Genomic DNA, 71,229 nt, shown 5'->3' on the forward strand with positions numbered 1-71,229 from the left:
GGTATGACCTCCAGAACATTTTGCTACATACTTTACACTCATAGGGCCTCTTTTCTGTGTATTCTCTGATGTACAGTGAGGTGTGCCTTCCAGTAGAAATTTTTGCTACATTCTTTACATTCATAGGGTTTCTGTCCTGTGTGAATCATCTGGTATCTACTGAGGACTGACTTCTGGTAGAAAGTTTTGGTACATTTTTGGCATGCAAAAGGTTTCTTTCCAGTGTGAGTTCTCTGATGGCTAGTGAGTTGTGACTTTCTCTTGAAACACTTTCTACATTCCTTACACTGAGTTTCTCTTCTGGGCGAGTTCTCAGGTACACTGTGAGGTCTGACCACCACTCGTACATTTTCCAAAATTCCATACACTGGTAGAATTCCTCTCCTGTGTGAGTTCTCCCATGGTCAGTAAGCTCTGAATTCAACTTGACAATTTTTCTACATTCTTTACATTCATATGGCTTCAGTCCTGTGTGCTTTCTTGGGCACTGACATACAGCACAAAGATTGACTATGCGCCTTACACTCATATGATTTCTGACTTCTACGAGTTTGCTGATGTTACTTGAGGGTTGAATTCTCACAAGACTTACAAGAACGGGGGTACAGGTCAGATGCACAGGAGGGTGAGAGGATTCACCAGAGACAGACCGGGGAGCAGAACAGGCAGACAGACCGAAGACACCGCTGAGGGAAGCAGAGGGCAAGGCAGGAGAGGTCTGCCACGCCACGCCATGTGGGTTTCTCCCTGGCTGGCTGGAAAATGAACCCGCGCTGCAGAGGCTGTGGACAGCTTCATAGCACAGTGCAGCGCTCAACCTGCTGCACCACCGGGAAGGCCCTTCCTTATATTTATAGATATTCTCTCCAATAAGAGCCCTCCTATCTGTAAAGATCACTGCCTCCTTGTTAAAGGCATTCCCTAGTCCAGAATGCTGCTGAAGCATCTGAACCATCTGATGGAGACTAGAATACTCAGGATATTTAAGGGATCTCCAGGTTATATCACGACTCTCACATATCCTTCCATCATGAATCTCAACAGGGTCACCATGGTAAAACAACTTCTTGTGTATGGTAAAGCCTTAAGGCACCACTCCTGAGTAAGTTCCAATTTTTTATAATATGTTTCAAAATATGGGTAGAGCTTTACTTATATGTTTTTACTAAGTCATTTCTCCCATTAATTGATGTTTGACTCCTGTTGAGTACATTAAAAATATGCCTATCCCAATTTTCCAGATTGGTTTCAATCAGGTTATCCACATTCTGAACATCTGAAAGGAGACAAAAATACCATATGTATTAACAACACTTTACTTTTTTGTGGAATACGAAACACAGATAAAGTTACCATTTATATGACTAGCACAAGATTTTTATAAAATTAATAAATGGGTTTTGCTATGGCAATATATACATATATTACCCCTATAAATTTTTTAAAGATTTATTTATTTATGCATACAAGAGCTGGGGTACAGGCCAGAGGTGGGGGTGAGGAGACAGAGACAGAGTGGGGAACAAAACAGGCAGATTCACCAAAGTACACTGCTGACGGGAGCAGCGGGAGAGGCAGGAGAGGTCTGCTGCACCATGTGGGTAATTACCTGGCTGGCTGGGGGGGTGCTGGGGATCGAACTCATGCTGCAGAGGCAGCGAACAGCCTCATAGGTTGCATCTTAACCCCTTGCACCACCAGGGAGGCCTTTAGTCCTAATAACTTAACACAACAAATTATATTAAGGTATTTTAATCAGAAGCAAAAAAAATTTGTTTTTCTCATTTCCAATTCATGACGAAATTTCAATCTATAAATTCACCCATTCTCTAGTTGTAGGTCTCAGTTCGGAGCTTTGCACCTATCATTTCTTTATCCAATTCTTTAAAAAAAAAAAAAGATTTACTTATTTATGCATACCAGAGCTGGGGTACAGGCCAGAGGTGGGGGCGGGGAGGGTTGAGAGAATTTGCCAGAGACAGAGTTGGGGACAGGCAGATTGACTGAAATACTTTAGAAAGTGCCACTTTCTAAAATAACATCCCGTCATTGTTTCCCAAATCCCAGTTATACATTCTTTGTGACTGTTATTTCCTTATTTAACATATGGATTTTTCACTTTTCTCACCAGAATAAAGGCTCCATAAAATGAAGGACATTACTGGGGCCTCCCTGGTGGCACAAGTGGTTAAGACACAGCACTATGAAGCTATCTGCAGCCATTGCAGCACAAGTTCAATCCCCAGCCAGGGAAGTGACCCACATGGCATAGCAGACCTCTCCTGTCGTGACCGCTGCTCCCCTTAGCAGTGTTATTTCAGTAGATCCGCCTGTTCCACTCCCTGCTCTGTCTCTGGTGAATCCTCTCACCCCTGCATCCCTGGCCTGCACCCACCTTTTGTATGCATAAATAAGTTAATCTTTTTTTAAGATTTCTTTATTTATGCATACAAGAGCTGGGGTACAGGTCAGAGGTGTGGGGGGTGAGAGGATTCACCTGAGACAGAATTGGGAACAGAACAGGCAGATTAACCAAAGTACACTGCTGAGGGGAGCAGCAGGTGAGGCAGGAGAGGCAGGTGAGGCAGGTGAGGCTGCGCCATGTGGGTTGCTCCCTGGCCGGCCAGCGATTGAACTCGTGCTGCAGAGGCTGTGGACATCTTCAGAGGTTGTATCTTAACCCCTGGTGCCACCAGGGAGGCCCAATAAATTAATCTTTAAAAAAAAATGAAGGGGCTTCTCCTGGTGGCGCAGGCAGTTGAGCGCAGTGCTGTGGAGCTGTCCGAAGCAATGAGGGTCCCACATGGCGCAGCAGACCTCTCCTGTAGTGCCCGCTGCTCCCTTCAGTAGTGTATTTTGTCAGTCTGCCTATTCTGTTCCCCACTTTGTCTCTGGTGGATCCTCGCACCCTCCCTCACATCTGTCCTGTACCCTGGTTTTTGTATAAACAAATTTTAAAAAAGAAAAAAAAAACAGACCATGAAAATATAGAAATGGAAGAAACAGAGAATGCAGAGAAAGTGACTGATCAACATACCACAAGAGGAGGCAATCAATCAGTGATTGGATTTTGTGTAACCTAAGAAAATTTATGTTCATTAAATAAAAATGGGGAGTAGAGGGATTTATATGTGAGGCCACACTTAAGAAACAGAATAATGAATGTGTGTGATACGTGGAGACTAACTGTCCTGTGATTTGCAACTGGGAAAGCCAATATAGGAAATACAGCTCAGTATGACTAACATCTGCTGGGTTCCCCTCTTCCCAACTTCCAGGCTAGTTCGTACCAACTGACCCTAGTGGCTCTGATTTGGGGGTCCTTTTTCAGACCCTGGCACTGTTCCTTGCTCCATTCTGATGATCACCTCAAGTTTGGTGATGCAAAGCCCTGTTGTTGTTTTTACATTTTAAAAGACATGCTCATTAGGAAAAGGAGAAAGAGAAAGAGGCAACTGCATAGTTACTAGCAGGCAGGAGAGCTTCCACAAAGTCCTGCTGCTACGAAATAATGTGGACTTTTTGATAACCAACCTCCCTAAGTTTCACAGACTATGAGTTATGACAACAGGGCCTCCCTGGTGGCGCAGCGGTTGAGCGCTGGGTTGTGAAGCTGCCCGCAGCCTCTGCAGCGCTGGTTCAATTCCCGGGCTGCTCCCCGGCCACTGGAGGAGGGTCCCACATGGTCCACATGGCCCACATGGTGCGCAGACCTCTCCTGCCGCCCGCTGCTCCCCTCAGCAGTGTCCTTCGGTCCTTCTGCCTGCTCTGCTCCCCGCTCTGGCTCTGGTGAATTCTCTCACCCTCCCGCGCTTCTGACTGTACCCAGTGCTTGTATAAATAAATAAATAAATCTTTAAAAAAAAAAAAAGAACAACAGCAGATTTTTAGTGTTGTAGAATGAAGGGCGAATTGGAATCTCTTATTAGAGAGGGAAGCAGCCATGTTTTTCTTAGACTGCAATTGTAAATGTAAGTAACATCTAATTTCATAGACAGTTTTTACATTTACCAATGGAAACAACAGTGCTTGCACTAGCTAGTAAGTTACTTGGGGTTTCACTCACCCAATGACACTGGGCTTCGGTAGATGTTCAGCATTACCTCCATGTAAAGGGTCCTGTCACCATCATCCAGGTCCTGCCACTCCTCCTGGGTGAAGTTCACAGCCATGTCCTCAAAGGTCACCATCTCCTGCAATGGCACATTTCTCCTCAGTTGTATGCATCAGCCTGAATGAGAAGAACTGCAAGTCTGGACGTTCATTCTTTTGTGTTTTCGCATATAGAGAAACCTTATTGCTGACCTAACTGTTAAATGAATTGGCACAATAACTGAATAAAAACAATCAACAAAGAAGCAGAGCAAAGAAACAGAGAGATTTTTGGTATCCAGTGGCTCAATAAATCATCCTAACATGACTTCTGATCCCTGGTACTGATGTACCTACTGGCACATAAGTAACACAACTGATACTAAGTCGAATAATGTTCACCTCCTGGAATTACAGTTTTAGAAAGAGGGAGGGGAACTGAGCAGTATTTCTCCATACTAGTCACGGCCTGTGACAAAGCACTATAGAAAATGATGAGCACAGCAGGAAAGGAAGCCAGAGTGACTACAGGGAAGAAAGGGAATAATGAGATTTCTAGAAATCTGTTGTTTTCCAGGATTAGGAAACTCATAAATCATTTGTCCCTTTTATCTCATTAAGACTGAAAGGTTGTTCTGATTCTTACAGAAAAATTCAATGACAAATGCTTTGAGAGTCAAGAGCAATTAACTATATAGAAAGCAGCAAATGCAAGGCACGACCTGACAGCCAGTTGAATCCCACAAATAGCTAAAGGAAAACATTTAAAGAAGAGAAATTAGTTGCATTTAAAAAAGTTGCATTTAATGGTCTCACTCATAGCAGGAATCTAGAAAACTTAAATAAGGGACCAGGAAAATGAATAACTATAAGAAAGTGAAAATCAAAATCAACAAAAAACTATGAACCAGAGACACTTTTTGGGGGGAGGGGGGCGGGAGGGGAGGGATTGGGGTCAGAATGGGGGGGTTGCAATTGTATGGGGAATATAAAAATAAAATTTATTATTAAAAAAAAGAAAAAAAGAAAAAAGTTGCACTTAAAAAAGAGAGATTAAGGATAAAACACTTAAACAAAATAAACCGCATAGGCTAGAAAATCAAAGACATTAAAAAAAGATTTCTGGGGCCTTCCTGGTGGCGCAAGGGGTTAAGACGCAGCATTATGAAGCTATCCCCGGCCACTGCAGCACCAGTTCGATCCCCGGCCAGGGAGCTGACCCACATGGCGCAGCAGACCTCTCCTGTCTCCTGCTGCTCCCCTCAGCAGTGGATTTCAGTAGATCCGCCAATTCTGCTCCCTACTCTGTCTCAAGGAGGTCATCACCCAGCACGGACCATGGCCCAGAGCCCAAATATCCCTTACAAAGCTCAGACCCTGAACACTAGGAATTGTGCACCTTTCTGTACAATCGCACAGGAGCGGGAAGCACCACACCGTGCAAGTGGGGTCCAGACACCTCCTCACTGCAAGGCCAGGTTCACATCCACTTCCCAGCGGTTTCTTCTGGGTCCGGCACCTCACTGTCAGGCCTAGAGCTCGCACCTTACAGATGCCCGCCCGTCGCCCATGCACCGGGCACCTCGCTCTGGTCGCTTCCTGGCAGAGCAGGAACTCGACTGCAGACACCCGCCTCCACCTCGCCCTCTCTGCAGCCCCAGCCCGCCTCGTGGGTTCTCGGCCTTCTGGGATTCTCAGTCTTAGACGCCACCGCCCAGCCCTAGAAGCTGCTGGAAGCACAACTAGGCGCAGTAACGTCCATCCTCGTCTGGGAAATTATAACGGAATGCACCCAGGCGCTGGTCCTTGGATTGAGGAGCCCCGAGCCCCTAATCCTCCCCCGGACCTACCCAGGCCCATGACTCACACCTGCGTCGGGACCTGCGCCCCAAAACCACCCGGCTTTCTGCTCCCAAACCGACTATGACCCCAAATGGGGCTTCACCTTCGCCCCCACGCCTGCACTCCTGTCCTCAGCCTCCTGCCCTCTCCGCCCCGCTTTGAGCGCCCCCCATCGCCCCCAGCAAACCCTCACGACCAGGAAGCGGGAAGCCGGCTCCGAAAACGGCGGAGCCATTGGAGCGGGCCGCGCCTGCGCATCGGGAACCCGGAAGACGCCTTCCCAGAACCCCTTGCGGGAACGGCCATGGCAACGCTGACTGCGTTTTCCACGAGCCTCTGCCCCGCCTGTTGGGCGCCACAAAGGGCGTTTGTTCTTCCGGGTGATGAGCTGTGTTGTCTGAAGACCTGATGTGCTTCTGGGGCCGAGGAGGGGAGATGGCCGGGCCCATTAGGAATTTGGGGACGGTTAAACCTGCACCCCGGGCAGCGGCGGAAAAGCAGGGGGAGCATGGCTTTTGTTCGTGGAGGAGGCGAGAGCTTCAGGCTTCTCCCTCATCTACTTGCTGCACTTGGGAATAAATTGAATAATCAGGGGTTCTCCCTGGTGGTGCAAGGGGTTAAGATGCAGCACTATGAAGCCATCACCAGTTACTGCAGCACGAGTTCAATCCCCGCCCAGGGAGCTACCCACATGGTGCAGCAGACCCCTCCTGTCTCCCCGATGCTGCCCTCAGCAGTGGATTTCAGTTAGTCCGCCTGTTCTGTTCTCCACTGTCTCTTACCCACGACACCTCTGCCTGTACCCCAGCTCTTGCATGCATAAATAAATAAATCTTCTTTAAAGTTGAAACCTGCATTTCCTTCTCACTTGATAATCTGTGTTTTTGAAAGAAGCAGGTGCAAAAAGACACTTATTATAAGTAGATAATGTTTTATTTCTTCCTTTGAGTGCAGGTTACATTGTACTCACCTTTTAAAATTGGACTTGCCCTACAATGGGAAGTAAGTACTATTTTGTATATATTTTATGCTTTTAAAATTTTATTTTAAAACTGTCCAACAAAAAATAAATAAATAAAACTGTACAACAGATAATGCATTTTGTCCACTGAAAATAAATACAGGGTTCATTATAAATTCCACCAGATACCCCACCCAAGTTCAAACTCTTGAACCAGAAGGTACCGCCAGGTAAGAGGGACTCAGCATAGCATATATTCTTCCAGCTAAACAAATTCCTCATTGGGCATGTATTTGTCAAAAGCTTTGGAAATGGAGACTGGTACATCTTGATCACTTTCCTTCTCCAAGCTGTGTTGAACCCCATATCCAAAGTATATGGCAAATCCTAGTTAGGGAAATAAGAAATGAGAGGCAGGTTATGGCATGTGAGACAGCTTTGGGCAAAGGTAGCAGTGTTGAAAGAGGGTTGGGTTCTATCACTCAAAAGGCCTCTGACACACAAAGTCACTTACCAATCACCATCCAGATGCCATATTGGGCCCAGGTCCCAGCAGTCATCTGCATCACCAGGTAAATATTCACAAAGATGCTCATCAGTGGGATGACAGGCACAGCAGGCACCTGTGGAGGAAGTCAGTGCAATGAACACACGCAGATCTCTCCATGGAAGATGTCCTCCCCCTGGTGGGAAGGAAGACCCCAGCTCTGTTCAGGGTGTGCACTCCCTGCCCACTCATACTGGGTATCCCCTGAGATGATCCCTTGGGGATAAAAATTGGGAGGTGAACCAGCAATTGCATGTGGATCAGGGAATGACCCATTGACTTGATCAAGGATCTTTTTCTCACCTGGTCCAGCAAAGAATGTTTAGTCCTCAAGGCATGCAGAGAGCTCTCCACACAAGTGGAAGTTAGGGACAAAAGGCCACCTACCTTGAAGTAAAGAGAAGTGGGGTTCTGGGGCTGTCTCCAAATGATGACGGTGATCCTGAAAATGACCACAAGCAGCAGCCCGGTCCCTACTATAAATGCTGGCTCTCCAGAGGACAGATGACTGGACAGTTGGGACAGTATCAGGCATAAAAACGTCAGCAGGAGGACTGCAAAGGTCAAGATGGAGAGCGGGTCAAAAATCAGAAGCCATATGTCAAGTTCTGGCTTTAGTCCCACTCCAAAACCACCCATAAGGACTGTATTCTCTAAAACTCTTCCTTTGCTGCCGAAGTCACACACCCCCACCCCATGCTGTCAATTTTAGAATACTCCAAAAATAAATTCCACTGCTCACCAAGCAGTAAGGCACATCCATAGACAATCTGGCCAGATTTCAGAGTGGGAGCAGCGCTCAGAGGTTTACACAGACTCTTTAGGGTCTTGGAGGTTCCAGCTTCAGGTACAGATTCCAAAGAATGCCCGTCAACTTTAGGTTTCAAGACAATCATTTCCACTTCCATTTTCTCATTCTGCTCTGGTTGGTATCTGAATGAGATGTGTTAAGGCAAGGTTAAAGCCAGCCCTCCTCACCCAACATCAGAGAGGGGAACTGATATCTTTTCCCCACCCTAAGCATAACAGCACCACTTACGAGAAGGCAGGAAGGTAGAGAGGATTAGCCCCAGTCAGCCCCAAAGGGCCCAACACATCCCTCCAATCAGACTCACCTGAGCACAAGAACAGAGAAGGCCAAGAGTCCATTAGCAAACAAGCTGCCAGTGATTGTGAGGTCCACGAGGCCAGTGAGCTCGAAGAGAAACGCCATGAGTGCTGGAAACAGGGCACAGACAGGGCAGGGAGGGGTGAGAACTATTGGACATCAGCACATGTAGGAAACTGACCACAGGAGGAGTGGGCTTCTGTTCTTTACCTGCAAGAATTCCTGAGACTATGGTAGCCACAATGGGGGTACGAGTGCGGTCATGGATGCGGGCGAGTCCCCGGAAAAGAAGCCCATCCTCTGCCATCGCGTAGATCACCCGAGGCATAGGGAACATAGACCCCAGGAGGCTAGTGGGGAAAGGGAGCGTGTGTCAGGACACGTGGGAGCAGGACAGACCAGGGCACCTGCCGGGCAGCCCGCGTGGACTACGGTGTCTCCCTCTCCTCTCCAACCCTAGGGCTGGACACCCAGCATCCCAGGCCCCCCGGGAGGAAGCTGACACTGACCTGGAGGAGAGCGCACAGAGGGTGCCAACAGCCACTGCGTATCTGGCAGGGCCCCACCCAATCTTGAGGAACGCCTCGGGCAGGGGGCTGTCAGGGCGAATCTGGTAGTAGGGCACCATCAGCGTGAGAGCCGCTGAGACCCCAAGAAATAGCAAAGAGCAGATGAAGAGTGAGATGCCGATGCTCAGGGGGATGGACCGCTGAGGATTTCGAGCCTCTTCTCCTGCAGGACGGGCAGAAGGAAACACGTTAGAACAGAAGCCTCTGTCCATCCATCCCGGACCAGGCTGCCGTCCAGCCCCTCGGCCCCAGACACGGCAGGCTGCGCCCAGCGTGCTCGTGTGACACAGAACAACCACTGTTACCCGTGGTGGCGATGCACTCGAAACCAATGAAGGCGTAGAAACAGGTGGCTGCTCCTCGGAGAATCCCATCAAAGCCAAAAGGTACAAACCCTCCAGAGCCCAGAGGGCCCAAGCTGCAGGGAGGGAAAACATGGGGGTGCTCAACCCTCTCTCCTGGGGTCACCCCGGAGCCTTCGGCTCCATCCCCCCCATCACCTGGTCCCCGGCCTACATCTCCTTCCCCACCACATTCCCGACCCTGCACCCCCATAGCCACCAGTGTGGCCCAGTGACCCCTAACCTGGAGGTGTGGTTGTGCTCAGCCGCCGACTTGTAGTCCCGCTCCGTGAGCCGCCAGTGGTGCACATCTCCCTTTATGAAGCCGGAGGTGATGATGAAGCCCAGAACCAAGAGGTTCAGACCCGTGAAGATTTTGGTGACCAGAGCGGATTCTCTGCCTCCCAGAGCCAGTATTCCTGTGCGGGAGGTGGAATATGAAACATCCAACATCCGTTAAACCCACAGAGAAGTAAGCAGACTGGTGGTTACCAGGGGAAGCAGAACGAGCAGTGAATGCTGATGAGTACAGGGTTACCTTTGAGTTGATGAGAAGGTTCTGGAACCAGATTGAGGTGATGTTCACATGACAATGTGAAGGTCCTTACTGCCACTAAATTGTATACCTTACATATATCAAATAATCACTCTGTACCTTTACAATTTACACCCCACTAAAAGTCATTTATTCTTCAGTAAGTCTGGGGAGAGTAGGGTTGGGTTTTATGTGACTATTAACACAATTACAAACATCTTTGGTCTCAGTACAGAGGAAAATGTTGTCATTCTAATTCATCGTTTCTTACTAGAGGCAAATTCGCCTCCCACGTGGCATTTGGTTGTGGCTAGAAAGTCTGGCTATCACTAGGGTAGTGGGTGTGGCCAGCATCCAGTGAGTGGAGACCAGGGACGATGCTCAGCGTCCTACAATGATTAAAAAAAACCTGCAATGCCCAGAAGAGCTGCCCAAGAGTTGCCCGCACAATAGAATCCAGCCCAGAATGTCATCAAAGTGATCAGTGCTAATAAGGGGCCTGACTTGTCTTCCATCTCTCCCACCACAGACCCTTTCTCTGTCTCCAATCCATGGCGGCCAACTCCAAACCACCCCCACCCTAATCCTTTCCACACCCCAAGTCCCCAGCCTAGTGCAGACCCCTGCCTCACCAGTGAGCAGCAGCACCAGGCCCAGGGCAAAAAAGTCTGGGTACTTGGCCAGAGGATGAGGTAAATGCAGAGAGAGGCTTCCCTCCAGGGCACTGGAGATGTGGCTTCCAATCAGGTGGTCAAAGGTGGTGCTCCAGGCCCTGGCCACAATGGCAGCATCTGCAGATAGGAGAGGGGCATCCTTGACTGTGGCAGGCTGCGCCTCCCATGCTGTCTCTTGACATGGTCCGGGCATTGGGGGAGACTCCCGAGAAGCGGGAAGTTCCTGTGCTCCCCTGAAGAGGGAAAGTTGTACTTCCCAGAAGAGGGGAGTTCTTGCACTTCCCAAAGAAGATCTGAACGAGGGAGTCTCCATTGCAACGCCTGCTAAAGCTCTCCTCTTTGTTCTTGGTTAATGCAGAAGTTAGTTAGTCATTAATTGGCATATGAAAATTCAATTCAGACCTAGACATTAATTGATTTGTTATTCTTGCACCTGAATTAGTATCATAGAAAGTAAATAATGCAAAAGGTATAGTTAGGAAAGAAATGTTCGGGCCCTGAGAACTATGGAGAACAAGCTGCCCTGAACCAACTGTGCTTGGAAGCCATAGCCTGACACGGGGTGCATGTTTGCACCAGCAGTACTTTTCCTGGTGTTTGCAAGAGGTCAATAGTTCACAGGCCGTGTGGAGGTTAGGAATTTCTAGTCAGGAGTTAGACTTCAGTAGAACTTACTTAAATTTGATGAGTTGTTTCAGACCACTTTGAATTAATCAATATATTAACCAAGTTAATTGAGTGCTAGGAGATAGACTGATTTTAGTAATTAAATATAGAATAGGAATTTTGCACCCACTTTGTAACTGGGAAAGTTTAATTGCTGACAAATACTGTGCTGTCCTGTGTGCTTGATCATGTTAGTAAATGAGCTGTACCTAGGAAACTAATTGTTCTTAAGGTTACCAGAGAATTGCCCTTTAGGTGTGAGACCTAGGGAGTCTTTGCATGTTCATGAGAAAATATGTATTGTTTCTGTTCTGCCTCAGTGCTTACACTGATGTAATCCCACTGCTCGCCTTAAGGTATAAATAAAGACCCGCTGAGACCCTCAGCAGGAGACACTTGCATGAACTAAGGTGTCTGTGTCTTCCTCACTCCTACCTCGCTCCACTTCCCCTCAGCCCTCCGAGAAAAAAAGAAAAGATTTCACCGACTCTGTCCTCTCCTTTCTGAGATCCCTGACATGACTTCTAGCTGGAGCTGGTCTCCAGCACTTGACAACACACAACTTGTATATATTTGGGGGGAAACAAAATACCTAACCTTGAAGAGAATCTTTTCATGGGGTAAGGAGAGAAGATACAAATGGTTTACAAAATAGAGAAACTGATATGTGGCAAAATTAAAAAAACAAAATCTTTCAGGGCCTTCCGGGTGGTGCAGTGGTTGAGCGCTGGGTTGCGAAGCTGCCCGCAGCCTCTGCGGCGCCGGTTCGATCCCCGGCCGCCGGCAAGGGTCCCACATGGCGCGCAGACCTCTCCTGCCACCCACTGCTCCCCTCAGCAGCGTATTTCATCACTCTGCCTGTTCTGCTCCCCCCTCTGGCTCTGGTGAATTCTCTCACCCTCCTGTGCTTCTGACTGTACCCAGTGCTTGTATTAATTAATTAATTTAAAAAACAAAAAACCCAAATTCTTTCAGTGCTAAAACAAGAAATAAAGAAGTACGCAGGATTGGAACACGGGAAAGCGGAACAGAAAGGGCTGGCAGATGAGGCTGAACATTTCAGGCAGGTGAAGCAGGGAGTCTCACGGGGGAGCTGAGGAGAGGTCAGTGACATATGGGAATGGGGCTCCTAACGCTTGTCACCCCCTCGCCCACAAATACTCTTCCTCACTGCCCGCAGTTCCCTCTTCTTCCTCATTCTTGCTCCAGCCAGGCAAGAAAGGCAGGACAGGGGTGCGCAGCATGAGTTGGGGTTTTCCCGCATGATCACCCACAGCTCTCGCAAGGGGGTAACATGCTCGGGAACCGGGAGGACCGCTCCGGCTGCCCAGCTCCCCGATTCTTTTCCTGATCTTAACTCCCTGGTGTCCCCCACACCTTCCCCCGGCCCCAGGACTCACTGATGCCGTAGGAGAGGATGAGGTTCCAGCCAGTGATGAAGGCGCTCAGCTGGCCCACCGTCACGTAGCTGTAGAGGTACGCAGAGCCGGAACACGGCACCCGGGCGCCGAACTCCGCGTAGCAGAGCCCGGACAGCGCCGAAGACAGGGCGGCCAGCAGGAAGCAGAGGACGATGGCGGGGCCCGCTTTCTCCCTGGCCACCTCGCCGGCCAGGATGTACACCCCTGCCCCCAGGGTGCTGCCCACGCCCAGGGCCACCAGATCCAGGGTGCTGAGGCAGCGGGCCAAGTGGCTCTCGGACCCCTCTCTCAGCTCCAGGGGCCGCCTGCGGACCAACTTCTGGCCAAACTGGTGAAGAGTCTGACACAGCATCTTCATGGGCTTGAGGAACTATCTAAGTAAGATCTGCGGAGAAAGAGAAAAAAGGGGACCGAAAGTCACCAAGATACCTGTGCGCCTGGGTGCGGGGACACAGTCCCTGACACCACGGAGTCTGGGGTTGAGTGCTGGGTTGCGAAGCTGCCCGCAGCCTCGGCAGCGCTGGTTCGATCCCCGGCCGCCGGCAAGGGTCCCACATGGCGTGCAGACCTCTCCTGCAGCCCACTGCTCCCCTCAGCAGTGTACTTCATCAGTCTGCCTGTTCTGCTCCCCGCTCTGGCTCTGGTGAATTCTCTCACCCTCCTGTGCTTCTGACTGTACCCAGTGCTTGTATTAATTGATTACCTGGGGGTGCAAGGACACACTGGGGAAGCTCTCCAGCGTCCAGGGAGGGATCTTCAAACATAGATAAGATGTTTAACATGCTTCAAAGTTAAAGCAAGGGTTGCTTGATAGCATCAATCTAAAACATCTAGTACATGGCGGCACTTGGTAGGTGCTTGATCACCCAGGCTTAATTCCATTGTGTCCTACTCCTTGGGGCACAGGGTGTCTCCTCACCACACCTCTGTGGGCAAGGCTGAGACAAGTTATCCTCTGGGGCTTCAGCTCCAACAAGGTTAACTTTGGGTGAAGAACAAGGCTTCAAGAGCCAGTAAACTGGGCCTCCCCGGTGGCGCAGCGGTTGAGCGCTGGGTTGCGAAGCTGCCCGCGGCCTCTGCAGCGCCGGTTCGATCCCCGGCTGCTCCCCGGCCCCCGGAGGAGGGTCCCACATGGCGCGCAGACCTCTCCTGCCGCCTGCTGCTCCCCTCAGCAGTGTCCTTCGGTCCTTCTGCCTGCTCTGCTCCCCGCTCTGGCTCTGGTGAATTCTCTCACCCTCCCGCGCTTCTGACTGTACCCAGTGCATGTATAAACAAAACAAACAAACAAACAAACCAGCAAACAAATAAATAAAGCATGCCTCTATTAAAAAAAAAAAAAGCCAGTAAACTAAGATCAAACCACCACCCCCACTATCTCTGTTGGGGCACAATGTTCCCCACTACACCGCCCTGCAGACACACATTTCCTTCCCTGGGCCTCTTTTCTTCTTTTTAAGATGCTGCCAACGAGCCCCTGCACAGTTCACAGGAGTGTAAATGGCGCGGCTGCTGTGGAAAATGTAGGGCGGTTCCTACATAGAATTACCCTAAGAGCCAACTTTCTGGGCCTCAAAGGGGCTTCTCTCCACCCACGTGCCTCAAAGCACTATTCCCAACAGGTAAAGCCTAGAAACAACCCCACTCCCCACCAGGAAGGGGTGAGCAGACTCCGTGTGTGCAGAGAAAGGAACACATCAGTCTTCAGGAAGGAGTTTCTGAGGCGGCCTCCGACCCGGCTGAACCCAGAAGACATCAGGCTACTGAGCTTAGTCCCTCGCCAAAGACCAAAATGCTGTGCGGCTGCACTCGGAGAAAGACTCCGGGGGTCAAGGTCTCAGAATGGAAATAGAATGGTGGTAGGGCAGGCGAGGAGAATGCGAGGTTCCGGTTAATAGAGACAGAGCTTCAGTTGTGCAATGAAAAGGGCTCTGGAGATTGGTTGAGAACAGCACAAATATATTTAACAAGACAACCGTACATTTTAAAATGGTTAAATTGGCAAATTTTATATTAGATGTATTTTACCCCTTTTTTTTTCTGAACTGAGCCAATGACTGTAGAACTAGCCACACACAAAGTTGCTGGGTGTAGGGAGCTCCAAGTTTCATACAGCAATCACCCCATCTACGAGACTCAAGTCTGAAGTACCCATCATGAGCTCTGCAAAAGCTTTAGTGGGGAGGCGGCTCTCCCACCTCATCCTGAGCATCTGTTTCCAGCAGCCCCTGGGCTCGCACCCGCCTCCTGCAGCGGGGGGGTTGGGGGGTCACCCAGCACTTACCGGACGGCGGGGGCACATCAAGGGCCACTGCGTCGGGTTCAGAGGCTGAGCCGAAGCCAGTGGGACCGGAGCGGAAACCTCAGTGGGCGCCGGGCCTCCAAGCGCACCCTTATAAATGAGACAGGGTGGGTGGGCGGCAGGGTGTGCCCGGGTGGGTGGAGCTGGGCGAGGCCGCACTGGGTGGGGCCAAGAGGATTAGGTGGTGCCCGCTAAGCGGCTAACAGGCCTCCATGACCCTCTCCAGGGAGGCTGCTGGGATCTTCTCTGGGGAGCATGAGGAGGCCCTGGAGCTACTGCAGAGCGTTGGGGGGCCCTTGGGAAAGCGCCCCTTGGGAAAGCTCTTCCTTTGCCAGGAACAGACCGGCGTGGGCCAGAGCGACGGTCCTCACCTTACTCCGGGGGCCTGGCCTCCCCAGAGCCCCGCCGCTCTCGACGCCCCATCTCCGGACCCGCGTGGGGCACCATCCTCGGAGCACGTCCAGGAGGCACAGCCGGGCGGGGGACACTGGGAGCCCCTGGCCAGAGGCACAGCTCCTCCACTCGCAGGCCCCACCCCACCCCGCTCTCCCCACGACCCCCTGCGCCCCGCGAGCCCCGCACCCCAGTCCCCGAGAGCAGGGCCGCCGGGGGTCTGCGCCCCTGCAGAGAGCGCGGTGCCCTCCGCGCGCAACGCCCTCCCGGGTGCGCGGCCGGGGCCCGGCTGGAAAGGGGCTGCGCGGGCAGCCAGGGGCCATACCCGCCGCACCGCCGGGGACGCCGGACGGGCCCGGGCTTGGGCTCCCGCCGGTTCTTGGACTTGAAGATCCAGAACGCGCCGGGTCGCCCGACTGCCTGGTGCTCACCCGCCCGCCCTTCGGCAGCTGCGGACCCGGCACCCCCTGGCTCAGGGCACAGAAGGGTCAAGCCGGGAGTTGTTCTTAATTTTGCTCAGGAAAAGCGGTATCAGCGGGAGCTAAAGACAGCAGAAACCCACGAGGCGTCTGAAAACCACCCGTTCTGCAGATTCGGGGAGACAGCTTGGAGGCAGGCAGTGGCGCCTGCCTCCAGAAACCCCTGTGGGGCTCCCCCGAAGGTCAGGCTTTCAGGCGCTGCCATGGGGCTGCCGTCTGCGGCCTCACGCACACCCCCGGGGCCCCATCATTCCGTTCAGCTCCTGTGACTGCGCTTGTGCCAGCTCCACAGGGCGAAAATTAAACTCCTGTCTATTTCTTAAAAGGCCCATGTCTGTGGGGTCTCCCAGGTAGCACAGGGGTTAAAGACAGCGCTGCCAGGTTATCCGCAGCCACTGCTGCCCAAGTTCGATCCCCTGAGGCCAGGGAGCAACCCACATGGCGCAGCAGACCTCTCCTGTCTCCCCGCTGCTCCCCTCAGCAGTGTATTTCAGTCAATCTGTCTGTTCTGCTTCCCACTCTGTCTCTGGTGGATCCTCTCACTCCCTCCCCACACACACACACACCTCTGGCCTGTACCCCAGCTCTTGTGTGCATAACTAAAGAAATTTTTTTTTAAAAAGGCCTACATCTGTCAGATCCTCCTGATATCTGAGTAAGTGGAATTGACCAGCACACGCCCATCCTGCCGGGCCATGTACAGACACCTCAACTTTAAGAGTTGTTCCCCTGCCACAGAAACAAACATATAATCTCTTCTAGTGCCGGGGACACACATGCACACACACACAGAACATCCTCTGCATAGTCAGCCACACAATACCCAAAGAACACAGAAAACAAAAATCTATCTGGTCTCTGAACAATTGTTTTTTCCTTGCCTTAATGGGTTTAGAGTGCCGACCTTTCTCGTGTTCTTAAAGGGAAGAGAAACGAATTGTCAGTCAACACATACATGACTCAACAGAACTGGTTCTCACCACAGAGAGCAGCATTCATGTGTGTTTACGACAGTCTTTTTACTGGTTCGATTTCACAACAGCACACCTGAACCTACTTCCCCGTCTTATTAGGGCTAACACTCTCAATTCCCATAATAGTCGTATTTCTAAGACACTGGCTTAGGAGCAGAATACCATCCTAAAATATTTATTAAAAAACTAAAAGGGGCCTCCCTGGTGGTGCAAGGGGTTAAGACGCAACCTGTGAAACTGTCCGCAGCCACTGCAGCATGAGTTAGATCCCTGGCTGGCCAGAGAGAAATCCACATGGCACAGCAGACCTCTCCTGTCTCCTCGCTGCTCCCCTCAGCAGTGGATTTCAGTCAATCTGTCTGTTCTGCTTCCCACTCTGTCTCTGGTGAACCTCTCACCCCCCACTCCTCGGCCTGTACCCCAGTTCTTGTATGCATAAAAAAATAAATCTTTTTAAAAAATAAAAAAATTAAAAGACCCAAGAGACAGATAGATCCCAAGAACAGAAATTACTGGAGATGTATGAGTTTTAAAGTGAAATTTAAGGGAAAGGAGACAGGATAAAAAGCCACTGGTGTGACCTTACCAGTTCACTAGATGGATCTCAAAAGTCTTCTTGAGAACAACTTTCAGATCGATCCCTGGTTTTTCAAAAATAGACCACATTCGCAAAAGTTTTTACTCTCCTCTCTTCCAAATGCCAGCCATTCTTTTGTCCTCACCTTAATGCTTTTTTGGTCTCCTATTAACCCTTTTTACTACGAGATCACTGTCAACTTGAAGTGACTAGGACTGTTTTAATTCTTTTTCTTTAACTTTTGTTATAATGCACTCTTATTCCTTATGCTTCGATAGAGTTGCAACAGTCGGAGTCTGCCTTCCAATTGTCAACTAACTCAAGTTTTGTGTACTTATGTTTTCTCTTTCCATGTAGAATATTCCATGTATCATACTTTCCCATGAGGCAATTTGGGTGGTGGACTCTCCTTCACTTATTTTTCCTTTGTTTGGTCTGAGGAAGCCTTTATTTCTCCATCATATTGGATCATTGTGTGAGGTGGAGGAGTTGGGACTGGCTATTTCTACCTTTTATAATATTGGATGTCATTCCACTCTCTCTTGCTCTACATATTCTGCTGCCTTAGATGTTCTACTGCATGTTTACTTCTATCGCTAGGTTTGGGAAGTTTTCAGATGTTACTTTTTTACATAACTTTTTCACTCAGCTATTATTCCTTTAAGTATGTTCTCAGTTCCTTTCTCCCTTTTCTGGGATACCTATTATTTTTTGTATCTCCTTTCCTACTGGGGTCTGATAGTTCTTGCACTTTATTTTTTGAATCTTATTCTCTCCTCTTCTACTAGTCATTCCTAAATTTCTGTCTACAGTTTCACTAATTCTTTCACTAAAACATTTACTGTTTTCTATACATCTTCATTTAATTTCTCAAATTTCTCTTATTAGGATCTCTACTAAGGTTTTTAATTTTTTTACACTCAGCATCTTCGTTGGAGTTCTTCTGGTCCTTAATCTCCTTCCAGAGTCCAATGAGTTGCCCTTCCTTGCTGTCTTCCAATTTGTGAAGTATCTTCATCATAACTATCTTAACTTCTGTCACAAATTTCTGTCTTTATGTTTGCTACCTGGAGGTTCATCTCTCTTTTTCTTCAATTCCACATTGCTGGGTTTTTTTTTTTTAAAGATTTATTTATTTATGCATACAAAAACTGGGGTACAAGCCAGAGGTGTGGGGTGGTGGTGAGAGGATTCACCAGAGACTGAGTGGGGAACAGAACAGGCAGACTGACTGAAATTCACTGCTGAGGGGAGCAGCGGGCCAGACAGGAGAGGTCTGATACACCATGTGGGTAGCTTCCTGGCCGGCCGGGGATCGAACTGCTGCAGAGGCTGCAGGTAGCTTCATAGTGCTGTGCTTAACCCCCTGCACCACCAGGGCGGCCCTGATTTTTAATCTTTTAATGGTATTTCCTGTGTCTGCATATTGGGATACCCAATATCCTTCTCCCAGCAGGTGGCACTGAAGCTTTAGTTTTAAGTTTCTCTTATCTGTATCAGAGCCTCAGGTGGTGTGGGGGAAGGGAGAGAGTAGAGCCAGCCCTTCCAATCACAGCCCCACAGCCACGCCCAGGATATAGAATGGGGGGTGGGGAGGACCCAGTCACTATGCTGCCCCTTCTCCCTCTGAACCCAGGTCAGGTCTTACCCTGTGTACAAACTGTACTCAACCTGCCTCTGGGCAGCCATCTGAGTGATGTGTCATTTAGAACACAGATTCCTTAGCGCAGGAGGGGACAGAGTGTGCCGAGGTTATTCACATTGGGTCTCGGACACTGATGACCATTTCGTCCAATGCTGTGGGGCTCACAGGGGCACAGGTCTAGGTCATCCATGCCTTCTCTGCCTCCCCTCAGCCCCCAGTCACACCTGCAGCTGACGTTCCCACTTTTGTCCTTGGCCCAGCTCCAACATCCCCATAGACCAAATCCAACCCCTATAGATACACATGGCATGAAAAGCGAAAAAACCCTACTTGGGTTTTAAGTGTCCTGGTGGTTGTATTTAAAAAAGGAGAAATGATGGTAGCACCTGATTCCTCGTGATCTGTCCTAATAAGTCTTATATGTACATTTTAAAGCCTAAGAGGCAGAGAAAACACCTCCTTCCTGACAGTAGCAACATTGCAAGGCCTAACAACGTGAAGCCTCCACTGAATCATTTCCTTCCCTCTGACAATCTCTGTGTTGTCATACGAAGTAGCATGAGAAGACACTTCTAATGCGCAGGTAATATTTTATTTCATATTTGGCGGGTGAGACTTTTGTAGTTTCCTTATGAAAATCCATCTTGCTGCACACTTTAGTATGTACTTTCCTGTATTATATTATGATTTTTTTTATTTATTTAATTAAGATTTATTTTATTTATTTACACATACAAGATTGGGGTGCAGGTCAGAGGTGTAGGGGGTGAGAGGACTCACCAGAGACAGAGTGGGGAGCAGAACAGGGGGATCCACTGATACAGTGCTGAGGGGAGCAGCAGAGGAGAGGTCTGCTGCGCCATATGGGTCAGTTCCCTGGCCAAGGATCAAACTCAGACCACAGTGGCTGGCGACCGCTTGACAGCGCTAAGACTTTAACCCCTGTGCCACCAGGGAGGCCCTATATTGTGATTTTAAAAGCTTCCTTTAAAACCATACAACATTTAAAAAAAATAAAATAAAATAAAACCATACAACATTTAAATCATTTCATCCACTGGAAATAAATACAGAGCTCTGTGTCCCACCTTCACACTCCGCAGAGGCTCAAACTCCACCTTGAACCAGAAGATTCCTCCAGGACACAGAGGCCTCACACACAGCGTTGGCCTCTGCTTAGGCTACTCTGGCACTGTTTTTGTCAAGAGTTTGTGACTTGGAAGTCTGCGGCAGCCTCTGCCGCTGAACACCAGTAAACTTACTGGAAAGAGGGAGGCTTTCACTCAGACACATCAGAGTGAGTAAGACCCCCTTCCCCTGTGCGCTGGACTGGACAGTCAATGACGGGTAAGATCGGGGGCAGACTAAAGAAGGCACTGGCCAACCTCATGTCTGTGACTCCTGACGACCTAAGACAGGCGCAGTCCCCAAGGGGCTTCATCATGATAAACTTTGGCGTTCAGATCAAACAAGGCACACATGCCTATAAGCCTAATTTAGGCAACAATCCCGCAGTAATTAACCCCTCCTTTGATGGAAACAAGGCTGCTAAGGGCGACACCTGCAAACAAGCCTGATGGAATTACCTACAAAGCAGTTTAACCATTAACCAGATAGACATTGTTTCAGAAATAGCAACAACTTAGCAACCTGTCTATAATCATACTACTTTTTCACTTACTTTGCTTTTTCTTTATATGTGTACAATCAGTTTCAGGAAATGCATGATAAAGAAAATAGTGTGTGGCAATGGTAGTTTTATAATAATCATAATACTTCTCACATGAGACAACACCATAAAAATCAAAATGCTTATGTAGAGAATATATTGCTCGTGATCACTAAAAGTAAAAGGTGCTAGTAGGTAAATATCAATGCTTTCTGATAATTGAGGTCTTGGGAAACAAATCAAGAAAAGCTAGCTTAAAGAGTGCTGTTCTGTATAAGCAAAAATGATTGTGTAGATTCAGTACCTGGAGATCGTTTACTGTGCCATGTCATGGAACAGCGATCACATGAACATGAATAACAAAGTAGATGTCTTATGCTTTACAAAGTATTTTATGCTGAGAAAGAATTAAATTGTATGAAATCATCTATTGTTGGAAAAGGTATAAAAGTGTATGATGATTTTGAGCAAATTACATTCAGATCTTCACTCTTGAAGTGTGTCTGTCTGTCATTTGTGTGTCTGTCTGTCATTTATGCGCCGATTCCTTGAGCATCCTCACAGTTTCTCAATCCTGAGACAGTCCTGCAAGTCTACCGCTGCGCTGGTCCGCGGCAGAAGTCGGTAGCTGTTGATCATTCTTGTTCTCCAAGCTGTATCGGATCCCATATCCAAAATATATGACAAACCCTACAGGGAAATAAGACCAAGAATTGAGTCCTCTATGAACTAATATATATTCAGGGACTCCCCCACGTACACTGTTGGGACAATTCTGGGGAATGGCTGCAGTGATGGAGTCCATCAGCCAAGAGGTCTCTTATACAAAGTCACTTACCCATTGCCATCCAGACGCCATATTGAACCCAGGTCCCAGCAGTCATCTGCATCACCAGGTAAATATTCACAAAGATGCTTAACAGTGGGATGACAGGCACAGCAGGCACCTGTGGAAGAAGTCAGTGCAATGAACACACGCAGATCTCTCCATAGAAGATATCCTCCCCCTGGTGGGAAGAAGACCCCAGTTCTGTTCAGGGTGTGCACTCCCTGCCCACTCATACTGGGTATCCCGTGACATGTTTCCTCGGGGATAAAAATTGGCAGGTGAACCAGCAACTGCATGTGGATCAGGGAATGACCCACTGACTTGATCAAGGATCTTTTTCTCACCTGGTCCAGCAAAGAATGTTTAGTCCTCAAGGCATGCAGAGAGCTCTCTCACGCAAGTGGAAGTTAGGGACAGAAGGCCACCTACCTTGAAGTAAAGTGGAATGGGGCTCTGGGGCTGTCTCCAAATGATGACAGTGATCCCCAAAATGACCACCACCAGCAGCCCAGTCACTACTATAGACACTGGCTCTCCAGAGGACAGATGACTGGACAATTGGGACAGTATCAGGCACAAGATTATGAGCAGGAGTGCTGCAAGGGTCAAGAAGGAGAGCAGGTCCAAATCCAGAAGCCACATATGTCAGTCTTGGCTCAGGCCTACACCAAAACCGCCCATGATAATGACAACCAAATCGCCAAGACTCTTCCTTAGCTGCCAAAGTCACACACTCCCACCCATGCTGTCAATTTTAGAACGCCCCAAAGAGAAATGCCACTGCTCACCAAGCAATAAGGCACATCCATAGACAATCTGGCCAGATTTCAGCGTGGGAACAGTGCTGAGAGGGTTACACAGACTCTTTAGTCCCTTGGAGATTCCAGCTTCAGGTACAGATTCCAAAGAATGTCCATCAACTTTAGGTTTTATGTCAGTCATTTCCACCTCCATTTTCTCATTCTGGGTGAAAGTTTCATTCTGCTCTGGTTGGTATCTGAATGTGAGGTGTTAAGGCAAGGTTAAAGCCAGCCCTAGTGGGCCTCCATGGAGGCCTAGCGGGTTACATCTTAGCACTATCACCACCACAGCCTGAGTTCCATCTGCCACCAGAGAGCTGACCCATAGGGAGCAGCAGACCTCTCCTGTCTCCCTGCTGCTTCCCTCAGCAGTGTGTTTCAGTGGATCTGCCTGTTGAGCTCCCCATTCTGTCTCTGGTGAATCCTCTTGCCCCCCGCGCCTCTGGCTTGCACCTCAGTTCTTCTATACGCAAATCTTTAAAAAAAAAAAAAAATAGCTCTACTCACCCAACATTAGACAGGTGAATCCACCTCTTTTCCTACACTAAGCATAGCAGCACCACTTAGTAGAAGGTAAAGAGGATTAGCCCCAGTCAGTCCCCAAGGGTCCAACGGTCCCCACCTCGAATCAAGGTGTAGCGCAGTCTCACCTGAGCACGAGAACAGAAAAGGCTACCAGGGAGTAAGCAAGCAGAGTCCCAATGGACATGAGGTCCACGAGGTCTGTGAGCTCGAAGAAGAACGCCATGAGTGCTGGAAAAAGGGCAAAGACAGGGCAGGGAGGGGTGAGAACTACTGGACATGTCCATGTCTAGGAACTGAGCAAAGGAGTATTGGGTTTTGGGGGACTCCCTGGTGCACAAGGGGTTAGGCACAGCACCGTGCAGCTATCTGCAGCCACTGCAGCACGAGTTCGATCTCCAGCCAGGGAGCTGCAGACCTCTCCTGTCTCCCCGCTGCTCCCCTCAGCAGTGTTTTCAGTGGATCCACCTGTTCTGCTCCCCACTCTGTCTCTGGTGAATTTTCTCACCTCCTGTGCCTCTGGCCTGCATCCCAGGAATGGGCTTTTGTTATTTACCTGCAAGAATTCCTGAGACTATGGTAGCCACAATGGGAGTACGAGTGCGGTCATGGATGCGGGCGAGTCCCCGGAAAAGGAGCCCATCCTCTGCCATCGCGTAGATCACCCGAGGCATAGGGAACATAGACCCCAGGAGGCTAGTGGGGAAAGGGAGCGTGTGTCAGGACACGTGGGAGCAGGACAGACCAGGGCACCTGCCGGGCAGCCCGTGTGGATTACGGTGTCTCCCTCTCCTCTCCAACCCTAGGGCTGGACACCCAGCATCCCAGGCCCCCGGGAGGAAGCTGACACTGACCTGGAGGAGAGCGCACAGAGGGTGCCAACAGCCACTGCGTATCTGGCAGGGCCCCACCCAATCTTGAGGAACGCCTCGGGCAGGGGGCTGTCAGGGTGAATCTGGTAGTAGGGCACCATCAGCGTGAGAGCTGCTGAGACCCCAAAATATGCCAAAAAGCAGATGAAGAGTGAGATGCCGATGCTCAGGGGGATGGACCGCTGAGGATTTCGAGCCTCTTCTCCTGCAGGACGGGCAGAAGGAAACACGTTAGAACAAAAGCCTCTGTCCACCCATCCCAGACCAGGCTGCCGTCCAGCCCCTCGGCCCCAGACACGGCAGGCTGCGCCCAGCGCACTCATGTGACACAGAACGACTGTTACCCGTGGTGGCGATGCAGTCGAAACCAACGAAGGCGTAGAAACAGGTGGCTGCTCCTCGGAGAATCCCATCAAAGCCAAAAGGTACAAACCCTCCGGAGCCCAGAGGGCCCAAGCTGCAGGGAGGGAAAACATGGGGGTGCTCAACCCTCTCTCCTGGGGTCACCCCAGAGCCGGTCAGCCTCGGCTCCATCCCCCATCACCTGGTCCCCGGCCTACATCTCCTTCCCCACCACATTCCCGACCCTGCACCCCCATAGCCACCAGTGTGGCCCAGTGACCCCTAACCTGGAGGTGTGGTTGTGCTCAGCGGCCGACATGTAGTCCCGCTCCGTGAGCCGCCAGTGGTGCACATCTCCCTTTATGAAGCCGGAGGTGATGATGAAGCCCAGAACCAAGAGGTTCAGACCCGTGAAGATTTTGGTGACCAGAGCGGATTCTCTGCCTCCCAGAGCCAGTATTCCTGTGCGGGAGGTGGAATATGAAACATCTGAAATAAACCCATTGAGAAGCAAGGAAAAGTGTGGCACCAGGACTGGTAGCAGCGTGAACAGGCAGAGGCTGTTGTAGGAGCACGGAGTTTCCTTTGCGGGGAATAAAAAGGTCCTGGCACTGGATGGGAGTCACTACAAATGCGCCAAGTGCTCCTGGTCAGTTTCTTTTTCTCTCTTTTTTTAAAAAGATTTATTTATTTATTGAAGAGCTGGGGTGTAGGCCAAAGGTGCGGGGGTGAGAGGATTCACCAGAGACAGAGTGGGGAGCAGAACAGGCAGATCCACTGAAATCCACTGTTAAGGGGAGCAGCAGGGAGACAAAAGACGTCTGCTGCGCCCTGTGTGTCAGCTCTGTGGCCAGGGATTGAACTCAGGCCACCACAGCGTGATAGCACTGAGACTTAACCACTAGGCCACCAGGGAGGCCCTACCTGGTTAGTGTCTTATATTTTTTTGTGCTAACATATACATGCATATGTAAGCATAACCTTTTTTATTTTGGTAATTTTTACTGTAGCAAGATAATAAATATATGCATGTGTAAAACCAGCACATGGTACACTTTCAATGTGAATGTCAATGATGCTTTATAAAGGTAGAATAAAAATAATGGAATGACTAAGCATTTTACATTAGGTGATTTTTAGTTAAAATTAAAAAAATATTTTTTGGTCTCAGTCCAGAGGAAGATACTTCTCATTCTAAGTCAGTGGTTCTCAGCTGAATGGTTTGTCCTGCAAGAAGCACGGGGCTATGACAGGAGACTTTCTCATTGACTCTATTTGGGGAGTGGGTGCCACTGACATCTAGTGAGTAGAGACAAGGGTGAAGCTCAACATCCTACAATGATAGAAAAGATGAAAATGAAAATAACCAACAACGATAAAATATATATTTTATATATATATACACACACACACACACGTTCTGCAATGCCCACAGCAGCTGTCCACACAGTAGAATCCAGCCCAGAATGTCATTGAAGCCACCATGGTACCACCGTAGTACCTTCCACACCCCAAGTCCCCAGCCTAGCGCAGACCCCTGCCTCACCAGTGAGCAGCAGCACCAGGCCCAGGGCAAAAAAGTCTGGGTACTTGGCCAGAGGTGGGGGTAAATGCAGAGAGAGGATTCCCTCCAGGGCCCTGGAGATGTGGCTTCCAATCAGGTGGTCAAAGGTGGTGCTCCAGGCCCTGGCCACACTGGCCGCACCTGCGGACGGGAGAGGGGCGTCCTTGACAGTCAGGAATTGAGCCACTGCTATATGCCAAAGAGAACATAGACAGGATACCTAATCGCGGCAGTTTCTTGCCTGGAGTGCGGAGAACAGCTGTGCATGATTCACAAAACAGGTAAACATTTCAGGTGATACCTGTTATGCAACTATGCAAACAGAGACGTGTAATAGGGTGGGAGTGAAAAGACAATGAAATTTTATTTTAAAGATTTTATTGACTTATACATACAAAAAGTAGGGCGCAGACCAGAGGTGTGGGGGCGAGAGGATTCCCCAGCGACAGAGTGGGGAGCAGAACAGGCGGATCTACTGAAATCCACTGCTGAGGGGAGCAGCGGGGAGACAGGAGAGGTCTGCTGTGCCCTGTGGGTCAGCTCTCTAGCTGGGGATTGAACTCAGGCCGTTGTGGTAATAGCCTGAGACTTAACCCCTAGGCCACCAGGGAGTCCCCCAACATTGAATCTTAGATAGTGGGGGAAATCTCACAATGGCGACAACTGAGCAAAGGCCTCAGTGCATTGCCGGGATGAGTCTTGCCAAGCACGTCCTCTTCCCCAACTGCCCGCAGTTCCCTCTTCTTCCTCATTCTTGCTCCAGCCAGGCAAGAAAGGCAGGACAGGGGTGCGCAGCATGAGTTGGGGTTTTCCCGCATGATCACCCACAGCTCTCGCAAGGGGGTAACATGCTCGGGAACCGGGAGGACCGCTCCGGCTGCCCAGCTCCCCGATTCTTTTCCTGATTACGCCTCCCACACCTTCCCCCCGGGTATCACCATCTCACCAATGACGTAGGAGAGGATGAGGTTCCAGCCAGTGATGAAGGCGCTCAGCTGGCCCACCGTCACGTAGCTGTAGAGGTACGCAGAGCCGGAACACGGCACCCGGGCGCCGAACTCCGCGTAGCAGAGCCCGGACAGCGCCGAAGACAGGGCGGCCAGCAGGAAGCAGAGGACGATGGCGGGGCCCGCTTTCTCCCTGGCCACCTCGCCGGCCAGGATGTACACCCCTGCCCCCAGGGTGCTGCCCACGCCCAGGGCCACCAGATCCAGGGTGCTGAGGCAGCGGGCCAAGCGGCTCTCGGACCCCTCTCTCGGCTCCAGGGGCCGCCTGTGGACCAACTTCTGGCCAAACTGGTGAAGAGTCTGACACAGCATCTTCATGGGCTTGAGGAACTATCTAAGTAAGATCTGCGGAGAAAATGAGCAGGTCACTAAGATGCCCGTGCACCCATGCTCCTGGCGGAGACACAGTCCCTGACACCACGGAGTCCGGGGACCAGGCGGTTGGGACACGCTGGGGAAACTCTCCAGAGCCCAGGCCACATTCCTTCAAATGCAGGTGTTTGATGTCTCAAACTTACTGCAAGGGTTGCTTGAAAAGAATCGATCTAGGGCCTCCCTGGTGGTGCAAGGGGTTAAGACGCAACCTATGAAGCTGTCTGCAGCCACTGCCGCAGGAGTTCGATCCCCAGCCAGGGAACAACCCACATGGCGAGCAGACCTCTCCTGGCTCGCCCACAGCTCCCCTCAGCAGTGTGCTTCAGTCAATCAGCCTGTTCTGTTCCCCGCTCTGTCTCTGGTGAATCCTCTCACCCCCAGGCCAGGCATCTCTGGCCTGTCCCCCAGTTCTTGTATGCATAAATAAATAAAAAGGCCAGGATCTTGCTCATCAGGAGCATCCTGCACTGTGCAGCCTGCTCCACGCCTCCTATTTATCAAGTGTGGTGTTGCCAACGCAACAAGTTAGCATTTGGTTCAAACCAAACTTCAACTAGCAGGCTGACCATGGACCTGAGGCATCCGCCAAGGGAGGGAGAGGAAGAGAGATAAAAACAGCGGAGGGAAGAACACAAGGGACTAAGGTGATGGTTCACGGGTGATACGGAGGTGGGAAAACTGTGGGGACTACAACGACATAAGGAAAAAATTAATCGATTAATAATAATAATTAAAAAAAAGCAGGGATTCAAGAGCCAGCAAACTATGATCACCACCCCCACTACCTGTGTTGGGGCACAATGCTCCCCACTTCACCACTCTGCAAACACACATTTCCTACCCTGGGCCTCTTTTCTTCTTTTTAAGATGCTGCCAAAGAGCCCCTGCACAGTCTGCAGGAGTGTAAATGGCGCGGCTGCTGTGGAAAATGTAATTCTTCCTCGAAGAATTAAAAATAGAATTATCCTGGGCCTCCTCGGTGGCGCAGCGGTTGAGCGCTGGGTTGTGAAGCTTCCCGAAGCCTCTGCGGTGCCGGTTCGATCCCCGGCTGCTCACCGGCCACCGGAGGAGGGTCCCGCATGGCGCGCAGACCTCTCCTGCCGCCCGCTGCTCCCCTCAGCAGTGTCCTTCGGTCCTTCTGCCTGCTCTGCACCCCGCTCTGGCTCTGGTGAATTCTCTCACCCTCCCGCGCTTCTGACTGTACCCAGTGCTTGTATAAACAAACAAACAAATAAATAAATAAAAACATGCCTCTATTAAAAAATAAATAAATAAATAAATAAATAAATAAATAAATAATAGAATTATCCGATGAGCGAACTCTCTGGGTACAATCCCAAAGAACCAGAGGGTCTCAAAGGGACATCTCTCCACCCATGTGCCTAGAAGCATTATTCCCCACAGCTGAAGACTGAAATAACCCCACTCCCCCACAGGAAGGGGTGAGCAGACTTCATGTGTACAGAGAAGCAAATGTCAGTCTTCTGGAAGGAGTTTCTGAGGTGGGCTCTGACACGGCTGAACCCTGAAGACATCAGGCTACTGAGCTTAGCCCTTCGCCAAAGACCAAAATACTGTGCGACTGCACTTGGAGAAAGACTCCAGTGGTCAGGGTCACAAAGACAGAAAGCAGAATGGAAGTAGCCAGGGCTGGGGGAGAAGGCAATGAAAAAGTACTTAATGGAGAGGTTTTTTTTTTTTTTTAAAGATTTATTTATTTTATTTATACAAGCACTGGGTACAGTCAGAAGTGCGAGAGGATGAGAGAATTCACCAGAGCCAGAGCGGGGAGCAGAGCAGGCAGAAGGACCGAGGTACACTGCTGAGGGGAGCAGTGGGCGGCAGGAGAGGTCTGCGCACCATGTGGGACCCTCACCCAGTGGCCGGGTATCGAACCGGCGCTGCAGAGGCTGTGGGCAGCTTCGCAAGCCAGCACTCAACCGCTGCGCCACCACGGAGGCCAATGGAGAGAGTTTTGCCAATAAAATGAGTTCTGTTGACAACCGTCAACGTAATTAACCTGACTGACCTGTACATTTGAAAAATTATTAAGATGGTAAATTTTATGTTCATTTTTATGAAAAAGAAAGCAAAATTATTATTAAATGAGAACTTGCAAACTCTGATCATTACTCAGTAAATCAATTTCCACTGATTTTGTTACTGAGCAGACTGAGGGGCACCATGGGACCCCCAAATTGGCATGCTCTAGAGGTGTTCTGCCATCCACCGCATAAAGACAAAGCATACTCTTAGTGTGAAGGACCTGTAATAGAAAGACTGTGCATAGAGAGGGGAGGAGAAAGGAGAAGAGTTTCCCAATGAAACACCCAGTTACCCATCCCCTCCTGGGTAATGCCCAGCCAAACAGGGCTGCACAAAGCGGGGTCACTGAGGCCCAAAAGCTTGCTGTGAGACCGAGGCACCTACTGACAGGACCCACAGCAAAGGGGCAGAAAGGGCCAGCCAAGTCTGGGACGAAAGGAGTGGAATTAAAGAACAAATCAAGATAAAAGCTGCCATTGTCAGCCTCCCCGTCTCACCCACGTGTCTTTCAAGTGTCTGTACACATCTTGACTCCACATGTCCTTCCTTGTGCCCCAAGTCCAAAGCCCAGAAGCAAGCGTGCCCTCCTTCACAAGCCTGTCTGCTCCTTCTGTCTCCCTTGTGTGTCCTGCCAGTCTTCTGTATCTTCACCTGGCCGCTCGGCTCCACCTCTCCTTACCTGGGGCAGGAAACCTGGAGCCTTCCCTTTTATGGCAATTGCTGCCACAACTTCCTGCTGTGGAAGGCAGAGACTGTCTCCAGTCCCTAGGTAACAGAGTGGAGGTTCTGTCTGAAGTGGAAAGCTGGGAGTGAATTATCTGCACTGCTGTATCTTCATGGCTGTTTATGGGACTTCCTTAAATCTTGCTTTGATTTGGGCCTCCCTGGTGGCGCAAGGGGTTAAGACACAACCTATGAAGCTGTCCGCTGCCACTGCAGCACGAGTTCGATCCTCGGCCAGGGAGCTGACCCACATGGCGCGGCAGACCTCTCCTGCCTCCCTGCTGCTCCCCTCAGTGTATTTCAGTCATTCCTCCTGTTCTGCTCCCCGCTGTCTCTGGTGAATCCTCTCACCTCCCACGAATCCTCTCACCTCCCACACCTCTGGCCTGTACCCCAGTTCTTGTATGCATAGATAAATAAATCTTTTAAAAAAACATCTTGCCTGGATGGAGTTGTTGTTTTTTTAAATTGTGTTCACACTAGATCACACCATTATAGGCTTCAGGTCCACCATTTTTTAAAATACTAATAATGGAGCCAGCTACACAAAGCTGCTGGGAGCAGCAAAGGCCCAGTTTTATATATAAATCACCCAATCTAGGAGACTGAATCAGCCAGCCTCACCCCACAAGCCCTGTACACATTTCAGCTGTTAGTACTGTTTGAGGATGAGCCCTAAGCAACCTTTACCCAATGTGCACCCCGGCCACCCTTGCTCACACCCAGCTCCCCACTCCTGCTCTTGTGGAAAAGCAAGCAGCTCAGCAACTGCCCGGGAAGCTCACCCAGGCCTCCAGCAGGGCCTGAACACACAGAGGAGGATCACCCAGAACTTACCAGAGCAGGTCTAGGGCCCCCGAGGCAGAGTCCCTGAGCCGAAGCCACGCTGGTCAGGAGCTGATGACGCTCTGGAACCAAAGCTGGGGCCAGTTGCACCAACAGGCTCACACCAGGGCGTGGGTAGGGCGGGGCCTGGCAGGGTGGGGTTGGGTGCGGCGAAATGCAGGGAGGCCAACAGATTCTTCTGTGCTTTTGCTCCAGGGAAGGTTCTTCGGGTTGTCTTTTTTGTGCTAAGTCCATTTGCACTTACCTAGAGAAATGTCATCACCAACTTTTCACCAGCAACCCTGTGTTCTCTTAAAAATCTACTTTTTTCCTTGGGCGCAGCAGACCTCTCCTATCTCCCCGCTGCTCCCCTCAGCAGTGTGTTTCAGTGGATCCACCTGTTCTGCTCCCCACTCCTCTGGTGAATCCTCTTATGCCCAGCACCTCTCATCTACACCCTAGCTTTTGTATGTATATAGAAATGAAATAAATCTTTTTTTAAAAAAACCCACTTTTTGCCTATAGGAAGACATTTGCCATTCCCCTGGAAACTCCTGTCTCCCCGCTTTCCCTACCAAGTTATGTGAGCTTCCTGTTTTAACTATTTAGCGAGCTAGCTACTGTCCTCAGCTCCCTCGTGCACTCCTTTGGTCTCCTGGTAATCTGTTTGCTATCTGGCAGGCCCAGTGACCTAGATGAAAGAGGAATTTTTTTCCTGTTCCACAGCAGCAATATTAAAATACTTCAGAGATGGAAGATGTGGCCTGTAGACACATGGAATGTGACTCAGCGATCAAAAAAGATAAACTCCTGCCCTTTGCAGCAACATGGATGGAGCTGGCAGGGATTGTGCTGAGTGAAGTAAATCAGAAGGAGAAAAAAAATATGGGATGATTTCACTTATAGGTGGAACAAAAGGAAAAGACAACTTGCAGTCTGACCACAGATCAGAGGCGTCCAGCAGGGGTGGAGAAGGGTCAGAACAGGGGAGGGAAGACACTAGGGACTGTGGAGAAGGTTCACAGGTGCTGTAATGGTGGGAGAATTACCGGAACTACCCCTGAGGGGAGGAATCAAATATTGTATAAAAATGAACAAAAATGTAAGAAAATAAAAAATTTTTAGCTTACATTAAATTTAAAAAATTCTTCAGAGGTGAATGCCTCTACTAATAAAATATCAGGCCAAATCAAAGAAGCAGAGTGGCAAGTTCATCCCTTTAACTTTCCAAATGACCATCATAAGTGGGGCACTAAAACAGGCATCCTGGGTTTGGTTTTAAAGACATCCTCAAATAAATAAAATAAAATAAAAAATAAAGCACTTGCAAACATACACTAAATAAATAGATAGATAAAGTCATCCTTAACAGCAGCAGCACAACTGGAAAGGACATATATGGAAATCTTATTGAAATATCAAGGAAGAAGGAGGATCAGGGCCTCCCTGGTGGCTCAAGGGGTTAAGCACAGCACTGTGAAGGCATCTGCAGCCTCTGTCTGCAGCACGAGTTCGATCCCGGGCCAGGGAGCTATTCCCCTCAGCAGTGTATTTCCATAGATCTGCCTGTTCTGCTCCCCACTTTGTCTCTGGTGAATCCTCTCATCCCCCCACCGCTGGCCTATACCCCAGCTCTTGTGTGCATAAATAAATAAATCTTAAAAAAAAAAAAAAAGGAACAAAGGGTGATAGAACTAGTGATGGTACTTTACAGCAAGAGAATTCAAGGATATCTAACAATTTAGCAAATTTCAATTTTAATACTCCTGACTGTTCTTTCCACCATTCCACAAAATTTGGAGTAAGAAATTCATTGTCAGAGAGAATCCTTACATGTTTATTAGTAAATTAACGATCCAAGTAAAATGTGTTCCTCTATCACAGCATGAATAAGTCAGGATAGGCAGCAAACAAAATCTATTTTTTAGCCATTGTGAATGTTAACTTTTCTACAGAGAAATGCTTCACCCCATGCAGAAAAGAAATGTATTATTACTAGCTCATATTCACAATCCAGGGAGAGTCAAGTGCGTAAAATCTACTTGAAGATGCCCAAAGGAGCTTTGTGAAATGGCTCCATGCCATGTTCCATCTATTCCACTTTGCAGGGCTGTGTTAGATAAGGCAGAAAATGGCTACAGCTTCCGATATTCTAGAAAAAATTTCACACCATTGTTTTTATAATATTGTAGTAAGTTTGTCCTAACTGTGACAGGTCATCTCGTGGGGGGGTGGGGGGGTTGGGAAGCGTCCATTTGAAATTATGTGTTGTGCCAAGCGTCTTCTTTTTTTTTATGCATAGAACTGGGGTGCAAGCCAGAGGTGTGGGGGGTGAGGGGATTCACCAGAGACCGAGTAGGGAGCAGAACAGGGGAGCAGCCAGGAGATAGGAGAGGTCTGCTGCACCACGTGGGTCAGCTGCCTGGTGGGAGATTGAACTCATGCTGCAGTGGCTGGCAATAGCTTGATACGCTGAGACTTAAGGAGGCCCTGTGCCAAAGATCTTATCCTCATGCATCTTCCGGCTTGATTGTTTCAACTGTTTATACTCAAAATTCCATTGAGAATTATTTATGATGGAATTCTTGAATGTCTCCATGGATCTCTTTGTTCTCAAATCTTCATATGATGGCTTTAGACAAAGCAGCTTGCTTAGCTTAATACTCTGCTAAAGCATCTTCCTCTAGCTTCTGTAAAATCTCTTTTGCAATGGTCCTCTATCTTGACATCAGCTATTTCTCTAATAGTATCAGGCATCAAATATTTTACACAATGATTGTCTATTATTATTACAGAGAAGGTTCAGAAACCTCCTTGTTTAGCCAAAACATCTTGGCCATCAGTAAATATATTTATCATTTTATCTTTAACAACTTGCCCTACCCTGTCAACGACCAGAAGTTCACCATCATGGTAACTCATTAATAAGCGATACTGAGTCAAGATTTGGTATGGACAGTATTTTTAAAAAATATGATCTGGATTGGAATAGTTCTCAAACAACAAAAACATAATCACGAGATTCCCATTCATTGGATGAAAATAAAGTCCCTGGGTTGAGAGTCATGACAACGTAATGTGGGAAGGAGGAGGAAAATCAAGATTTCTTAATGATGAGTCACTTAGGAGGAAAGTGTTGGTGTTTTCAGCCAGCAAAAGGAACTTTCCTGCATATGGTATCATCAGGTACAAAGGTTATTCTAGTACAGTTACATACAACTTAGTGACACAAAATTCCATACCTTTGATCTCGGTTATTGGAGAATTATTATTTTCCTTTTGTGATGTCATGTTTCCTTGATTTTTTGTGTTCTTATAATTTTGCATTGGTGCTTTCATATTTGAAGGACACTCTTTAAATATTTACTGATCACCTTCAGGAGGGGTCTCCTGGTATTTCCCTCTGTCTTTGTATCAGGACACCTGTTCCATTCTTCTGGTTCCCTTGCGGCAGGATTCTCAAGGTTTCCTGTCTAGTTCTCACAGCTCACCAGGTTGGCTGGCAACGTTGGGAACCTCTGATTTGTTTTCCAGAAGGTGGTGCTATTGGTCAAATTTGTGGTTCCTGCCTTGCCCACAGATTGGGCGTTTTGAGCATACCCTCCCCCACTCTCCAACCAGAGTTCTCTCTACAATGCAGACTAGAGGCGCACACAGGCGCCTACAGCTGAGTTGGGGGACGTGTGGGTTTTGCACTCAGCAGCTGCCCTCACAGGAAGATTCCAGGTGTGTATTCCCAGAGGCTCCTGGGTAGCCTCCCTGCTGAGAACAATCCCCTGGACCCCACAATCCAGACCACACGCAGAATCCCCTAACTTTGGTGCTGCCAGACCACACCACAGAGTAACCTCATTGAACAATACCTAAGCGCTGGGCTGCGAAACTGCCACAGCCTCTGCAGCACCGGTTTGATCCCTGGCCACAGGCGAGGGTCCCACATGGTGCGCAGAACTCTCCTGCCGCCCGCTGCTCACCTCAGCAGTGTATTTCGTCAGTCTGCCTGCTCTGCTCCCCGCTCTGGCTCTGGTGAATTCTCTCACCCTCCCACGCTTCTGACTATACCCAGTGCTTGTATTAATTAATTAATTAATTAATTAAGACAGGTGGGGAGAATGGTTTACAGGTAGACAGGAGCGGGGGAATGGTTTACAGGTAAAGACAGGAGTGGGGGAAAGGTTTACAGGTAAAGACAGGATGGGGAGGGAATGGTTTACAGCTAGATAGGTGAGAGATTAATTCAGATTATAAAATTTTGAAAGTTCTGATAAGATTACAGTAACTCTGGCACTCATAAAATTAATACCACTGATTGAGGGATTAGCATGGAGTCTCCTTTCCTGGAATTAGTCTTCCTGATGGGCAGTGAGTGATAGCTGGGGGGTGATGCTCTTGGGAGCTATCCCTAATGCACACTTTCTCCAGACTCCAAGGCGAACTCCTGGGGACACCAGCTTATTCCTTCTGAAGGTGGACAACGAGCTAGCAGTTTCCAATCCTATCTGGGCACTGAAATCCCCTGAGGAGTATCTATAAATCCTTATATTTAGGTCCTGCCCACAGAGATTTTAATTGATTGACTCTGGAGTGGAGCCCCAGGCATGTTTTAAAACTCCCCTAAGGGTGATAACATACAGCCTTGGTTGAAAACCACCACAGAGACTCAAAAACTCAATCACATCTTCTTTTCCATAAACGACAGACGTATCCTTCAGGTGTGCTTTTTCTAAGGTAGACAGGCATTTCTGAGTCTATTTATTTTTTTAAAGATTTTATTATTTATTTTGTGTAGAAGAGCTGGGGTGTAGGCCTTAGGTGCGGGGGCCGGGTGAGAGGATTCACCAGAGACAGAGTGGGGAGCAGTACAGGTGGATCTACTGAAATACACTGCTGAGGGGGAGCAGAGGGGAGACAGGAGAGGTCTGCTGCACCATATGGGTCAACTCCCTGGCCAGGGACTGAACTCAGGCCATCGTGGTGGTAGTGCTGAGACTCAACCCGTAGGCCACTAGGGAGGCCCTCTGAACCCATTTAATAAGAAAAGTTGAGGTCTGGGCCTTCCTGGTGGCGCAGAGGTTGAGCGCTGGGTTACGAAGCTGCCTGCAACCTCTGCAGCCCTGGTTCGATTCCCGGATGCTCCCCGGCCACCGGAGGAGGGTCCCACGTGGCGCGCAGACCTCTCCTGCCGCCCGCTGCTCCCCTCAGCAGTGGACTTCGGTCCTTCTGCCTGCTCTGCTCCCTGCTCTGGCTCTGGTGAATCCTCTCACCCTCCCACGCTTCTGACTATACCCAGTGCTTGTATAAATAAATAAACAAACAAACAAACAAACAAATAAATCATAAAAAAAAAAAAAGTTGAGGTCCTCTTCTATTCAACAGGGAATCAATTCTTGCATCAGCCACATCCCTGAGATAAATGCTGAAGATCAGAGGAAACAGATTTGGCCCTATTGGGCAGCTAGTCACCAGGACTATTTCTAACCCTGGCAAAGTGGACATTGTGCCCTTACTGACCACGACCACATGGTCTACTTGTTCCAGTACAATTCCGTCCAGGGCAACGTCAATGGCTGGTCCTCCACGGAAAACTCATCTCCATCTTCCAGCACTGAGATCTCACCAACATCAAATGGGGTGAGCCTGAGTGGAGTATGCTGTGAGTCCATCTGCAACCTACTGCTTGGGGAAGGCTGACTTGAAAGGTGGAGCCACTGGGGTCATCATATCTGCCCCATCTTTGATGGCCCCGTGTTTGTGATGTGTATGAACCATGAGAATTACGATGATGTAACACAAATTGTTGCTTGGAGGGCCCAAACACCTCTACGGAACTATTCTTTTGCCTCTTAGATCCATTACTGTTATGCAGGTCACTGGGAGATGATGCCGATTATCTGATGATGATGATGATGATCATGCAATTATTCTCATTGTGTGATTATCATATAATATTGTGCAAATTTAGGATACACAATGTGTTGATCAAAAAATTATTATTTTAAATATTTATTTATTTATGCACACAAGAACTGGGGTACAAGCTGGAGGTACAGGGTAGGGGGTGAGAGGATTCACTAGAGACAGAGTGGGGAACGGAACAGGCAGGCTGACTGAAATACACTGCTGAGGGGAGCAGCAGGCAAGTCAGAGGAGGTCTGCTGCACCATATGGGTAGCTCCCATATGGAGCTACCAGTCAGTCTGCCTGTTCTGCTCCCCACTCTGTCTCTGGTGAATCCCCAGCTCTTGTATGCATAAGTAAATAAAATAAATCTGTAAAAAAAAAAAAATAAGTGTGTGGATTTGCTACATCTCTCCATTACAATGTGTTTGCCACCACCGCTAACACCTCCATCCCATCAGTGACATCTTTTTGTGTGGGGAGAACACTGAACATCCCCTCTCAGCACTTTCACATCCGTAATACAGTCTCCGTGATGCGCGCTGTGACTCTTCTGACCAATGTCTGTGTTTTTTGGCCAATATGTGCCAATTCAGTCAGTTTGTGGGCTCTGCTTCCAATGGTCAAGTATGTTGATCATCAATATCGGATAGATCAGGGAACGGGAATGATCCAGGGGCTGGGGAGGAGCTAGGGTTCCCATTGGTGGAGCGGGACCTGGGTGTGGTTGTTGCGGCTGCATTTAAATCCTGATGCACTTTTTTCCACTTCCTGTTACAGCAACTAAGCATGGAGACACAGGATGTCACAGGATGTCACAGGATGTCAGACCCAGGGGACCTTCCCGGAGGTAAGCAGGAGGAATGTTGTCCGAGGGTAACTCCAATCCTTGGTAAGTCCAGTTCTCCCCCTTGTCTTTTTCATCTCTTCCCACCTCCCCCAGAGCTCCCTGGGGCTTGGGGTGTCCTCTATGGGGCACTGATTATTTTCTTTCTTGGAGATGCTTAAATAACTTCTGTCTTCCCTTTCGGTGGGGGTCTCTTTGGCAAATTATCTGGAAGTAGATCTGAGCCTGGACCTGGGGCAGCTAATCTGGGCCCCCACCACCACCAGAGCTGTCTTGGGTTACCATGGACCATGAGGTCGCCCACCCTGTTGCTACAGCAACGCATGTGTCCATAGCACATTCAGCACCAGCATCCCCCCATATAATGTTGACGGGATCTCTCTCCCAGGAGATGGGACGTACTTTCCATTGATGTCAAGCTTCCCGTTCTCAGCCATTGGCCTTGCCCTGGGTGGACTCATACGGGTGCACTTAAAGCATGGAGTTGAGGTAGAGAAGGGGCCACTGGGCCTCCCCTGGTGGCTCAGCAGTTGAGCGCTGGGCTGCGAAGCTGCCCGCAGCCTCTGCAGTGCCGGTTCGATCCCCGTCCGCCGGTGAGGGTCCCACATGGTGCGACAGACCTCTCCTGCCACCCGCAGTCTGCCTGTTCTGTTCCCCGCTCTGGCTCTGGTGAGTTCTCTCACCCTCCAGCACTTCTGACTGTACCCAGTGCTTGTATAAATAAATAAATAAATAAATAAATAAATAAATAAATAAATAAATAAATAAATAAGGGGCCACTGATGGCGACAATGTCCACTTTGCCAGAGTGAAAAGCAGCCCGAGACCAGGTACCAGGTACCTCCATTCACTTGATCGTCACGTGGCGTCTCAGGGACAGGCTGGCTGTCAAATCAAAGGATCAGACAGCCCAGGTCACCTTGATGTTGTCCACAATGTGGGTTTGGGACAGCAAAGCTGGCTGTCATCCTAAAGAACACCTGCACTTAGTTCACGTGGAATGATAATGAGGATAATCTCACGGCCAGCTCAGGTGGAGCGGAGCTGCCTATCTTCCACACAAGGAAAATAGCCACAAGGGACTCCAATGTAAACACCCATTTCCTGCAGAGCCCAATAGCAAGTGGGGCAGAATTGGGCTTAGGAAGATGAGTAGCAAAGTCCCCCCGATGGAGCACCAGTATCTGGGGTCCTCGGTCACTTGGCCTCAAGTGGGAGGGGATGGTGTTGTCTCAGCACCTCAGCTGTGCCCTTCTCCTTTCTCTCCTTCCCAGGAAAGCACCTGAAGTGTTCACAACGGAAGCGAACTGTGTTCACCGAGAAACAACTGGCAGATTTGAAGATCCTGTTCAAGAAGAACCCATACCCCAGCCTTAGTGTCCAGAGAGAAATGGCCTCCAAAATGGAGATACACCCTACGGTACTGCAGGTCAGCAACACCCCCCCACACCAAGCCACCTTCCTGGGGTCCGAAAGTCAGACACCCTCTAGAGGGATTCCTAAAGCTGGATGCTGCTCCAGTCCCCAAGACTCCAAACACCCAGAACCTCATCTAGGCCCTTAAAGCCCACCCCAGAAGCCCTCGGGCAAGGGCCGGCAAACTTTTTCTGCCCTGGACCAGACAGACAGTCAATATTTTAGGCCCCATGGGCCATGCTGTCTCAGGAGAGGTAGCGAGAAGCAGACGATGCGTAATGCAGTGGGAGTGTCTGTGTCCCCATGAAACTTGACCTTCACATTGGAAGGTCATATAATTATCATGTGCACAAATACTATTCTCAGTGTTTTTCATTAAACTGCTCGTATTCACTTTTGCCCAGGGGATTACATTTTAGGACATGCGATGATTTTAAGTAAATCAGATTGGAAGATTAAAAAAATAATTCCTTTTTTCTTTTATCCCCCACCAGTCCCTTATACACTTTTCTCCCTTTCCCTCCCCGACTCCACCCTCTTAACTTCAGAGCCTTCACCATATTGATTAATGTCCATTAATTTTTGTGGGGTTTTTTGTGTGTGTGTAGTAGAACTGGGGTCTAGTCTAGAGGTACAGGGGGTGAGAGGACTCACCAGAGACAGCGTGGGGAGCAGAACAGGTGGAGCCACTGAAATCCAGTGCCGAGGGGAGCAGCGGGGAGACAGGAGAGGTCTGCTGTGCCATGTGGGTCAGCTCCCTGGCCTGGGATCGAACTCAGGGTGTGGTGGTGATAGCGCTGAGACTCAACACTAGGCTACCAGGGAGGCCCCACTAATTTTTGTAAGTGTTTTACTTTATCATATCACCTGCTATGTCCACATCATCTGTATATGCTGGGAAAGAGGGGACACAAACAGCATATAAGTGGCAGAGGAGCAGGACCCTTCACCCAGAAGCACCCATGTTCCTGGGTCAAGTGAAGACTGCGGGAATCTCACTGTCAACCCCATGTTCCTCTCTCTTCCCTTCTCAGGTGTGGTTCAAGAACTACAGAGCCAGGGTGAAGAAAGCCAGAGGCGAGCATTTTCAGCAAACACAGCCAGAAGCAGCTCACACACAGCAATTAGCCAAGGGGATGACCCCTTCTCCTGGGAAAAATATGCAAACACCCCCCAGGCTCTCCCAGGATGCGGGGCCCATGTCCTTAGTCTATACACATCTCCCAGGCCCTTCATTCCAGCTCCACATATGCCCCACTCAGAACGGCCACACGGGCCATGCCAGCGGCCACAGAGTGGTCCACTTTGGCTGCTGTCAGGACCCCAACATTTACTGCCTTTCTCCCATTTTGGATTCCCAAGAGCTCTCCAGCTACTATTCTCATTCTCCAGGCACTTCATCGCCACCCTAAATGTGGGGCTGAGGGAGGCTGCATCAGACCCGGCCAGGGCAGGTTGTGAAGGGGACAGTTTTCACAGTGGAACAAACCACGTCCACAGATGGCGTGCTCACCGGTGGGGCGGCGACACCAGGCACGGGAAGCTAATCTGGCAAATCGACACCGTGCAATACAGAGTTTTAAAAACAACATATGTCCACTTCAAGGAACATTATGCTGAGTCAAAGGAAAACGACCCAAAGGCCACATACCACATCATTCCATTTACACGAAACCCTACAGCCGGGAAAAGTCATTCATCTATTGTTGGCAAAAGCAGATTAATGTCCGCCCACGTGGAAGGAAGGACTTTTCACCAGGGGAAAGAAGGGCAAACAGGACGAAAAGAGCAATATTAAAATACAAATGAGGATGAACACTGCCATGTCCTAACTATTGTGAGTAACACTGCAATAAACACTGTCAAAGACTTGCCCAGTTGATGGTTTCATGTTCTCTGGGTAGATACTCAAGAGGGAGATTGCTTGGGGGGCCTCCCTGGAGGCACAAGGGGTTAAGTCAGCACTGTGAAGCTATCCACAGCCATGAGTTTGATCCCCGGCCAGGGAGCTGACGCGCATGGTGCAGCAGACCTCTCCTATCTTACCTGCTGCTCCCCTCTGCAGTGGATTTCAGTAGAGCCGCCTTTCTGCTCCCCAATGTCCTTGGTGAATCCTCTCACCCCTACCCCTCTGGCCTACACCCCAGCTTTTGTATGCAAAAATAAATAAAATAAATCTTAAAAAAGAAAAAAAGTGTCTGTTGCCCATATGCCAGGTAAAGTGGAATCCTATAGTCTCCCTCCCCGCCTGTAATTCTTCTGTATAAATCCATCAACAGGCTCAGAGAACTTTAAAACCACTGGCCTCTTGAGTCAGTTTTTCCAGTTCTTGGGGGTCTGGTGAGAAACACATGCCAGCCCATATGGATGAACAGGAGTGGGGGGGTCTCGGCCCCGGTTGGGGTGCCAGCCACAATCTGGGAGAGTGATTTGTAGTTCAGGTTCCTTCCCCTGTGCAGGAAGCCCCCACCTCCCTCACAGAATGCTATAACAGATTTTTTTTTTTTAACGTTGATTTTGCAGCCTGCCCTTTTGCTAGATTCATTTATTGTTTTAACGGCTTTTTGGTTGAACCTTTAGAATTTTCCATACTTAGTTATCATATCACCTACAAATAATGTTCCTTTCACCCCTTCTTTTCCAGCCTGGGTAGAACCTGTGCATTTTTATAGGCTTTTTGAGTGCAGTTTCCACTACTAGCCTGGAACTTCCCTGCAGAGTATAAGCTCATCCAAGCAGGGACTTCAAGCATCCCCACCTGACCCAGGGCTCAGAACTCTGCCAGTAGCAAAACAGGTTTTTGAAAGAAAAAGAAGATGATTGGCTGCTCAATGCAGACTTCCTTAGATAAGAGTGGTACTTAAGTCAGCTCTGACTCCTCCCCTCTCACCGACTAGCCCAGTATTGCTCCAGCCTGCTGAGGAGAGAAGAAATGCCTGGCAGGCTTCGAAAACCCAGGTTTCAGCAGTGGAGGGAGTGCATGGGACCCAGAGGTGAGTTTGATTTTACCCACAGTGTCAAAACTCAAGAAACACAACCAAAGTCTAATCATCCAGAGATCAACATTGCTGGGAGGAGGTGAAAAGGAGAAATTCCCGGAAGATGATTCCAGGGTGGGCAGGGAGGGGTGGGACAAGGAGGGGACAAGGAGGAAGCTGAGGACTGAGGCCCACCAGGATGGGGGTTCGGTGCCTGTTACCATTTTGGAGACCCCAAAGCTGTGCTTGCATCCTGCCTCCTTCCCAAGCAAGCTGTGGCCCTAAGTCACTGGCCTTGACTGGCCTGATCAAAATGAGCCCCTAAGAAAGGATAAATGGGCCAGGGAATAGCTCTCGAGATGTAAATTCTCTGCCTCAGTGTCCTATTTTGAAACTGGGGAGAGTTTGTCCAGGGCTGAGTGAGAGTGTGTGTGATGCGCCCTGCAGTGGACTGAAGGCTGGTACAGGGAGGGCTCCCAGCCCAGCTCTTGTATGCATAAGAAAATAAAATAAATCTTTAACTTAATCCAGCAGTGACTCTGAACTAGAGGTCTGAAAAAGAAAGAAGTGATTGTTTAGTATCAAAAGTGTTTGAGTCTGTTCTTGAGAAGCTGGGTGTTGTTTCTGTTACCAGAAATAGGCTGTAGGATTTAACTCTTGTTTATATCCCTTAGTCTCTCTGGCCAAATAGGTTTGATTATATGTCACTTCACTTAAAGTCAGGTTTTTTTTTTTTAAAGATTTATTTATTCATGCATACAAGAACTGAGGTACAGGCCAGAGGTACGGGGTGGTGAGAGGATTCACCAGAGACAGGGTGGGGAACAGAACAGGTGGATCTACTGAAATACACTGCTGAGGGGAGCAGCAGGGAGACAGGAGAGGTCTGCTGTGCCATGTGGGTCAGCTCCCTGGCCAGGGATCAAATTCCAGCTGCGGTGGCTGTGGAAAGCTTCACAGTGCTGAGACTTAACCCCTTGCGCCACCAGGGAGGCCCTAATGTCAGTTTCTAAGAACCTATTGACTATGCTAAGTGAAGACTTCCTGGATTCTTATCCATTGCAATTGTGGGCCAACTGAGGCTGGATAATTGGGAGAGGGTATGCTTATTCGAGGGTCCAGAAAAAGATTAGAGATGGGCCTCCCTGGTGGCGCAAGGGGTTAAAACGCCATCTGTGAAGCTATCCACAGTGACTGCAACACAAGTTTGATCCCTGGCCAGGGAGCTACCCACAGGGTGCAGCAGACCTCTCCTGTCTCGCCTACCTCTCCCCTCAGCAGTGTTTTTCAGTCAATCTGCCTGTTCTGTTCCCCACTCTGTCTCTGGTGAATGCGCTCACCACCCCCCCACACCTCTGGCCTGTACCCCAGTTCTTGTACGTATAAATAAACCTTTAAAAAAAATAAAAAGAATAGTGATGGAGATGTATAAAATCCAACTGTTCAGGAACTCCCCAGTGGCGCAGCGGGTTGAGCGCAGCGCTGTAAAGCTGTCCACAGCCTCTGCAGCCTGGGTTTGATTCCCAGCCGGCCAGGCAGATACCCACATGGTACGGCAGACCTCTCCTGTCTTGCCTGCTGCTCCCCTTAGCAGTGCTTTCGGTCCATCTGCCTGTTCTGCTCCCCGCTCTCTCTGGTGAATCCTGTACCCCAACTGTGCCTCTGGCCTGTACCCCAACTCTTATATAAATAAATAAATCTTTAAAAAAATATATCTAACTGTTCAGTGCACTTTGTTACTGTCTGGCCTAGGTCTGAGTCTCAGACCCCAGTAAAACAGGAAGATGGATAATGAATTTAGCTTCCTGAGTCATCACCTGCCTCCCCCCACCCCTAGGACAGCCACAGTGCCAGGCAAGAACCACTGTTTTATCCAAGACCAACTAAGGAAGTTACTGTTCCTTCAGTAAGACTCAATACCTAATAAATTCCCAGCTTAAGGAATGTCTCTAATTTTTCCTGGCTTTATAGAGGCCTAATAGATTTATGTATGCAATGAAATTAACACACCCATCAATGCCCACAGTTGCCTTTTTGTGTGTGTTTTGTGTGAAGAGCACTTAAATCTACTCTCTCTGCTAACTGCAACTCTACAATACAGCATTATTAACTATAATTGCCGTGTTGTACAAGAGATCCCCAGAACTTGCTCATAAACGGGAAGTGTACACCCTGTGACCCACAACTCTCCATCCCCCACCCTCAGCCCAAGGGAAAAGCCATTCTAGTCTCTGCTTCTGAGAGATTGAGACAATTCCACATATAAACCAGATCCTGCAGTATTTGTCCCTCTGTGTCTGGCTTGTAAGTGGTTTATAGCCACTTAGCATAATTCCCTCAGGTTCACCCACCTTGTTGCAAAAGACAGGATTTCCTGCTTTCTCAAGGCTGGACAGAATTTAAAAAAACATCTTAAAACTCATCCTGGGCCTTTCTGGTGGCACAAGGGGTAAAGCACAGCACTGCGAAGCTGTCTGCACCACAAGTTTGATCCCTGGCCAGCCAGGGAGCGGCCCACATGGCACAGCAGACCTCTCCTGTTTTGCCCACTGCTCCCCTCATAAGTGTATTTCAGTCACTCTGCCTGTTCTGTTCCCCACTGTCTCTGGTGAGTCCTCTCACCCCCCACACCTCTGGCCTACACCCCAGTTCTTGTATGCAGAAATAAATAAATCTTTAAAAACAAACAAACAAACAAACAAAAAACTCATCCTGCATTCCTTGGCCAGCCAGGGAGCAACCCACATGACAGAGTAGACCTCTCCTACCTCGCCCGCTATTCCCCTCAGCAGTGTATTTCAGTAGATCTGCCTGTTCTGCTCCCCACTCTCTCTGGTGAATCCACTCACCGCCCCCTGCACCTCTGGCCTACACCAGAGCATAAATAAATAAATCTTTAAAAAAAAAAAAACAAACTGATCCTGCATGATCATGTAGTTAGGGGCTGGGGAGGCAGTTTCACCCAGCTCAGATTTTTATTCTTATTCATATTCCCAGCATCACAACCTAAAGGGTTTCTAGGGTAGCCACCTCCCACTAATGTCTGCCAGAAGCTTTCTGGCCCAGACCCAAGCAACTTCCCTAACCAGATTGCTGAGAGTTGGCATTCTGGACTTCCTAGCGCTTCCCAACCAGGTCCCTGAGCCCTGACCGCCTCCAGCCTCCCAGCTCCCAACTGTCCCACCTCTTCCCCCTGCAGCCCCCACCTTCCTCCTGGAACTTGAGTACCAAGAGTTAGAAACTAGTCTCCTAACTCATCAGAGGAAGAGATGGGAAGCTTTTTTTTTTTTTTTTTTTTTTTTGGAAAGCATTTTCTGTCCTGAGGGCGTTTTCAGTAGGACACCCTGGTTCACTTTCCGCTTCTCCCCAGGTTTGGTTCAAGAAGAGGAGTAGGGAGCGGGCAGTCAGCCGGGCCCGACTCAGAAGGAAGATGCCCGAAGGCCGACATGGCGAGCAGCTTCGCGGAGGTCTGTGCCAACACGTCCAAGGTCTCCTCACCCGCCTCCGTCTCTCCCACCCGCCCCCTCGCATCCCCCCAGCATCTCCTCTGCACCCCAGCCTTCTCTCCTGTGCTCACACCTGAGAGGCGAGTCCTCTCTCTGTCTCCACCCGTGGGCCCGTCTCCTCCTCGCGCGTCCCGAGGCCCCCGAGCCTCTCAAGTGCCCCCACACACCCCAGATTCTGGTGCCGCCACGTGCGTCCTCGCCTGCTAAGCCCCAAGCTCAGTGCCCACCCCAGGCCCCTTACCTCCCACACCTGGGAGCCCCGATGCAAGTCCGCTGGGGCCCTCCCCGCAAGGCTCAGAGGTTGTCTCCTTACCTGGCCCCGGGTTGTGGCTGCACCAGCCGCTGAGGATGAGCAACCGCGCACGTCCTACCTGGGTTATCAACCAGCGGGGGGTGGGAGGCGCTGACGTCAGCAAGGCCCCGCCCCTCGTGGGTCTCCAGGCCCCGGATGCGGATCTCGTGGCCGGGTCCTCACCTGGGCTCCCGGGACTGCATCCCCTGGACCCCACTCCCCGGTCCCCTCGGGCTCCTCGCAGCGCAGCGCGCAGTCGCGCGTCGCATGGCCCAGACCCGCCAATCCCAGATCTCACCGACGGAGCAGGACTTGCTCCACTGGAATTTGGCACAGTTTGAATTCTTCTGCCTGATCCGGTTCAACCCCGGCTTTCACCTTTCCGACTTTGCTGGGATCTTCCAGCTCCAGCCCGGTGGACCGGATCCGAGTCTTTGCGCCCCCGCGCGGCACCTGGAAGGTTTGTGCTTAGCGCTCAGGCCTCGCCTCGCGCCTCTAGGTGAAGCGTCAGCGCTTGCCTTGATGCACACCCCCAGCCCCCAGAGCCCTGTAGCCGACCACCCTCCCTCCAAACAGCAATTCCACACCCCATCAAGCGCACTACACCTCACGAAGCCGCGGAATCAGAACTCCAGCCATGCATAATCCAGAAAGGTTCCCCCTCTGCTCACCTCCCTGTCTTCGCCTCCCCTTCTGGAGCTTCTGCTGCCCGATCTTTCCTCTGTCTTCAAGCATGAAGCGGGGCGGCAAGCAGCCGATCCTCAGTTTGTTCTTACCTAATCCAGCCTTGTCTTCAACACTTCTGTCCCCAAAACAGCCCATGAGGGAATTCAAGGAAATGTCGCGGAGCGTGTAGTGTACTGTGGCTGAGGATGCTCGCTTGGGGTTAATATTGTGTTCAATCATGCACAAATCACCCTGTTTAATGCAATCCCAGAATATGGTTTTGCACGATGTATATGAAGGCATTGCAACACGCCCAACTCCCCAGGCTCCACCATCAGGTGTCATCAGGTGTCAGAACTTCCTCTCTAAGGCTGGAAAACAATCTGTTGTCCTGTTCCATTCTGTGTACACATTCATCTACCGATGGGCGCTTGGGTCACTTCAACTTTCTGGCTATTGTGAATAATGATGCCGTGAGCTTCGCGGTACAAGTATCTTTGAGTATAACTTTTTTTTAAAGATTTATTTTATTTATAAAAGAACTGAGGTATAGGCCAGATGCGTGGGAGGGTGAGAGGATTCACCAGAGACAGCTGGGAACAAAACAAGCAGACTTGACGATATACACTGCTGAGGGGAGCAGCAGGCGAGACAGGAAAGGTCTGCTCACCATGTGGGTTGCTCCGAGGCTGGCAGGGATGGAACCGGCACTGCAGAGGTTGTGGACAGCTTCACAGTGCTGCACTCAACCGCCTGCGCCACCAGGGAGGCCCTCTGAGTATAACTTTTTAAAAAAATATTTATTTATTTATGCATACTAGAGCTAGGGTGGAGGCCAGAGGTGCAGAGAGGTGAAAGGATTCACCAGAGACAGAGTGGGGAGCAGAACAGGTGGATCTACTGAAATACACTGCTGAGGGGAGCAGCAGGGAGATAGGAGAGGTCTGCTGCACCCTGTGGGGTCACCTCCCTGCCTGGGAATTGAACTCCTGCTGCAGTGGCTGCCAATAGCTTCATAGTGCTGAGTCTTAACCCCTTTGCACCACCAGGGAGGCCCTGAGTATAGCCTAGTCATAAAAAGCTTGGTGTGAGCCTCCCTGGTGGTACAAGAGGTTAAGTTTCAGCACTATGAAGCTTTCAGCAGCCACTTCAGTACCAATTCTATCCCCGGCCAGGGAGGTGACACACAGGATGCAGTAGACCTCACCTGTCTCCCCGCTGCTCCCCTTAGCAGTGAATTTCAATAAATCTGACTATTCTGCTCCCCAGTCAGGTGAATCTGCTCACCTCTGCACTTCTGGCCTACACCCCAGTTCTTCTATGCTTAAGTAAATGAAGTCTTTAAAAAAAAAAAAAAAAAAAAAGCTTAAAAAAATATATTGACATTCTTGGGGCCTCCCTGGTGGTGCAAGGGGTTAAGATGCAACCTATGAAGCTATCTGCAGCCACTGCAACACAAATTCCATCCCCGGCCAGGGGGTTACCCACATGGCGCAGCAGGCCTCTCCTGTCTCCCCGCTGTTCCCCTCAGCAGTGTGTTTCAGTAGATTTGCCTGTTCTGTTCCCCACTCTGTCTCTGGTGAATCCTCTCACCCCCCCCACACCTCTGGGCTGTACCCCAGTTCTTGTATGCATTAAATAAATCTTTTTTAAAAAATGTTGACATTCTTGCCTCCACTGTATAGGTTTTGCTGGACTCTTTGCTCTTCCCTTCACCTTCCCCTTCCTTCCAGCTGCCCCACCCTCCAGCCCTTCCCTAGGTGGTCAAGGTCCCACCTTGGAGAGAAGAAAATCTGGATTAATCAGAACCTTTGATTGCATCACGCAGATGCTTCAGTCCCACATTCTCAGCCTCCATTTCATCCCAGGCCCCACTTTCTAAATGGATCAAATTCTCTTCCCAGTGAAAATATTTTCTTCTGGACACAGCCAAAAATCTATGTATATTTATGCACAAATTTCACAGGCGCTCTGGAACAAGGCTGCTCTGTGACTGAAATGATCTGCCTCAGTTTTGTCACTGTGGAAATGAGTAAAATGGTTTCCACATTCACAATTTGAGACTGGATGGAGTTAAAACAGACAATACATACTAAGCACTGTAGAGTGTGAACTGTTATTTCAGCACTGGAGTGAGGACGAAAGGTGTAAATGTATGGAAAGCACTTTGAGATGATCAAATCTCCACCAAGTATAGTTATCACCATTATGGTTCCTATGGAATTATGTATATATATTGGTAACTATTTTTAAGATAAAATATAAGTATAAATAGGTATTAAACCCTATAGCAGAATCCAATAAAAACAGCGTATGGGCCACACATGTCAAGCTTTCTTCTAGCCACATTTTTTAAATGGGGAAAACTGGGGTACTCAGTGTAATGGACAGATCATGGCTTCCTAAGAAAATGGCTCGCCCTCTAGTTTATCCTTCCATCTTCTTGCTGCCTGGGGTACTGGGACATCTGCGGCAGTCACCTTAGGACAAGGTGTGGGAGCCATCTGTCCCTGCCAGTGCAGGTAGCCCTCAACCTGCACCCCTGGAATGAGCCTTGGCACAGCGCCCCCTGCTGGTCACACACCAACTATGTACTTCCCACATCAGAGAGAAATCAAGAGGAAGGGGCTTCTTTGTTACATCAGTTTAACTAAACTTTTCCCCATCTAGAGCCCAGAGCACCGCCTGGAATGCGGAAGCGAAGATGACGCTGTTGAAAGGTGCCCACTCTGGAGTGGAGAGATTGTCCCAGTGCAGACTGGGCTGGGTTCCAGAGACAGCAGTGGATTGGGGAATGCGGAACTTTGAGATGGGAGATCAGATTTGCTCAGGAAAAACTGAGCCCTCACGGCATGTTAGACATGAGGCAAGAGTTCCAGGAAGACAGTCACCGGTGTTCCAGGGAGAGGGTTAAGTCCTGTGCGTTTTTTGAACAAAGTTGTCTGATAGACTTGAGTCGTTTTTGTTCTACACTGTCAACCCCATAACAAAGTCATTTACCAACCAATTCACTGTGTGTCTTTTTTCTAAAGATTGATTTTATTTATTTATGCATACAAGAACTGGGGTGTAGGCCAGAGGTATGTGTGAGAGGATTCACCAGAGACAGAGTGGGGAGCAGAACAAGCTGGGGATCCAGGGATCCAATCATAATCATGCTGCAGTGGCTGGCAATAGCTTGATGGTGCTGAGACTTTAACCCCTGTGCCTCCAGGGAGGCCCCTACTGTATAGTTTTAAGAATGAAGGGGAGGTTGCATCTCATTTTGGAGAGACATAACTGCTTGTAGAAAGGATATGGCAGTCCCTAAGAAAAGACAAATCCTTAGCCTTCCTGGTGGTGCAAGGGTTTAAGTTTCAGTACTATGAAGATATCTGCAGCCACTGAAGCATGAGTTTGATCCCAGTTCAGGTTGCTAACCCACATGGTGCAGCAGACCTCTCCTGTCTCTCCTGCTTCTCCCCTCAGCAATGTATTTCAGTAAATCTATCTGTTCTGCTTCCCACTCTGTCTCTGGTGAATCCTCTCTCAAACACACACACATACCCCCACACACACCTCTGGCCTGCACCCCAGTTCTTGTGTGCATAAATAAATCTTTGAAGAAAAATAGAAAAGACACATCCTTATAGGAAAGGAAGTTCCTTTCCCTACCCCAGGAGCTTCCGAAAGAATTTCCTGCAGCCAAAATGTCAGTTCTCCAAGTGACACCCGCCATATAAAACTTTAAAAGTATTTATAGAAACCATTGAGACATATGTTTCACACTTTTGCAGGGGAAATTCACGTTTCAAAGACGGAGGGATGTTTAGGTTAGCTCTTGAAAGGATTCATATCTGTGGGAAGAATAAGATAACTTGTAAGAATGAGAGTCTCTGTGCATATAGAACATAGGGCTATTTGCTCACTCCTGGTCAGGTGGGGAGTCTTAGATTCTATAGTTCCTTTTGTAAATTGACATTTAAACAGATGACTAGAAGCGTTATTATAGTTTATTACTCATAATATTTAGAAGTATTTAAAAAAAAATCAAAGATGTTTAAAAAAACAAACTCAGTACATTTTCAAGATCTTACTGGTTTTATCCAGTGGTTCTGAATCAGACAGATTCTATTTAACAGACAGAAGATTCCTGGAGATGTAGAAAAGTGAACTTTCACAGGAAAGAGAGCAAGGCAGGAAAGTTATACTACAGCATGGATAGGGTGGTGCCAAGATCATCTTTCCCTAGGGAGAAGCAGGGGTCTGGCAGGTGACCTCGCTAGTGCCTAACAGGTAGTTCCTGACTGACTGGGTTAAGATTCCATTCTGGGAAACCATCATTAAGCATTAATTCTAGGTTTGCTGAGGTGGACCTTAGCATAAGTGATTCCATTTGGGGCTTGATGTCTTAGTTCTCAAACAATGTAAATAGCCTCAACTCGCCCCTATAAAGAGATCATAATTCTACCTAATCCTCAGAATTGAGCCAGAGTCAGTTCTTTTCAGAGGCTGGCACAGTGCCTGGATGTTGCTGTCTTATATCTCCGGCTACCAGCCCCAGGTCTTACTAACCTAGGCTCCACCATCCACAGCAACACGCCCACAGGTGAGATCACACCTTAGACTGAAAAGATGTGGGCACTGGAACCAATCCCACCCTCCCTGCCAGCCCTATCTGACTGAAAGACTTGTGAAAACGCATTCCAGCTCATTTCCCACACCACACACACAATCAGCAGCTGCGCAGGAAGCTATGTTACCATTTGGTCCACAGCCTGGGAGAAGGCTCCAAAGTGGCCAAAAGCTATCTCGTCGCTGCAGCAAGGAGCTCTGGCAGAAGCCCTTAGGCCGGGGGCATGCTAGAGAGACCCTCGGTGGTGGCTGATGTGCTCCTGAAGCGCCTAGTCCTTTAGCTTGAGGGTGAGCATTTTAACCAGATACTCGTTCAGTACAGCATGGGGGTCAGCCAGCCTACGGGGGTGGGTCAGGGCTTGGTGTCCTTATGCAGGTGTCTCACCTGGTCATCTAGGAAGTGTGTGGAGCTGTGTGATAGAAGGAAATGTTACAGCTTAGCAGTAGCAGTGAGATGGGAACTAGGCACAGAGGTGAACTTGCCCCACTGAAGGAGACAACGTTTAGATGGCAGACTGCCTTCCAGGGGCAGTCTTAGGGTGGGTGAGGGAATGCAGCGGAAGGGGATACCTCTGCATGCATAGAATCCAGCTCAAAAGGGCCTGTTTCAGATTGTGCTGTAAGGCCAAGGTGGCTTCCATGGTGTCCAGGCCTCCACCCTACTCATCTAGGGGAACGGGGCCTCCCTGGTGGTGCAAGGGGTTACGTCCCAGCACTATGAAGCTATCCACAGCCACTGCAGCACAAGTTCCATCCCCGGCCAGGAAGATGACACACAGGGCGCAGCAGACCTCTCCTGTCTCCCCTCTGCTCCCCTCAGCAGTATGTGTGAGAAAGTGGGGGGGAGTCTTTAGATCCTGACGTGTTGTGCTTCATTAAAATGGTCAATTGTCCTGCACCCTGGGGGCTCACTGCTGAGGCCCAGGGGTGAGGAGTGTTTCTTTAAGAGGCAGGGGTTCTTGGAGAGCCCTTTGGTACCTTTGTGAGATTGCCTGGGCCACTTAGAATCCACTGGAGGTATTTCAGGGTCCCAATGTTTTCCTGGGGGCTCAGATAGGGAGGGATGAAATGGCCTGGAGTTTTGGCTCTGGGGACTATTTGAAGGCATCCAGAGACAGGGGGGATTTTCTTTGACCCAACAGCAATCTCTGAAGTTGTGCCACTCACGCTTGACACAAAGTCCCCTGCATGTCACAAAGGAAGCCCTGCATCCCGGGGGTGGGTGGCAGGACATCTGTCCTTGATGGGTGTGAGTTTTCAAGTGTATCTGGTTCAGGCTGGTGCCTGGGAGACAGAGCTGGTTCAAACCAGAACTCTGCCTTCAAGGAACTCCCCCCTCCTTGCATTTGAGGAACCACACAGGATTGGGACGGGGCCCAGTTTCAAAGTCCAAAAGGGGGTGGGTCCCTGGGGCTCGCTGGGAAGCCTCTGGGGTCTGGGCATAAAGGTCAGGGCATACTCTCCAGAGGGATGCCAGGCCAGGCTGCCACCTGGGGTCCCCAAGCATCTGAGTCAGTGACCAGGAGAGTACATTATATTCGATACTAAAAATGGGTTAAGTCTCAGCACTATGAAGCTGTCGGCAGCCACTGCAGCACGAATTCAACCCAGGCCAGGGAGGTGACCCACATGGCGCAGCAGACCTCTCCTGACTCGCCTGCTGCTCCCGTCAGCAGTGTATTTCAGTAAATCCGCCTGTTCTGCTCCCCACTCTGTCTCTGGTGAATCCTCTTACCCCCGCACCTCTGACCTACACCCCAGCTCTTGCATGCATAATAAATCTTAAAAAAAAATAATGTCTCCCTCCACTTTTGATTCATCCCCAGGCTAAGTGAGTGGTTTTGGATTTAAAATAAAATACTCTGCTCACTGCAAATTGGATTCTAGCCCAAGCTGATCCATGAAAATTTCAGAAAGACGAGATTATGGGGTGAATGAAAGGTTTTAAACACTAAGAAATCCACTCAGACAGGCATCTCTAGAAATTAGGATTGGAGGGAGCAGGGGTGTGGAGATCCTAGTGGGACAGGTGAGGGACCCTGAAATCACCTGTAAGGCCTATAGATTTCCCTGGTCCCCAAGAAAAGGGGAGATGCAGTGGATGGCACAACCTATTTAGAGCAGGCAGTTTGGAGGTTCCTGGGGACCCCTCACCCTGCCCAGTAACAATGGGACCTTGCCTTCCCATGCACATGGCCCCAGTAACTCAAGGAAGGCCCTGGTCTTCAGTCTCCCCACCTTCTACCCGGTCTCAAATCTCCTGGAGCAGAGGAATAATAATAATCCCCCCACTCTACCCTTCTAGATACTTGGCTGAGTAACACCACCACCCCCCCACCCTGTATAAGACTAACAATTTTAAGGAAGCACGTTTGTCCCTCCTTGTACGCTTGGGAAAGACGCAGGAAAACTGAGCACCTCCTTCAAGGGCCCAAGTCACCACCTCAAGTAACATTTTTGGCTAAAGACAAAAGAAGAGGTGAGGGGCGGGGGAGGCACAGAGCAGTTAAGTGACCAGGGAATGCAGTTAACAAGATACAGTTGTTATGCAGATGTCCGGCCTGGCCTCTGCACTTGGAATTTTTTGTGCTGAGACCAGATCCTCCTCCTCCGGGTGCTGGAGGGAGACCCCCTTACAAATGTAAATATCTCTTAGGAAAGGGTCTCTTCTACTTGAGTGTCAGTTTTTACTTGTTTCTTAACAATAACCAACTCAAGAAGGAAAAAAAAAAAACATTTTAAAACATGAAAAAAATAAAGATTTTAAGAGAAAAAGTCAAGGAAAAAAAACAACTCAAAAGAATCAATTTGCTAAGAGGCATGTTTTGGGGTGTTGTCGTCTCTTCCCCTTCAAGGGCATGTAGTATTTAAAAAAGCACAAAAGTGGGCCTCCCCTGGTGGGAGCCTCTGCAGCGCCGGTTCATTCCCCGGCTGCCCGCGAAGGTCCCACAATAAATAAATAAACAAACAAACAAACAAACAAACAAACAAGCAAATAAAAAGCACAAAACTTTTCACCTTTAGTGTAATGTTATCATTGGCAGGAATCAATCACTCTCCCCAGCTACCCCTGGGGCCCTGAACTCAGTGAGGCTGGGAACTCCGGCTGGAGCTCGGCTTTCCCAGCTCCCGGTCCACACCCCCAGCATCCTCCCGTCCACTCCTCCCCACACAGGCATTTGTATTAGAGAACGGTGACGCTGGTGACATTTCTCGAATTTCTCCCTTGCATTTTTGAAGTTGCCTAAGGACTCGGAAAATACCTGTGTGACAAATTACCCGGAAAATGTTAGGGGGAATGATGAGCGTTGTCCCAATCAGGGAAGCATAGGAATGACCTTAAAATTCAGGGAGGGGGGCCTCCCAGGTGGCGCAGGGGTTAATCTCAGCGCTATCAAGCTATCGCAAGAGTTCGATCCCCGGCCAGGGAGGTGACCCACATAGCCCAGAAGATCTGTCCTGTCTCCCCGCTGCTCCCCTCAGCAGTGGATTTCAGTGTATCCGCCTGTTCTACTCCCCACTGTCTCTGATGGACCCTCACCCCCTGTAATATGCATAAATAAAAATAAAATCTTAAAAAAAAAATTCAGGGAGACAGACAAGCGGAGGGGATGGTCATAGAGGGTAGAAAGTGGGCGGGGCCCCCTCATAAAGGCGCTCCAGGGCAAGGTGGGCCTTTGTCTTCTGAAGGCGGGAAGGCGGCCTGGCCTCAGTGAGTGCTCTTGCTTTGTTTCCACCTACACCTTTTCTGGCTGCCTCTGGGGTCCGAAGAACGTTGTCCCCTTCCTTCTGTAACAGGGTGGTCCCCAGGAAAGGGGGAGGTTCCCTGCCCCACCCAAGGGAGGGTGGAACTGAGCAGGAAGAGGAGAAGCTGAAGAAGAGACTGAGGAAGGAGCAGGATGGAGCCAGGAGACCTGGAGGAGGTGCATGGAGCCTAGAGACACGTAAAGAAACTGCGCTTGTCTTTTGGTCGTGGACGGGGTGACACAGATGTGGGTGAGACCCATGGGGAGGTGACAATGGCAGCTTTTATCTTGATGTTGATTTTGCTCTTTTCCTTCCGGGCTTGTCCGGTTGTTTGTGACCCTTTTCTGTGGGTCCCCACTGGAAGATGCTTTAGACTTGAGGCAGGCTTTGGGGCCTTGCTCTGGGCCAATCCCATTTGGATGGACTTTGACCCACGAGGGGACGGGTCACTTTGGGTGCTTCACTTAGAAACTAGACTCTTTGCCTTACCTGTATTGTTTCCTAGTTTTATTAAAGTTCCTCCTTCCCATTAAAGTCTCCTATGTTTTGTGTTGATGCGGCGGATGGCAGAACCCATGTAGAATAGGCAGGTTTGCGGGGTTTGGGCTGCCCCTCTCCCTGTCCTATAACACTTCTAACCTCCCCACGACCTACCCACCCACCCGGGTCCTCTCCACCCTGCCCTTGAACCCCAGCAGAACACTGGCTGCCTTTCTCTTCTCAAGGTGATGCCAACCCTTGGCTATGAGGCCTCCTCATGCTCCTCCACACGCCGCCCCGCGCTGCAGCTGGAGGTGAGGCCCCAGGTGGGGAGGGCAGCCAGGCTGGGCTGCGTCTGGGTATGAGTGGGTAACTTACCTTCCAAGTTCACAGGATGCGTTCACCTCCCTGCGTGACGTGGATTTTAATCGTCAACTGATTTTTTCCCCCATGGTACCAAGAGATTTGCTTCTATTCTTTTCTGTAAAAAACGGTATATTTATGGAGATCATGCAATGCTTCCATTCTGATGAGAACCAATTCCCTAAGTCCTTAAGAGAGATGTTCGTCCTGATGTGATTTTTATCAGTATATTTGGGTGGGTAGATCTGTCTCTGATTTTTTTTCCCCCCCTAGGTCTAATTTTAAACATTGTATTTTGGGGAAGCAGCTTCCTCTACCCTTCCTGTTCCCTGTAACTGGGAAAGAACTGTATGACAGGTTCACAGGAGAAGACCGATATGTGCGTGGATGTGCCATTACGAATAAAAGATTGGGTCAGTTTATACAACTCCTGGACAAGCAAGAAATCTCTGAAAGACCACCAGGGTGAAGGAGTTCTGAAAAGTTTTGGTTTTGTACAGCTAATTTAGGGCAAAGAGACAAGCCTTGAAAACTTTGTCTTTTGATCATCCAGGAAAATGTTTTCTGCAAAGATTTATTTCCTGACTTTTAGGAACTGTTTCTTGAACCAGAACCAAACTAAGCCGGTGCACATTCAAGTCGCAGGGCGTCCTTCTAAGAGTTGGGTTTCCTGGAGCAGTGAAGGCTTACCTAAAGGGAGCTAACGTGTGGAGAGGGATCAAGGCAGGGGTGGGGGGTTGATGAGGGTGATTTCTGGTAACTACGATGTCCCTAAGATTGCAGACAAATCCCCCCAATCTACTAAAGCTGATAAAAGGCTGTGCCCAGCTTGTATGGGGGGGCAAAAATTGATGCCCCCAATATAGGTCTCCTTTGGCATAAGAATTATTTTTAGGAGGGGTTCTGAAACCTGGGTGGAGGTTCTTGAATAAGCCATTTACATGGATAAGGAAAAATCTCCATTTGTAAGGGCCTCTCCCTGGAGGGAGGTATATCCCTGATCGATTCCTGCTGAAATCTTGGCAATTGCCAGGTGAGGTTTTCTCTGCCCTTCCGGTGTGATCTGTAACTAGCCCTGCCCACCCATACCCTTGCTCTTTATTTTTTTACTGTTTTTTTTGTGGTTTTTTTTAAGATTTATTTTATTTTTATGCATACAAGAGCTGGGGTACAGGCCAGAGGTGCGGGGGTGGGGAGTGAGAGGATTCACCAGAGACACAGTGGGGAACAGAACAAGCAGATTGACTGAAATACATTGCTGAGGGGAGCAGTGGGCAAGTCAGGAGAGGTCTGCTGTGCCTTGTGGGTTTCTCCTTGGCCGGGGATTGAACTCGCACTTGAAGTGGCTGTGGTTAGCTTCATAGGTTGCATATATTTTTTAAAATATTTATTTATTTATTTATACAAGCACTGGGTACAGTCGGAAGCACGGGAGGGTGAGAGAATTCACCAGAGCCGGAACAGGCAGACTGACGAAATACACTGCTGAGGGAGCAGCGGGCACTGCTGTCCCACCATGTGGGACCCTCGCTGGCGGCCGGGGATCGAACCAGTGCAGGCCAGAGGTACAGGGGGTGAGAGGATTCACCAGATCGACTGAAATGTACTGCTGAGGGGAGCAGCAGGGAGACAGGAGAGGTCCACTGCACCATGTGGGTGAGCTCCCTGACCAGGGATCGAACTCCTGCTGCAGTGGCTGGTGATAGCTTGAAAATTTGATGAATTGCCAGCTTACAAGAACCCTGGGGGGCCTGGGAGTGACCCTTTCTTCCTCATAAACTCTTATCCTGTTCTTACAGTTGTAGCAGAAATTTGCAGATTTTGAGGAAGGTGGCTCTCAACTCTGTGATTCTCAGCCTTGGGGGCACTTTCTGGTGTCCGGTGAGAAAGTGCTGCCACAGTTGAGAACCACAGACTGAGGAAACTCATCTTGGATCGCTGGCCTGGAAGAGTGCCCAGGAGCCAGAAGGAGTGACTAGGGGTCTAGTTGTGCTGGGATGAACAAGGCCTCTGGGTAAGTACTCTGGGTTCTGTGGAAGCTTTAATGACCCTAAAGGCTCAGGGCTCACACCAGGCTGTTTGTAAGAACTGCAATTTTGTTGTGTCCCCCAGGCTGTACTGTCCTGTTCAAAGTCCCTGGATGACCAGCGATGAGGCTAAAATAAATGGCTGAACACTGTCCAATGGAGATGAGGACTTTATCTTTCCAGGTGACCTTTTGAAACCAGGAAATAGAAGCAGGTGAGTTGTAAGAGTGATAATCCCACTTAACTCTTGCAGCCTTTCAACAAAGAAGCTTCACTTTAATCTCAAAGTTTATCAAGTCTTACACTCTTACTTACTGAACACAGCACCTCAGAAGGCAAGGCTGCTATGTATTGGCTAGGAATTCTGCCTTGGTGGGAGGGTACATCTGCGAAATGGGTGGTAGACACCCCTCAACACCATCTCCAATGTTGTGTCAATGTCCACACGACAACCTTCCAGAAATCAAAGTTTAAAAATGGCCGATGGCCCTTGACTGTAGACCAGCCTGGGCCCCTACCCCTGTCCTACGGCTGGCTCCTCAGTAACTCCTTTGAGAGACAGAACTGGCAGGATACGAGGATTCTGCCCTTTCTCACAGACCTGGTCAAGCACAAGAGGCCACAGGGATGGTGCTGTGGATGTTCTGGGACGTTGAGAGCGTCTGCTTCCAGAGGAGTGCTGGGTCCGGGTTTCAGAAGGTATGGGAGTGGGTAGAGATCTTCCCCACCTCTCTGGGTTCTTGGGCTGGTCGATAAAAATTCCACCAAACATGGGCCTCCCTGGTGGCGCAAAGGGTTAAGTGTCAGCCCTATAAAGCTATCCGCAACCACTGCATCTCGAGTTCAATCCTTGGCCAGGGAGGTGACCCACATGGCGCAGCAGACCTCTCCTGCTTCACCTGCTGCTCCCCTTAAGTGTATTTCAGTGGATCCGCCTGTTCTGCTCCCCACTGTCTCTGGTGAATCTTCTCACTACCACCTGTCCCTCCCCCCTTCGCACCTCTGGCCTGTACCCCAGTTCTTGTATGCATGACTAAATCTTTTTAAAAATTCCACCAAACATGTTAAATTGCATATCTCTGGGAAATCTACATGGATGTAAGTTCTAAAGTAAATGGGACATGGTTATTTCCTGACCATGGTGTGGAAGCGACTTGCAGCTGTGGACAAAGGTAAGTGTGGATGTTGTACTAGTCCTCGAAGGCAGTCAGACTGAAGTTTCTCAATGCCTATTTCTACCACGTTAAGATCACACTCAGTTTCCACTCTTAATACGCTGTGTTAGTATTTTTTTAAGACTTATTTATTTATGCATACAAGAGCTGGGGTGTAGACTAGAGGTGCAGGGGGTGAGAGGAGTCACCAGAGACAGAGTGGGGAGCAGAACAGGTGGATCCACTGAAATACACTGCTGAGGGGAGCAGCAGGGAGACAGGTGAGGTCTGCTGCACCCTGTGGGTCAGCTCCCTGGCCGGAGATCGAACTGGTGCTGCAGTGGCTGCCCACAGCTTGACAGCGCTGAGACTTAACCCCTGCACCACAGGGAGGCCTGAGAAGGACATTCTAATAGCATTTCCTTTAAATTCCTCATTGCCGAATTGTATATTCTGAAACTAGGTGACATTCACTGTACTTAGAAGGAAAGTAGAAAGGGGGTGGAATAGGAATTGTCTGTCTCCAAAGTACAGATGCAGTAAGGATGGTGGTGTTTATATTTTTGCATAATTTGCCTCATATATGAGCCAGGATACTAGGAAATCTGACCCATGAATGTGGGATTCTGCTTATTAGAGCTTTTGTTTTATTTTCTAGTTCCCGGCAGGCAGCACATGAAGATAATTCCAGAGCATCGTGATGCTGTTGACAACTTTTTGTATATTCAAGTCTGGGTATAGTTTTCCACACTTCTTGTTATAATTCTGCCCATTAGTAAAAGTGGGATATCGTGGGGTGACCTTTGTGTCCACGTGCATGTTGATGTTGAGCTCCTGGGTGGTCAGCAGAGACCTCACAGACCACACTGCAGACGTGTAACAAGGCAAGCATTGGCCTCACATGGTCCTTTTCTAGAACTAAACTCAAGTTGTGCTTTCAAGCTGGGGGGTGCTTTTTGTGTCTGAAAGGAAAGCACCTCCAAAGCTTGAACTTCACAATTTGAGGTAAACCCTCCAGGTAAATTGCAGTCCGCTCTGTTTCATGTGAAATTGGCCTGACACTGCCACAAACAGGTGATGAATGCATTGCTTTTCTGTTTGGGTGGGAAGTGGCAGGAGCCCTTGGGCTGGAGTACCCTGGACAAAGGGACCTTGAAGTCTGCCCGTGGAACTCCAGTGCCCCCTGGAGGCCTCGTACACTTACTGCGTGAGGGGATTCTTTTAATTATGTTGGTGCAGACTGATGCTTAGGACAGGTTTTGTCGTTTTTTTTTTTTTTTTTTTTTTTTTTTAAGATTTAGTTAAGCATACAAGAGCTGGGGTACAGGCCAGAGGTTTGGGGGATGAGGATTCACCAGAGACAGTGGGGAACAGAACAGGCCGATTGACCAAAATACACTGCTGAGGGGAGCAGCGGGCTAGTCAGGAGAGGTCTGCTGTGCCATGTGGGTCAGTTGCCTGGCTGGGGATCCAACTCTGTGCTGTAGCAGCTGTGGATAGTTTCACAGGTTGTGTCTTAACCTCTTGCACCACCAGGGAGACCCCGACGGGTTTTGTCTTGTTGAAGAAAGCTTCAGTTCAAGGAAGAATCACCCAGGGCAGCACCAAGACAGCCTGTCCATGCGCTGACCTGCAACGGGGAAGACTTTTCTGTTTATGCAGGGAAGGTGGTACTCCCCCTTTGAGGGACACTCTGACAGTTGGCTCACTTTTCATTGCAGGGAATCTGGGCTGACATTTGGATGGAACTCAGGCCACAGTGGCTGGCGATAGCTTGATATTGCTGAGATTTAAACCCTGCACTACTACCAGGGAGGCTCTGTATCTCAACGGTTAGGTGCACAAAATCTTTATTCTGCTGTCCAAATAAAAGTGGAATGTGGGGCCTCCCTGGCAGCGCAGGGATTAAAGACAGCATGATCAAGCTGTCACCAGCCACTGCAGCATGAGTTCAATTCCTGGTGGCCAGGGAGCTGACCCACATGGCACAGTAGACCTTTCCTGTCTTCCTTCTGCTCCCCTCAGCAGTGGACTTTAGTGGATCTGCCTGTTCTACTCACTCTGTCTCTGGTGAATCCTCTCCCCGCCCCCATCCCCACACCTCTGGCCTATACCCCAGTTCTTGTATGCACAAATAAATCTTTGAAAAAAAAAGGAATGTGTCTCATCTGAGCAAATCATGTTTTCAGTCTCCAGCAGGTGCCATGTAGACTGTCCTCTAGGATCCTCAGGGGTTCTGGAGATAGAAATGTTCCAAGGACAAGAGGCAATCAGCACCACTGCTGTTATCCGGAGCAGTCATGCCCCAGGGCGCACACAGGCCCAACTGGGTTTGGTGGTGTCTGGAGTGTGGGCTCATGGAATTCGAGGTGCCACATTACGAGATAGGGGACATACTTGGTCTTGGGAGAGTGTAGGAAGCAAACATGGAAGTGTGGAGTTCTATAAAGGTGAACCTTTGCTAAGGTGATTAACAGCTACTGGCAACTGGGATGTTGTGGAGGCTGGAGACCTGTAGAAATCTCTAGAGCTTCAGTTAGGTAGCAATCTCTTTGCCTGGGGGAACACTGATTTACAGACTGGGAAAACCAGACCTGTTCTATCTTGTATGACTGGTCAGTCAGGGTATTTACCATATACATTTAGTCTTCAAGGTCCAGGCTCACCTTTGCCAAAAGTGTTTGGAAGGTCGGTTGTAGAAGGATAAAGACCTGTGAAAAACGGGCCTGAGCTGTCTGTAGCCTCTGCAGCACAAGTTCGATCCCCAGCCCAGGAGGTGACCCACATGGCGCAGCAGACCTCTCCTGTCTGCCCACTGCTCCCCTCAGCAGTGGATTTCAGTAAATCCCCCTGTACTTCTCCCCACTCTGTCTCTGGTGAATCCTCTCATCCCCTGCACCTCTGGCCTGCACCCCAGCTCTTGTATGAATAAACAAATCTTTGGGGGAAAAAAGACGGGTGAAAAACATACTAAGGATGAAGGGAACAAGCCCTGCAATTAGTGGGTTAAACTTTACTTCCCCACCACACACACAGCTTTGCAAAGGGAGGAAAGAGGGGTGGCGGAGGTTGAGTATGAAGTTAATCCCTGTGTGAAGAAGCTGCCCTTAGAACCCAACAGCAGGATGCACTATAATGTGCAGGTGGTAGTGGGGAGGGGCACCCCTGGAAAGGGTGCGGACATTCTCACCTGTTCTAAACATCTCCCATCTGGATCACTGATTTATAGCCCTTTTTGCAACAAACCTAATAAAACAACTATTGGGGCCTCCCCGGTGGCGCAGCGGTTGAGCGCTGGGTTGCGAAGCTGCCCGCGGCCTCTGCAGCGCCGGTTTGATCCCCGGCTGCTCCTCGGCCACCGGAGGAGGGTCCCACATGGCGCGCAGACCTCTCCTGCCGCCCGCTGCTCCCCTCAGCAGTGTCCTTCGGTCCTTCTGCCTGCTCTGCTCCCCGCTCTGGCTCTGGTGAATTCTCTCACCCTCCCGCGCTTCTGACTGTACCCAGTGCATGTATAAACAAAACAAACAAACAAACAAATAAATAAATAAAACATGCCTCTATTAAAAAAAAATTTAAAAAAAAATAAAAATAAAAAAAATAAAACAACTATTGATGAGCTCTCGCTCCAGACTGAGCTGTCAACATGGGTGTGGGCTCATGGGGTCCCAAGTAATATGGTGGGGTGTATCAGGTCTCTTGAGATGTCTGTCCATCCGGCTCTCAAAGCTGGCCTTCACTGGAAATGATATTCCCCCTAATATCATTTTTCCTCTCCTTAAATAAAATTAAGAAGGGGGACATGTGGGTCTGCTAAACTTAAGCAGCCTGTTTGGCTGCCATTATGGTTACCTGCAGCTCTGCATTCCTATCCAAGGTCAGAACTGCCCTTCAGAACCAGTCAATCAGGCATAGGAGCCAAACCTTACAAGGTGCCTTTCACATCAAGAGCAGAACGCTTGATCACTCTGGGAAGGGTGTGCATCAAGAGGTATGACTGGGAATGCCCCGGGGGCTGAGGACAGATGCATAAACTTACTCCTGACTCATACATCATGAGGTGTGACCGGGAACACCCGGGAGGCTGAGGACCAATGTATGACAAGGGACCCCAGAAGTTGATCAGTGGAATGCCTTATTGATGAGATTAGGACCGTGGCTGGGGGTCTGGGGTCCAGTTTTGATGACAATTGGTCATCAAGCTGATAACATGGTCAGCAGCCTTATGTCCCCCCAAGCCCCTAGATAACTTTCCTGAGTTCCACCCATTCTTTTCCCCTTGTCCTCCTAACGCAAGTAGCTGATGCTCTATGATTATTCTATCAATAAAAACAGCCAGGATCTTGCTCTCAGCAGCATCCTGCATTATGTAGCCTGCTCCACGACTCCCATGTCTTTGTCAGTGTGGTGTTGCCCGACGCAACAACTGGAGAAAGTAGACTGTGTGTCCTGCCTAAAGTATACATTCCAGAATGCAGAGCCACAAGAAATGGTGACTGTAGATTACAGGTGCCAACACTTCCATGAAACTAATGCCCACTAGACCAGCCTGCGTCCCTTCCTCTGCTGATGACATCTGATCTCGCCTAGGTAAGCGGAAGTTTTCCAGTCAACTAAGGCAATGGCTCACTGGCAAAAAATAGGAGAGGGAAAGACATCAATTTTCCCACTATTCTCCTAGATTTTTCTTGGCTGAGACACCGTTAAGGACAGATGAACAGGAGAAAGGCATCTAATTCAAACATGCAAGGACTTCCAGGATAGGAGGCTGGAAGATAGGCAACTGAGACTTGAGTGGTTGTCTGAGCTTGGGGCCAGGGGTCTGGGGTCTCAGAGGGGAGGAAGAAAGTTCACAGGATGGGAACAATGCAGGCTTGGTCAGTACTGACCATGCAGAGTTGCTAACCCCCACCCCCCCAGTTATTACCCTCAGCTCTTAATGCCAGCTACCTATGGTGAGAGTTCTCTTCTTGCTTACAGACCTAAGTCCTTTCAGGGAGTTAAGAGGTTAAAAAAAAAAAAATCCTGCATCAAATGCTTCTTAAAAATGATCAGCCTGGGGGGCCTCCCAGTGGCGGCAGTGGTTGAGCGCTGGGTTGTGAAGCTGCCCCAGGCCTCCGCAGCGCTGGTTCATTCCCCGGCCACCGGGTGAGGGTCCCACATGGCACGCAGACCTCTCCTGCCGCCCACTGCTCCCCTCGGCAGTGTATTTCATCAGTCTGCCTGCTCTGCTCCCCGCTCTGGCTCTAGTGAATTCTCTCACCCTCCCGTGCTTCTGACTGCACCCTGTGCTTGTATAAATAAATAAATAAATCTTAAAAAAAAAACCAACAATGTATCATACAGTAGTACTTTAAAAAAAAAAAAAAAGATCAGCCTGGAACACAACTTATGCCAAAGAGATGCACTTTAGGGAGACATTTTATACCCCCACAGGCACCAAGACAAATACCCATGCAGGGGTGATAGTGGGGGTTCCCTCACTCCTGGTTGGGGTGACATGAGGAAAGGAAAGGAAGCAAAGATGGCTGAGGACATTGGTGCCCCACTGAGCTGAGGGACAGCCTTAACACTAAGAAGGAGAAAGCAAATGTATAGGCTCCTAGGCGAACATGAGCCAAGGTATACGGCCTGCCTCCAGGTGTTGTTAGGGCAAGGACCTAGATTCTCCCCTGGGACTTCCAGTGGGAACACAGCTCTGCCCACACAAAGCTAGCCCCAAATGGAATTGATCACCTGAAAATTTGTCTTCACACAACCCTCTTGCTAAGTGCCATTCTCCATGTTGGTGTGTGGGTGTGATGGGCTCAGTGACCACATCTGTCCTCCAGGATCCTAGGGTCCCAGTAGGGTACCCAGACACCTGGAAATGGAGCATGATGAATGCTGTGACAGAGAAGGCGGGTAGTGACAATATCCCCTACTCTTCCCACGCTTCCCCATCACCAGACCCTTTGAGTCTTCTGTCTTTGTAGTAATATATATTGCAGAATTTGGCCCTTTTGGCTACAGCATGCCCCACTGTCTTGGCTGGTTGCTCATTCTTGGTGCAGCTCACACATCCCTATGTCCTCTTGATAGATGGGCCTCCCCAATTTATCTAGAAGATGCAATTTACCAAGGCACAATGGAAATTATCACGTACCCCTCTGGGTCCCTTCAGGCTGGCAAATAAACAAGCATCAGACACAGGGACAAGAGAAAAAGGGCAGAAGTTTAATATGTAGCTCCCTGTCTGTCTGTGATGATGCAGGTGCATCTCTTTTTGTTTCTCCTTTTCCTAATAAACTTGTCCTTTCATTTTTTATTTTTGCATAGAAGAACTGGGGTGTAGGCAGAGGTGCTAGGGGTGTGTGTGTGAGAGGAATCACCAGAGACAGAGTGGGGAACAGAACAGGCTGATCCACTGAAGTGCACTGTTGAGGGGAGCTGCTGGGAGACAGGAGAGGTCTGCTGAGCTATGTGGGCTGCTCCCTGGCTGGCCCAGGATCGAACTCATGCTGCAATGGCTGGCAGTAGCTGGAGAGCGCTGTCTTTAACCTCTACACCACCAGGGAGGCCCTCTTGTTCATTTTGTAATATCCGAGTTCTTATTTTTTTGAAAGCACAGCTATACTAAAGCTTCTGAGGATATCCCTCCCCACCCCCCAAATTGTCTGTTGTATGAAAGAGCAAGATTAGGGAAATGGGTCTTGTCAGGAGCAATATTCCAGAGGAAACGGCCTTTGAGTTGACAAGGCTACAGACAGCTCCTGAGCCGGCAGAAAAGCATTCTGGACAGAGCACATAGAAGGCTGGAGAGCTCAGTTGGAAAGGGGAAAAAGGACAGTGGCTTGGCTGAAATCAAACAAATCAAAGTCCCTTGGCTTTTCCAGGGACATCAGGGACCATGATGTCAGGATAATTATTTGATTTTTGAAAAGAACATTCTGGTCTAGCTCTGGTCTCCCAGAGAGGCCAGCGTGGATGTAGGGCGAGCTCAGAGGACTGGGCTGAATCATCCAAGTGAGACTGGGGTGGGTGAGACTGGGGTGGAGGGGGGCACCCAGCAGAAGGTGGCAGGCAAGGAAGCTGGTGGGCCAGGTGCACGGTTCAGGCAGGAGAACCTTAAAATGGGACTGAGATGAAACCGAGTCGGGATGGGAGTGCAGATGGGGGATCACCGGCAGTGTGAGTGTAGACAAAAGATGTAGACGCAGCTGAGGAAACAAATTTGACCTAGATCCAAATGGACTTGTTTTCTAGAAAGTTAAGGCCACGACACAAGCGAGGCAAGTGTATTAAAACGAGGAGCATTTTTCACTCTGGCCACCAGGGGGCGCGCCGAGCAACGCCCGCTCAGGCCAGGACGCGACTTGGTCCCGCAGTCACTTCCTCCTGCGGCCGGTAGGGGGCAGAGGTGACCCACGCCCGGGTTGTACCAGCTGTGCCTTGTGCCCGAGGATGCTGTCAGGGCCGAGCACGCTCCTTCAGAACAGGACCCCATCACTTAAAGGCCACAAGACGCCTCCAGTATTTATATCTAGACTTCCTTTCCTTTTTTTAATGTGGGGGGTGGGGTGCTGGGGACCTCCCTGGGGGCGCGGGGGTTAAGTCTCAGCTCTATGAAGCTCTCTGCAGCTACTGCAGCAGGAGTTCCATCCCCGGCCAAGGAGTTTATGTGCTCATTTAACGATTTGAAAGACTATATGTTCGCGTATATACACACGTTTATATATATATATACACATGTATATGTGAAAAAACACCATAAAATCAGGATTTTTTAAATATCCCTGTTTAAGGGGTGAATAAAATGAGGCTAGGCATAAGGGAAAATTGCCTTTGTTGAGTGTAATTGGCAACTTGTCTTACTTGTGACAAGTTTTCATTAACTGAGGGATGATATCGTATTACTACTATGTTATTACAGGGATAATTTAATATTTTAGCCAGAAGACCATTATCATTATTATTGTTAGTGCTGTCAACCTAAAAACACAGGAGGCAATTAAGAAGGCAAAGCATGTTTGTTTACTTGGAATCAAAAAAACTGCAATTTGGGGTACAAGTTTAGGCAGAAAACAGAAAACATGCCCTTCCCCTAGGGAAAAGGTCAGAGGTTTTTATGGTAGAAAAGAGGAAGGTGGGGTAAGTACTTAAAGAGTTCATTAGTTTAACAGGCTTAAGGTTTCCTGACTGCACAGTAATTGGTTACTGATTCCATAGAAAGGACAAAAAAGGAACTGATTCTATCCTCCAGCAAAACAGCCCATCCTCAGTTCTCCATTGTTCCCCTTAAAGCTATTATTTAACATGATTACCTTTTTTGGAAGTCTTTGGCCCAGGTCAAGGACACCGGTAATGTGATTTCTCTGTAATGAAATTTCTCTGTAATGAATGCCTCCTACTTCTACTTTAATGCAGCTCCACAGATGTCAACTATTCATCATACCTGGAATTACCATTATTTCTTACAAATATTGCAATTATTATAATAAGTATTACTATTGTGGTCATTATTGGTAGTAATAAAATAAGTAGGACTATTAATAAGTTGTTATTTTATAGTGATAAAATCTTATTACTATCATTAGAGTAACAAGTATTACTATTATCACCATAATTGCTTCAAATAAGTATGATTATTATTGCTGATAGTAAGTATTGCTATTCTAGTAATAAGTGTTACTATATACTTATGACTGCTTACAAGTAATGCTCTTTTTTAGTAATAAGTAGTACTGTTTTATCGTTACTATTTTTGTTATCATTTAGAATAATACATACAGGGCCGGGCCTCCCCGGTGGCGCAGCGGTAGAGCGCTGGGTTGCGAAGCTGCCCGCAGCCTCTGCGGCACCGGTTCAATCCCCGGCTGCTCCCCGGCCACCGGAGGAGGGTCCCGCATGGCGCGCAGACCTCTCCTGCCGCCCGCTGCTCCCCTCAGCAGTGTACTTCGGTCCTTCTGCCTGCTCTGCTCCCCGCTCTGGCTCTGGTGAATTCTCTCACCCTCCCGCGCCTCTGACTGTACCCAGTGCATGTATAAACAAAACAAAAACAAACAAGCAAACAAATAAAGAAAAACATGCCTCTAAAAAAAAAAATAGAGGGAGGGCCTCCCCGGTGGCGCAGCGGTTGAGCGCTGGGTTGCGAAGCTGCCCGCAGCCTCTGCAGCGCCGGTTTGATCCCCGGCTGCTCCCCGGCCATGGGAGGAGGGTCCCACATGGCGCGCAGATCTCTCCTGCCGCCCGCTGCTCCCCTCAGCAGTGTACTTCGGTCCTTCTGCCTGCTCTGCTCCCCGCTCTGGCTCTGGTGAATTCTCTCACCCTCCTGCCCTTCTGACTGTATCCAGTGCTTGTATAAATAAATAAATAAATCTTTAAAAAAAAAAAAAATAGAATAATACAGGGCCTCCCCGGTGGTGCAAGGGGTTAAGTCTCAGCACTATGAAGCTATCCGCAGCCACTGCAGCACGAGTTCTATCCTGGGCCAGGGAGCTACCCACATGGCACAGCAGACCTCTCCTGTCTCCCACTGCTCCCCTCAGCAGTGGATTGCAGTATATCTGCCTGTTCTGCTCCCCACTGTCTCTGGCGAATCCTCTCTCTCTCACACACACACCCCCACACACACGTCTGGCCTACACCCCAGCTCTTGTATGCATAAACAAAATAAAAATAAATCTTAAAATTTTTTTTAAAAAAACCCTGCAGTTTCCTTTGTCCTTCCTCCTTGCGAGGATAAAAAGAAAGGAAAGAAGTTTCCTTAACCCTGGGGATGCTCATTTGTAGTTCATGCTCAGTAAACTGGAGCCAGCATTAACTGAAATATGTAGGAGTGCTCCCCGCCTCCCCTCCATGCTCTGGGTCCCTCCCCCAGATGCACAGAAGCTGGGCTCACTGATTTCTTTTTCATCTTTTCAACCATTCGACTTTCTGCAGGTTGAGACTCAGGCAAAGTGAGGCCAGGGACCATGTGACTCTGGTTTCGCCCTGGAGACTGGGGATCGAGGTGGAAAGCATCCACAGCCCAGCCTGAGGACTTAGGTGGGCAGCACAAATCTCACCTACTAACTACTTGTCTGCGTTCTAAAAAAGCTCCTGGCTGATTGCAGACATTGCCTTCCTGGGGATTTATGCCTCTTCCGAGTTTTCTGTAAATCTACTCACTCCGCCTTCCTTCTCCATAGTCACCCAAAGTGTGCTCCCCTGTCCGGCTAGGGGGCTGGACAACTGGGACTTTGGAGTCTGCTGGGATCTCTCAGGGTGCCCTTCTGTGAAATAGGCCCAGTGATAGTCTAAAGGTGCAAATATTTTATTGACTCCCAACTGCTCACGTTAAAGCCTGAACTTCTTTTTTTTTTTTTTTTTTTAAGATTTATTTATTTATTTATACAAGCACTGGGTACAGTCAGAAGCGCGGGAGGGTAAAAGAATTCACCAGAGCCAGAGTGGGGAGCAGAGCAGGCAGAAGGACCGAAGCACACTGCTGAGGGGAGCAGCGGGCGGTGGGAGAGGTCTGCGCACCATGCGGGACCCTCCTCCGGTGGCCGGGGAGCAAACCAGCGCTGCAGAGGCTGCAGGCAGCTTTGCAACCCAGCGCTCAACCGCTGCACCACCAGGGAGGCCCACGCCTGAACTTCTTAACCAGATAGTATTGGTTATTGATTCATGAATCGTTGAGCCCAGGTGCCCTGGAAAGGTTACAGGGCAACCCCGATGTGAAAAGACACTGTGGATAAATGTGGACCTGTTTTCTATTCTAGACGTTCGTTTCCATTTCAAAGATAGGATTCCTGACTATCCATGAAGCCTCAGTCCACCCCCCACCCTGCTGTTCGGCCTCCAGTCTCTTTCAGAGGTCCTTGCAAGAGCAGGTCAAACTCTTCATCCTGCTAATTCATGTTCTTGCAGCATCTTCCCACATACCTATCCCCCCCCCCATCCTTACCACTCTTTAAAGTGAGGGCCCACTTGAAGCCCCAGAACTGGAACTAAGATTGCATTAAAGTTAAAAAACAACAACTAGAGCAAAGCAGACATCTTAGATGAACTTCCCTCCTCAATACCCCCTTCTGAGGGAGTTTCCTGCAGTTGTTTGCCCAGTAAATGAGCTGTCTCTTAACTCTTAGCATCAAAAAGCCCAACAGAACCTTCTCTACTCTCCTATTCAGGCCTTAACACTCCCCTTTTGTTAAGTTGATATATATATATAACCACCTGTCCTCAGGCTTTTCGTTCCTGGGAGGTCCTTCAGCAAGTGTAAATAAACTTTTCTTTTCTCCTGTTAATCTGTCTATTGTCAGTTAATTTTCGGACCCAGACTACTGGACTCAAATTGAAAGAGAACATCTCCCCTCCCATCATGTTTGTCACAAAGCCTTTCATAGAATGCCTTTCCCCAAATCACCTGGACCCCTCTCCCTGCTGGTCCAGTTCTGACCTCTTGGCCACCATTCTCAAGTACTAAGGAACACCCTCTCCCTTCCGGTTTAATTAAGACCTAGAAAGTAGTAGATTTCACTGAGTATCTGTTGAACAACTAAATTGTTTTGTTTTTAAAAGATTATTTATGCATACAAGAGCTGGGGTACAGGCCAGAGATGGGGGGGGGAGGTAAGAGGATCAGAGACAGAGTGGGGAACAGAACAGGCAGATTGAATGCTGCTTAGGGGAGCAGCGGGTGACACAGGAGAGGTCTGCTGTGCCATGTCGGTAGCTCCCTGGCTGGCCGGGGATCGAACTCGTGCTGCAGAGGCTGCAGATTGCCTCATAGTCTGATGCTTAACCCCTTGCGCCACCAGGGAGGCCCCAAACAACTAAATTCTTTACCAGAATCTTCAGGAAGATCCAGTCAAAGTGGACTCTTAAGAAATTAAAAACAGTCCTGCCTAGTAAATCTTCAATGAAGAGAAAAAGTGATTAGTTCCCACACTGATCCTCCTGTGGCTGTCTACAAGCGTCTGAAGAGATTTTGTTGCTCTCACTGCTATGTCATTTAAAACACTCTTGCATCTAGTTCATCAGAACCCATGCTTTGAAATTTTTTTTTAAGATTTATTTATTTATGCATACAAGAACCGGGGTGCAGGTCAGAGATGAGGGGATGGGGGGGAGGGAGAGGATTCACCAGAGACAGAGTGGGGAGCAGAACAGGCAGATCTATTGAAATACACTGCTGAGGGGAGCAGCGGGGAGATAGGAGAGGTCTGCTGTGCCATGTGGGTCAGCTCCAGATAGGTTGATATGTTAGGGGCTGCCCTATAACAGATAGTGCTGCAACTTAACCCCTTGTGCCACCAGGGAAGCACTTTAATTTTATTAATGAGCTTAAAGAGCTTCATATGCGATCACATTGATCAGTGAGGTATAGATGGTAAGGATGGGGCCCCTGAGGGTCTACGAGGTGACCCCCCCACACTCAGATGTTGGTTTACGAATATAAACAGACATCTTTATCCTTCGGGGCCCATCTTCATTCCTTGGCTAAAACGTCTAATTGCTCCTCAAGAAGTACACAGTGAGTAAAATGTGCTTGAGCATGGACTCCTGGGACCTTCAAGGCAGA

The 71,229-nt window shown here is 49.2% G+C and overlaps 3 protein-coding genes across 3 annotated transcripts; 1 reads left to right on the forward strand and 2 right to left on the reverse strand.

Annotated features, from left to right (window-relative positions):
• Positions 1–7,126: 7,126 nt before the first annotated feature.
• LOC311186648 (cationic amino acid transporter 3-like) lies at positions 7,127–13,108 on the reverse strand (the record flags this gene model as incomplete). Its single annotated transcript, XM_084257765.1, has 11 exons — positions 7,127–7,282; positions 7,410–7,518; positions 7,830–7,996; positions 8,185–8,375; positions 8,558–8,660; positions 8,761–8,900; positions 9,060–9,282; positions 9,425–9,537; positions 9,705–9,879; positions 10,628–10,786; positions 12,736–13,108. 11 exons carry the CDS (start codon positions 13,106–13,108, stop codon positions 7,161–7,163), a joined length of 1,875 nt encoding a protein of 624 aa, XP_084113891.1. The 3' UTR covers positions 7,127–7,160.
• Positions 13,109–21,328: 8,220 nt separating this feature from the next.
• On the reverse strand, positions 21,329–27,040 carry LOC311186646 (cationic amino acid transporter 3-like; the record flags this gene model as incomplete). Its single annotated transcript, XM_084257763.1, has 11 exons — positions 21,329–21,482; positions 21,631–21,739; positions 22,051–22,217; positions 22,410–22,618; positions 23,072–23,174; positions 23,500–23,639; positions 23,798–24,020; positions 24,160–24,272; positions 24,445–24,619; positions 25,704–25,862; positions 26,668–27,040. 11 exons carry the CDS (start codon positions 27,038–27,040, stop codon positions 21,361–21,363), a joined length of 1,893 nt encoding a protein of 630 aa, XP_084113889.1. The 3' UTR covers positions 21,329–21,360.
• A 10,377-nt stretch (positions 27,041–37,417) lies between these two features.
• Positions 37,418–40,270, forward strand: DPRX (divergent-paired related homeobox; the record flags this gene model as incomplete). The annotated part of the gene is made up of 3 exons (XM_084257035.1): positions 37,418–37,445; positions 38,717–38,871; positions 40,121–40,270. 3 exons carry the CDS (start codon positions 37,418–37,420, stop codon positions 40,268–40,270), a joined length of 333 nt encoding a protein of 110 aa, XP_084113161.1.
• Between the last annotated feature and the right edge of the window lie 30,959 nt (positions 40,271–71,229).

The sequence above is a fragment of the Talpa europaea genome (genome assembly GCF_964194135.1).
Source record: "Talpa europaea genome assembly, chromosome: 16".
In the NCBI taxonomy this organism is placed as follows: domain Eukaryota; kingdom Metazoa; phylum Chordata; class Mammalia; order Eulipotyphla; family Talpidae; genus Talpa; species Talpa europaea.